General features: G+C 47.1%; 1 protein-coding gene across 2 annotated transcripts; it reads right to left on the reverse strand.

The window, feature by feature from the left end:
- Window positions 1-6,745: 6,745 nt before the first annotated feature.
- On the reverse strand, window positions 6,746-47,742 carry LOC139056181 (period circadian protein-like). 2 transcript variants are annotated; one of them, XM_070534192.1, is made up of 22 exons: window positions 47,488-47,705; window positions 37,939-38,188; window positions 34,197-34,291; window positions 33,087-33,173; window positions 32,266-32,377; window positions 32,053-32,098; window positions 30,352-30,530; window positions 28,199-28,277; window positions 26,899-27,005; window positions 25,538-25,691; window positions 24,347-24,476; window positions 22,533-22,650; window positions 22,338-22,381; window positions 21,418-21,536; window positions 21,001-21,113; window positions 19,851-20,116; window positions 18,627-18,957; window positions 16,082-16,270; window positions 14,764-14,993; window positions 12,537-12,857; window positions 7,573-7,980; window positions 6,746-7,141 (listed from the first exon to the last, which is right to left on the reverse strand). In XM_070534192.1, exons 2-22 carry the CDS (start codon window positions 38,018-38,020, stop codon window positions 7,061-7,063), a joined length of 3,291 nt encoding a protein of 1,096 aa, XP_070390293.1. In that variant the 5' UTR covers window positions 38,021-38,188; window positions 47,488-47,705; the 3' UTR covers window positions 6,746-7,060. The 2 variants fall into 2 exon arrangements, with proteins under 2 accessions (XP_070390293.1, XP_070390292.1); XM_070534191.1 differs by lacking the exon at window positions 37,939-38,188 and having other exon boundaries at window positions 47,488-47,742.
- Window positions 47,743-72,089: the final 24,347 nt, after the last annotated feature.

The following is a 72,089-nucleotide window of genomic DNA, read 5'->3' on the forward strand; positions in this document are numbered from 1 at the left end:
ATGCTAAAATGCCCAGGATAGCGCGAACACATCCGTTTCACGCCCGCCGTCAGTGCTCCAAAAATCGACGTTTTTCTGACACCCCGATGTAAGGGCATCACAATCTGTATTCTCTTCAAGGGCACGGTTACAGCTTTCGCGCTCACCGTGGAGACATGTGCACCGGGGGCTTCGCCTGAAAGACGTCGAGCTACTGAGAAAATCTTCTTTGGGCACACATAATCTCTTTCCACATAAGTTCCACTGTAAGTAAGCGGAACATGTATAGTACGTTCCACTTAGTTAAACACATGTGGAATGGTGATTAAGATAAGCATCTTACTTAGTCAAACGTGTGTAAAAGAATATTAAGAGTGGTGTTCAGCGACAGTGGCAACAAGCTCGAGAAAAGGGCGGAGAAAGAGAAACTTTTATCGTTTAAAAGGATTTTTGTGGAATGGTCGGAGCCCCTTTAGTCCAAGGCTCCACCGGCCTCGGCCGCCCGCTTGACCTGTTTTTATGAAGCACTGTTGTTAGCTGACGTTCAAGCGCAGTTGAAGCACATCAAGCCACGTAGGTATACCGCTTAGTGAGCCCATCCCTATACCTATCCCTATACTTATACCTATCCCTATACCTATACCTATACCCCATCCCTATACAAAGTAGCATGCCAGCGGTTATGTACGCGCCGGCAAAATTTTCTGTTTTTCTAATAAAGAGCCCTCTCTCTCTCTCTCTCTCTTAGTGAGCGGGAGATATTTTGCAAATACGTTATACTTAGTGCAACCTATGTGGAACGGGATTAAAAGCGATATATACGTGTTGTGTTCGCTTGCATATCTGTCCTGCCATATGGGGCAGAAACTTGGAGGCTAGCAAAGAAGTTCGAATAAGTTAAGGACCACGCCAAGAGCGATAGAACGAAAAAAAAATTTTAGGCGCAACATTAGGAGACGGGAAGGGGAGCGTTGTGGATCGCAAAGCAAACGGGAATATACGATTTTCTAGTTGGCATTATTAGAGAAAAAAAATGGAATGGCCCAGCCATTTAATGCGTAGGGCAGGTAACCGGTATACCATTAGAGTTACATAATGGGTTCCAAGGGAAAGGAAGCGCAGTTGCGAACGGCAGAAAATTAGGTCGGGTGAGGAACTTAGGAAAGTTCCAGGTGCAAGTTGGAATCAAGCTAGCGAAAGACAGGGGTAATTGGAGGTCGCCGGGAGAGGCCTTCGTCCTGCAGTGCACCTAAAAATAGCTTGATGATGATGATGGTGATGATGCGCTAGACTTGGTCCCAGCAGCGAGCGCGATGAGATTGTCGTCGTTGTTGCTAATGCGCTCTCTAAATATCAGACTCACTCGCGCAGAGGCATGCAGTCTCCTTTCTGGGCCTGCGCCGTGATGTGAGTACCTACTCGGCATGGCCGCAGGCCACTTAGAATGTTGTGCAAAATGTCACGTAGACAGAAACAAGCAAAGCGAGCGCATGAACTTGCAAAGTGATATTAGCGCGAATGGCATTGCATAATTAAAAGCAAATAAAGTGAACGCCTCAGACAATAGATAACAATTTATCCACTTAGCCTTACGCGCATACACTACTCAAATTTACAAATATGTAAACGAAAATATACAAATGCAACAACCATATACAGACGCTTACAAATGGTGCACATGCGCGCCCATAAATATGCAGCTACATACACACTGTGCGAAAGCGAACACCTAGTTTGTGTTTAAATAGCTTTTCCTATAGTAATTCTAACAACGCATTTGAACTTCGTTTTGTTCCCTTTCTTCTGCCGCATACGTAATTTATGTAATGAAGAAGTAGTCGCGATCACATTCTTCTCTCTCTCTCTCTCTCTCTCTCAAACACCGACGCACATACGCACGCACATACACACGCGTGCACGCACGCAGAAATGCAAGCACCCGCTCGAACGAACGCGCTGGCTGCTGTGGTTGCCTAGAGCAATTATATATGCACGCGAGCAACACGTGAACGCCCTTGGCAATGCATCCGTGACCAGCACCGTTCGCGCTATTACGATCCTGCAAGTTCCACGTGCTCTTCTTGAAGCGGTCATTACGTGCCTCATTGGCTCTCCGGCAGCCACGGATCGTCGCATGGTTGCCGTAAACAAGTCGTGTGGCTGCGACGAGCGCTTGTTTTCCACGTGATCAGATTGGAGTGATTTGGCTGTACACTTCAGCCCATTAGTGCGGAGTAAGTGCTCCATTGCGACAACAGTACGATACGAACGACTTCTAGATGGACGTCTCGCGACAACGCCACTGCAATACAGGAAAGCGTCCTCGCATTCACTCTTATGCAGCATGGCTAGCTACTTTGTTTTATTTATTCTTATTTTATTATTAATATTTTGCATTTAGTGTAACGGTTGAACTCTTCGAGGAGGTCAGACGAAACACCATATACGGCCATATCGAGTGTATTATGGAATACTTTAGGGCGCAGCTCTAGACAAGAAGCTTTACCCCTCTTGACAAACATTGTTTCATTCTATTGAAAAACGTGTGAAAGAAGTTCTCTCTTTATCATCAAACGATGTCTTTATGCAATTCGCTGAAAAGATGAAAAGATGATTTGATGAAAAGAAGTGTAATTCTAATGACACCTTGTTGTCAGCCTCTTGCTTCGAGATTCCGCAATATTTTCGAAAAGCTGACGAAAATGCAAAAATAAGAAAGAAATAAAAAAAGACAATAGAAATGTTCTAGCATCGTTTACACTTCAGCGCTATAGTACCTCCCTTCAAGTGGGTATTGCAGTTACGTAGACTGGTGTATTAGCATCCTTACATTGCTTACATCTACTTTACAACAGCTAGTTCACAAATCATTGTAGTATTTCAAAGGGGTGTTTTGTTTTCATTTTCTTTCGCTACGAACGAAGTGACCCGTCGCACTGAATGCTTGTAAACATGACGGCATAATTTTTCTTTACATTTTAGGCAACTTTTCTGAAGAGACCGTAACAAAAATATTGCAGCAAACTTTCGCACTCACGCATGGACATACCAAAACGTTCGCGGGCATTTTTTTTCAAACTGAGGCTCGGAATCGCTGCACTGTCCTTAAGTTACAACGTATTTTGCAATGGCCGGATCAATTACACGTACGCATATGACGTAACAAATGTGACGACTGCCAAAGCATCGGTAAATGATCTTATGTACCTTTAATTGTTGGAATGACGAAGAGGAAACGTCTCAACTTAACAAACATGTTACTTAATTAAGTTGTCGGCTTGCAAGCCGACAACTGGCAGCGGAACATCTGCTATCAGGGTGGCGAGATTAGCGGGGCAAAAAAAAAAATTAAGCGGATTATCAGAGACTACAGAGAGAGAGAAAATGGCGAAAAGAATAAAACTAAAGCAGAATTAACTACTGCGTTTGCAACGATTGCGGGAAGTTCTGCACTCGCACCGTTGGCGGTCCCACGTTTGTTTACAACGTGAAGCACCGGGTTAGTGGGTTATGCACGACCTAAATGTCGCAACCTTGGGCGCTGTCTCAGGTTAGGTCACACAACCCGATGTTGCGTAAGGAGATTTCGCGCCCGGATATGCATGTCTGAAGGTTGGCCGTCGTAGCCACTTGTATACAAACATTCCCAAACCGGGGGACCGAGCCTTATCGTTCCACCCCCCCCCCCTCTAATCAAGGCTTCACGCACTCAGAATACACGGTGGGAAAATGTTGATCTTGCATGCCGCTCGTTGTTAGCATCGGACACGATAACAGCTTCCCGGGGGCACAATGCACCGCGCGAAGATGTTGACCACGCCGCACATTGTTAGCACCGGGCACGATAACAACGCGAAAAAACGGCGAGGATAAACGTGCAGTTTGAAGGGACGGTACCTCCTCCGCCTCCGTCGACGCCTTGACCGCGCAACGCGCGCCCATCCAATGCCCTCGGCGTGACCACGGCGAGCGGGAGAGCTTCTCTAAACGCCGTCGTATACACGCGTTGCACCCTTTGGACCGGCGCCCGTTCCGCGTTACCAAAATACTTGGTCCCGCGCCGCAACGTGCGCCGCAATAAACACATGCGCGGCGCCATGAACCGCCGCGAGTTGTTTCTCGTCGAGCGGGTGGCCTTGCATTTTACTTTTCGCGAACTCGTTATTTCTCTTTAAAGCGAAGCTCGTTCTTCGAATCCTCTCGGAGATTTGCTGATAGCGGCTGCTACTACACTGCTCTCTTAGCCTGATAGCACGCCCGCGGAACGGCACACATATAACGAAATGGGCTTATATAGCCACCTGCGCTGCCCCTGGAGACCTGTATGTTAACGGCTCTGTTCCCTACACAATTACGCCACGAAACCACAACAGCTGTATCCAAATATCCTCAACGCGCGAAACATACATATGCCTTCAAAAGCACTAGTGCTTAACTAACACAACGCTTTCTATGCATTCTTTCTTGTGGTTTGGCACATCTGTTCCGTCCGGGTTTGTCGCCGTGTTAAGTGGGCTGATCCCGGTGGCAGTGTATAACAGTAAAACGGGCCGATGCCACAGACGGTGTAGGAAAAACTGGGCCGATCCCCGAAAAAGCGTCAATCCGTGGTCACGTCGATCACGTGGCTCGCGTGGTGGGCACACCTTGATAGGCAAGCATGTAATCGTCATGCGAAACACGGCGCAGATCAACAGGTACGTGTGCATCACCGCGAAACCAAAATGTCGGAAAACTTGTGCGGTGGCGGAAGAACCTGAACACCTTCATGAGCGTAACTTGGCAACAAAGCGAAATTATGAAAAAAATTCTGGGATTTTCCGTGTCAGAACCTCGATCTGATTATGAGGCATGCCGTAGTGGCATACTCCGGATTAATTTCGACCACCTGGGGTTCGTTAACGTGCACCCACAGCACGGCACAAGGGCGTTCTTGCATTTCGTCCTCATGGCGCCATACATCCCTGGAATCAGTGCGAAAAAGAAAACGCCTCCAGGAGCGACCCGTCAGACAGCTTTGGAATACACATGCACAACGAATACGCAACCGCAACGCACATTTTCACAGATGACTCTACAACTCAATGCGCTCATCGAGTGGACCTTTTGTGTCCTCTATAGGACAACGATTCTCGTTTCGTCTTGAGCAAGTGACATCATCTACGCGAGCTGAGCTATATGGCAATATGGAGGCCCTTGTGTATGTACTTCGACAGCAGCCGCCAAAGTCATGGGTGATATTCACGGATTTCAAAGCAGCCCTACAAAGTATGTGGAACAGGCACAAGCGATGTAATAACCGACCTGCAGCATTTGACATTGCTATATTCACCGCAAGGCTAAGATTTCTGGGCCTTACATCACACTCCAGTGGATACCTGGCCATTCCAGTATTTCGGGGAACGAAAAGCGGACGAAGCTGCCTAAATAGATTCCAATACCGAAATTTCAGAAGAGGGAGAGAGAGAGGCAACCTTTATTGATACCAGCAATCACGAGGGTGGAGGCAGCCTCCCTCTGCGCAGCAGACGGCCGAGATCCGCCGGGTCTCAGCAGCTGCTTCGGCTAGCTGGACGGCCCAGAACTGGTCTCGCTTGTCTGAGCTGAGCAGCAGGGTGTCCCACTGCTGCCAGTTTTGAATTTTGCGGCCCACGAAAGAATCCACCTTCGAGCATGCCCATAGAATATGTGGCAGATCCGCCCTAACAATACATAATTTACATCGATCATTGTATTGTCCTTGATAGAATGTGCTGCAGGCCACTGGGTCAGAATACGTATTTGTTTGCAGGATGCACCGGGTTTCGAGCATGTCCATAGAATATGTGGCAGATCCGCCCTACCCATACAGAATTTAAATTGATCATTGTATTGTCCTTGATAGAATGTGCTGCAGGCCACAGGGCTAGGATGCATGTCTGTTTGCAGGAGGCGCCGGGCTTCGAGCATGTCCATAGAATATGTGGCAGATCCGCCCTACCCATACAGAATTTACATTGATCATTGTACCGTCCTTGATAGAATGTGCTGCAGGGCACCGGGTTAGGATACATGTTTGTTTGCAGGAGGCGCCGGGCTTCGAGCATGCCCGTAGAATATGTGGCCGATCCGCCCTGCCCATACATAATGTACATTGATCATTGTATTGTCCTTCATAGAATCTGTTCGGGATTCGATGTAGCCGGGAATCGATCCCGCGATCTCGAGCTCAGCAGCCCAACAACATAGCCACTAAGCAACCACGGCGGGTAAATTCACTATACCACTTACAATTTTTTTTTAACAAAGCGCTCTCTTATGCATTGATGCACAAAACTAACTGGGGCACCTATGTATTTCTTCCAAAACTCTGGGAAAAAATATCTCGCAACCAGTGTCCTCCTGGAGACTCATTTCAAATAAATAGGTCTTGCAAGCTCGCCCGCCTACACTTCCCAAATTGCGATATGTGCCGTAAGGTAATTAATTCGGAAATGAAGTAATGAATCTTTGTTAATTAGTTGAATGTGTGCTTCAATATACCATGCTAGTGATACCCCCCTGTTAGAATAACCCAGCTGAAGAACAAGAACTATGCTACCTGCCACAGGCGATCTTTAAAAAATTCCGGAAAACTTAAAAGATGATCACCTGCGTTTCTACGCTTGCAGTTTAGGAGCGCCATCAAGTGTAATATGTAGAAAAGTAACAGCCAAACTCTATGATGGCCTCCGAGATTTGCAACTCGGCTTTACGTGAGGGGCATTGCAAGGAAGCCTAGCCCCAGGCTATGGTAAGTGGTCTTTATTGATCAGAAGAGTTACGGACAGACGTACACAGGCGATGAACAGGTGCGACCACACTTGGAGTGCGCAGCGCGGCAAACCCGGACGGGAATCTTGAGCGTTCGCCGTCCGGGAGGCCGTTATGTTCGCTGCGCGATGCTTGAACGAGGAGGAGAAGGAGGGAGGAGGAGGAGGAGGAGGGAGCGGCGATGTCCCACTTGTCTTCCTTTTCTTTCTTTCTTTCTTTTTCTTCTTTATTCCTAGAAAGTCTGGCACAGTGAGCGGGATCCAATCAAGAGAACCACGGTGGTTGCCAATCAAAATTCAGCGTCGGAGTCGGCGAGAGCGAAGTCAGGGTCAAACGAGGACAGAATGCGTTCTTCTTTCACTGCCACCTCCTGCGAGAGAAAGAAGTAGTCGTCATCACAGTGATAACAGAGCATGGGGACGTGTGATTAGCTTTCGCACCAAGCATAATTCATTCGTTAACTTTCTTTCTTTCTTTTTTTTGTTAACTTAATACTGAATGGTAACGTAGAAACGCCTAGTGCGATGACAGGACTACGGTGAGAAACGTGTTTGTTTTGATAACACACTTCTTTGGACTAATCAGTGAGACACAGACTAAGCATGCAGCGCGAGCAGACGAAAACGACAGCGAGGCATACAAAACCGTCTGCTCGCAGACGAAAACAACACCGACGGATATAACGCCGTCTGCTCGAGCTGAACGTGTATAGGGCGTGTTGTGCCCCATCACTCTCCATCATGTTGGTGCTGTATTTAATGGTACGTATACATGCGCAACGGGGTGTTGTCGCCCACCCACCTGCGTGAGGTCGTCCTCCTCCATGGCGTACATGGCGTATCTCTGCGCCGCGGTTTCCGCTGCGGCGTCCGGAAGAGCCGCCGCGGTCTGCGACGACCCAAGTCCCACCACGGAAGGCGAGGAGGCGGCCATCTTTGCGCACCCCATGGGTTCGTCCTCTGCGCAGCCGGGCTCGTCGTCGAGCTCGAGCCGCAGCACGGACAGCTGCTCGTTGACGAGCCTCGGCTGCTGCATCCGCTGCAGCTTGTCCCTGTCGCCGCGCAGCACGTCGGCCGCGTCCGGCGCGCGCATCTGGTACCGGTAGACCAGGTCGGACGTCAGCGAGACGCCCTCGGTCCAGTGCGGCTCGCGCAGCACGGCCCGGGCGGGCTGCCTGCGTCGGCGCTCCTTCATCTCGGAGTCCGTGTCCTGCGCGCGAACAGCGGGGCCGGCGTTAGCACCGGCGGTATCTTCCCGTGGCGAGATACGCGCGTCGGCTGGGAACGTTTACGCGCCCTCGGCTCTCAACCGCACGTTACCGCGAGCGCCGAAAACCGCCCGCCAAACGCCTTGCAACTGAGCGAGATGTACTGCACCCCACCCGAAGAACTGCGCCACACAGTGGCGTAGCAACAGGGGGGGCCGGGGGGCCGTCGGCCCCGGGTGCACGGGGCCTGGAGGGGGGGGGGGTGTCTTATACGTCTGAAGACACCCGAAAATTGTCGATATCCTCGCCTTCCTCGACTACACCTGAGGGGGGGGGGGGGTGACAGAAGAGCTAAGGGCCCCGGGTGCCAGACGACCTAGCTACGCCACTGGCGCCACACTCGGTTGGAATTCTGCGGTTGTGCGAGTCAGAACCACGATTGGATTACGAGGCGCGCCGTAGTGTGGGTGCGCGAGGAGGGGGTAAATGTAGTGTAAATGCAGATGACTGGTAGCTTTACAACCGATAAGGAACAACTGACAGCAAAAAAAAAAAGAAATGATCGGTGATAATACGCGTAGGACTACATAAGGCTCCATAGAAAATGCATGGGGAGGCTTATAGTAGAGGGGGAGGGCAATTGAAATTTGAGACATAGGCGAACTTGATGATGATGATGATGAAAAACTTTATCCCTCTTGAAAGGGAAGGGGGCAATGGAATAGAGGGTGGGGGAGGAACTACTTGAAGTAGGCCTCCTTTATCCTCTCAGCCCACTCCAGGATGGCCTCCTGAAGATCGGGCCTGAAGCTGCGCAAGGCAGCCTCCCACTGATCCTCACTAGATATTAATTGCTTGAGGAAAGAGGGAAGGGGGTGCTTAGGGCAGCACCACATGATGTGGTTTAAGTCTGCTTTGGGAGAGACACAGAATTTACAAGAGGGAGAAAGGTAAATGGCGGGGTGAATGTGGTGGAGGAGGTAAGGGGACGGAAAGGTGCGAGTCTGCAGCTGTCGCCACAGAACTTCACACCTACGCGGGGATTTGCCCATGAGTGGCGGAAAGGTTAAGCGGTCTAATCGGTAGTGTGTGCAGATGTCGTGGTAAGTAATAAGTCGATCCCGCGCTGTAAACGGCGCCTCCTCCGTGGCGAGGTCCGACACATCTGATGCCTGAGCCCGGACAGTAAATCCTCGGGCACTGGCATGAGCCGCCTCGTTTCCGGCAAGGCCCGCATGCGCGGGAGTCCAGATTAATGCCACAGTCTGATGGAAAGGATGGACCAAGAGGAGAGAAAGGGCTGGCTTAGAGACCCTACCCGCTCCGAAGTTATGTATGGCTGCTTTGGAGTCACTAACGATAACTGATGAATTTGGAATTGTGAGGCCCAGGGCTGGAGGCGGAGGAGGCGAACTTGACATTTGTGGGTCGGTCAAGTTAAATTTTGGGGTGGGCTAGCACGAAATTTGCAGGTTCGTCAACTTAAATTTGTGGATGGGCCAACTTGAGGTGTTGGGGTGTTCCAACTGAAAATTTCGAGGTCGGCCAGCTTAAATTTGATTGTGGGCTAACATAAAATAAATTATTTGGTTTTACGTGCCAGAACCACGATCTGATTATGAGGCACGCCGTAGGGGGGGGCTCTGGAAATTTTGGACTATCTGGGGTTCTTTAACATGCACATGAATCTAAGTACACGGGTGTTTTCGCATTTCGCCCCCATCGAAATGCGGCTGCCATGGCCGGGATACGATCCCGCGACCTCGTGCTTAACAGCCCAACACCACAGCCACTAAGCAACCACGGCGAGTGAATGGGGCGGAAAAACTTTAAATTTGGGTGTGGGCTAACTTGAAATTTGGGGGTAGGCCAACTGAAGTTTGCAGGCTGGGCCAACTAGAAATACAGGGGTGGGCCAATGTAAATTTGGGTGTGTGCCAACTTGAAATTTGAGGTGGGCCAACTTAACTTTGGAGGTAGGTAAACTTGAAATTTATAGGTGGACCAACCAAATATATTAACTAACTTATATATATTAAATAACTTAACTACTTAAAGCTTGGGTGGGTGAAAATGAAATTCGCAGGTGGGCCAACTTAAATTTGGGAGTGAGCCAACATGAGATATTGGGGTGCACCAGCTGAAATTTGGGGATGGGCCAACTTGAAATTTGGAGGTGGCTCAGCTTGAATTTGGGGGTGGGGTAATTTGAAATTCGGGTGTGCCACGGCGGCCGCATTTCGATTGGGTGGAAATGCAAAGACACCCGTGTACTTAGATTTAGGTGCACGTTAAAGAACTCTTGGGGGTCCAAATTAATCCGCAGTCCCCCACTACGGCGTGCCTCACAAGCAGATCGTGGTTTTGGCACGTAAAGCCCTATAATTTATTTTTCTTTCAATTTGTGCATAGGCCAACTTGAAATTTAGTGGCGCCCCACTGAAATTAAAACTTGCAATTTGAGGGTTGGCCGACCTAGATTTGGAAGTTGAACAGCTTGAAATTTGGAGATATGCTTAGCATATTTAGACAACTCCACGGGTGTTTCCGTATATTTTATTTCATTTTGTGTTGTATTGTTGATAGACAGCACATGTGCTTTCAAGCATAAATTAGATAAAACGCATATGCTAGGTGTACAACTACTCTGTGCCACTTAAGCAGTTTAATGCAATATATTAGGATTTTAAAAAAATATTCGAAAATAATCTGCGTAGGTGACTTGAGAAACTGTGTGTGTTAAACAAAGTGGTATCTCATGGCCCTGTCCTACGGTTGGTTCCCAATGCATACGTGAGGCGTCGTCGAGCGTAGTTATTTTGCATGTAGAATAGATCATCTTGTGATAAGAAGTATATGGACACGCTAAGCGAATTTTAGAGCGCCGATCTTAGGCGCCCGTTCCTGAGTTGAGCGTCGGCGTCCCTCAGCGTAGCTGAGTGAACTAACATAGCAAAGGATGAAAGAGCGAACGCGGAGCGAAGCAGCGCATGAAAGAAGGCGATAGCGAAGAGAGCGCGAGGAGGAAGGTGGAGGAGGAGGGTGGAGCGAAACCATGAGGCGGAAAGCATTGTGCCGCGCAAGACGGGCTCTGCGGCGACGAACGCTACGAGATGGCGCCAGCGTAGCGCGCCGTCGTCTGTTCACCGATGGCACGCGGTGAGCGCGTCCACCAATACCGTATGTGGAAACAAAGCGCTGCATGAGCGGAGGTCTGTCTGCGGTGGCTGCTGTGAATCGCGCCCACGCGTCACCCGCGCCCTGCCCCTCGCGATCTCACAGCTAGCGAGGTAGTCGCGCCACACTTCACTCCGTTTGCAAAGTGCCGCACGAGAAAAATTGTCCGCACCAGCCAATGTATGGCGAAATGAAAACACGTATAGAGATACCTACCATATCTTCTTTAGCGTCGACACACTGGTTAACTTATTCATTATTTTTGCCATTATACCAGGTGCGCGGTTCCGAAGGTCGTGGAGTCTTTGGTGCAATGTAGTTTATTTTCGGCTATATTGTCGCGAATTATACCCAAGCCACTAATTTTCCCTTCTGCGCGACTAATTACAGTTTCTTAAGGGCGCTGCCAAAGCTGCCTTGCAGATACTATAGCCTGGCGCGAGCCTTGCTAGGTACAAGCGAACTCGCTCTCCTTCCCAAAAGTGTACTGCACTGCGTCTTTGCCTCAACATGACTACATGTACAGCGGTGCACCCTATACATCGGTATAGGGAAATGTGCTCAATGTTCGACCATATGGACGCTAATTACGTTCGCACCGCTAATCTTACTTACTCTGCGAGTAATTCTCTTTCCTTGTCTCGTTGAGACCTACATTTTCCTACGTGTTGCGACTCGCTGCGATGCTCTGGAGGCGCGAGAGGGGCCGTTTTCTTTTTCTGGAAGTGGTTGGAAGATGCCCAGGTCCCTGATAGGTCAAACCCGCATGAAGTCAGCTAAGAAAGACCTTGTCCTCAAAATGTAAAGCAGGTAGTTGAAGTGAGAAACTCCAGCCTGTTACCAAGCTCATAAAGCGGGAAAATTAATTGTTCCAATTATGATCGATCTGCTCTGCAATTTCGAGTAATGCCGAAAAGCAATGCTCTCTCTCTCTCTCTCTCGAGCACACAATAAAAATGCTCCAAGTTATAATTACAGGTCATTTCCTAGCTTCTGTGGCTGCACCATCTTCCGCCCGCCACTCTCCCAGTGCACACATAACGCTCCCGGGCATTCCGTGTTCCCTGGATGCTCTCTTGCCATGGCACGCAAACCATACCTGAGCCCTTTTCCTCCTTCGGTTATTGCCTATCTTTGTAAGCATTCCCGGGAACCCCCCAATGTCCCTGCCAGCGCGCCTCTTGCATACCGATTCTCTGCGCGGCCGCACTATGGTTATATATACTCTTGCTAACGGATGCTAACTGTCAATGCTCACGGAGCATTTCCTTCCTCCGTGGTCAGGTTCAACCCGCATTTCCTGCTGGCAGTCAAACAATCAGTCGTGCCGTTGCTATACCGAGACGCAGTTGGCCTACGACAGCGGGCCGTGTATACGTACCTCAGAGGACTTCTCTGAGGAGAACTGGCTTTCCGAGTTCTCGGACTTCTCGAAGAAGGATGACTCGAAGGAGAGCGACACGGAGTCGTCCTGGTGCATGTCTTTCTCGGTGCTCTGGCTGTGGCGCCGGTCGTCCGCCTTGGCACCGCCGGTTCCCGAACTGGAGCCGAAACCCGTCGAGTACGGCTTGAAGGGCCGCATCGAGCAACCCTCCATCTCGGCGCCGCCACCGCCGCCACCCCTTCCGCCGTTGACGGAGTTGTCGCCGAGACCCGTAATGGTCGCTGGACCGCTCGTCTTGTCCGCCGGCTCTTGTAGAGGCTAAAAAGAAACGGTTGCTTTACTTGCGACAGAATGATCAGCGCGATGTCCCGATTTCGGGCGGCGAAAGAAAACGAATTAGAACGACGGCAGTGTTTCTATCCTGGATTAAGCGTCCTCCAGCTGTCCTCCTGAGCGTTCAATTACACATGCGTTGAACGTTCAGAAAGGCAGTGGAAGGGCCAGAATGCTAACTGCGCGCGCGAGCAACGCTTAGGTTGAACGCTGGAGTCGCCAAGACATGTCAGTGCGGAAACATGAGGCCAAAGCAAAGCGAAAAGTCTGACAAGACTCTGCAGTTCGGAAGCAGGACGAGGACTCATATGGATCCTTGTCGGCGTGAGAATGCGGCACTGCCGTTTAAAACAAATGACAACGAGACTTACTCTGTGTAACATTCAAATGCGTCGATATCACTGTCAATGTGTCGGGTGAAACTGCGATTTTGTTTTCTTAATTTCGGGACATGGCTTTTAGACTAAACAGTGGAAGCAACACATTTTGTTCGACAAATAGCGACAAGTTGACCATCGAGGGCGCAACATTGCGAAGACGCTTTCTCGCAGGAGAAACAGTGATAACGCATGTGTCTGACCATACGCATTTTCATGGTGAACAATTAAGTGCGCGTTCTCACAATGTTTCGTCATGGCCGTGTAGGTATACATTGAACAAAGTAAATTTCGTAGGCCCAATATATATAACGGGACACCCTGCACTGCCGGACGTCCTGTTATGTCCCGCAACAGTTACCTATGCACTGCTAATATGACTAATATAACAGCGCGGTCGCTATAGGTTTAATTCACAAAGATTAAAGTTGCCGGAATATGAGCGTAATAGGAGCGCTGTTGGGACGGCTCAATAAAAGCTAGGAAATAGAAAGCATAACACTGAGTTCTGAATATATTTGCTCCAGCGGTGCTAGATAAAATTTTTAATCCTTCTGGCTATATTTGTAACGTCACGTAAAGTTCAAGCCGTTATAGCGTCCCAGGAGCCAACTGTGGATAAGCTTACACTCATTTAACAACTCTGAACTCATGACTACACCTAGCAGTACACTGAATTTGTGTCGTAAACTACGTCCGTCGTGTAAAGGACGCGTGTAGCACAGAATGCTTAGGTATACGCTCTAACGAGCCTGAGCTGAATAATGGTCAGTGATGCGTAAGGCATAAACAAAGATACGCTGCCCAGCAACAGCAGTGGCTTGGTAGTGCAGGCGCTTCCCATACTGGCATCACTGAGGCAAGACAAGGCTATTAGGAGATAGCTGGAAGGAAGAGGCCTTCGTAGTGAGCTTCTAGCACACTCTCAGTGGGTTGCTATTCCGAACACTCACATTCCGCCATTCTCTCAAGTTCGTCATATTGCCTGCTCTGATTAGTTCAGAGGTGTGCGAACTACGTGACGACGGCTGACGTGGAGCGCTACTCTGGTTAACTTTTATCCGAGAAGGCGAAGAGCTGAACGCCGGCTGCGACGTCCAGCACGACGAAGTGCGAGAGTGCGTTCTTGTTCCTGTGTAGAAATGAGGTACCCAGATCCTCGGCAACGACTATGACGCATGATGATGATTATTGGTGACGACGATGGCGGCTCAACAAGGTGGCTAGCCTACGTGACCTCTCTGTCTGGTTCAAAACGCCAACACGGGCTGAATTTAAGTGTCCAGAATGGTCCCCCGACTGATCATGAGGATGATTACTGTAATACACGTGCTTCGAGGCAACTCCCTTGCAGGAATCCTGCAGGGCCACCTTCAAGAAATAGAGACCCGTTGAACCTGTCCCGGCAGACGACGATTACGGAGCGTATCTAATCAAGTCAGCATCCCGCGTGCACACATGGCTGCAACACGGCGAGGAAACGATTCTCAGCATCTCTCCCTCTCTCTGCTCACCTTCCTCAGCGCGTCGTCGGGGGTCTTCTCGGTGGCAGCCCCGGTCGGTGCTCCTGGTGTCTTGGCGTCCGCCTTCGTCGCCTCCTGTCCGCTGTTGGCGGCTCCGTTGACGGGCGGCTGCTGCCACAGCGGCATGAGCGGCAGGGCGCCGCACTGCCACATGCCCTTGGACTGAGGCCCGTCGCCCGTGGGCAGCGAAGGGTACAGTGGCACGCCGCCCACGTACATCACTGCGGAACGGAAGCGGCGCCGACGATTATGCACGAAGTACTCTCTAGTATCGTTAAACATAGAAATACGCATGGGACGTTTGTCGCTACCATCGTGTTAAACGCTACCCCGTTTTACGCAGCAATAAAGAAAGATCACAGCAAACGTATGAAGGCAGCGCAGCTAAATACACTGAGTGAAGAAGTCGTGGTGGATACCGTTTCTTTCCCAGCGCTATAAGAGAAAGAAAAAAGGATTGCCGAGAGAAAAGGTCTGAGAATTGCGTCCCACAATGTAAAAATCCATCGTGGAAGGCCTCTTGTCTAGACGCTCAAATTAGCGTGGGGTATTTCTTCAAGCTAGAAGTTTGTGTGCACCTCACAATGATAACGCAGAGAGGACTAAGGATTACGAAAGTATCATGCACAGCTTGTAAAAAAAAAAGGTGTTGCTGACCACCTTCGGGCTCCTGCATAACACTTTCAGGCTAGAAATGTTTTTCATTACAATTATATTCCATTTTGGGTTAATAGGATAGGATAGGATAGGAATAAATTTTATTTGTCCAGCGGTTATTGCTGTTGGTGCCCGGGGCTAGGCTGCCAAGAGTCCATCGCCCGAGGAAAATCTTCCGAGATCCTCGGCAGTGGCCCTGGCCGGCTGGACGGTTCCTCGTTTAATACGCAAAATAAGAAGCTCAATGAAGACACTAAGCAAGGAAACACAAAGACCACGTGAAGGCTTGGAATCTTCTTTTTCGAAACGAATTCGTTACGACTTGCCCAGCTTGCAGTCGTTCTGTAATCACATTCCAATAGCTCGACATTTACTTCCAAGTAGCTTAGAAGAACTTCTTGTTGGGCGTGTTGGTGCATATTAGCAAACAGTTTTATATGTGCGCAAGCAAACGACCACAGAGAGAGAGCACACAAGGACAGGCACAGCACACAAGGACTGCGCCTGTCCTTGTGTCCTCTCTCTCTCTCTCTCTCTCTCTTTCTCTCTGTTCGTTTGCTTGCGCATTTCTAAAGCTGTTTACTTCCAAGTAGTTCAAGAGTAAGACCAAGGAGTAATATTTGGCAGGGCCACAGATCTTGCGTCTACATACCCGGTATGAGAAATGGCGTCGTGCTGGCAGGGGACTGCGTGCTCCCTAGCGGCACGTAGGTGTAGGTGGGGATGGCCAGGTTGGGGACGAACGCAGCCATGTTGTCCGGCTGCGAGTTGACCATTGATGCGGCGGCGTGCAGCAGTGGAGGAAACGGCGACGGTAATGCAGCGTTTGCAGATGCCGAGCCTGCGAGTGCGAAATACACGCGGTCACTTGGGGTAAACGTACCGTGTATCGAAGAATGGATTCCGGAACCTTGCCCTTGTCGGCTCTTCGATTTACGTTCTCGACGCAAGGCGCGATATTATAGTTTGCGTCGTGCACAACCAATTAGCCTAGCCGAATCTTTGACGTTACTAACCCGCCAAGCAGACAAACATGCTCGTCTGCTCTCTAAGCATATGTATGTATGTATGTATGTATGTATGTATGTATGTATGTATGTATGTATGTATGTATGTATGTATGTATGTATGTATGTATGTATGTATGTATGTATGTATGTATTGTTAAGAATGGCGAGCTGCCAAACAAGATTGCCGCACAGTTACGACAGGGCGACACGACGCGCATCTCCCCCTCACCGTCGCTGCAGCTGGGAGGCGTTCGAAGAAGCGGCCTTTGTGGTGAAATCCGCCTCCTTCCTCCAGCCCCTTCGACATTGTGACGGAACTAGTTCGGTGTATGAACAATGATTCCGGAGTTCCCCAACGCGGAGCTGATTTGACACGCATGGACAAGCTGCCGCGGGAACGACGTATTTTTGTGCTTCTCACGCTTCGGCGTGGCGCAGAACAACGAGCGACCCTCGATCGGCACCGATAATTCCCGGAACGGCAACCCTCCAACGCCGTCGTTTGGGCTTCGGAATGTGTGTGCCTTTGTGTCTGTAAACTGATCTGCAGAGCAGCGGCGAGTTGGTGATGAGTAAACGAACAGTCGCCGCGTCGTATGACCGGCGGATCGAGTGTATAAAAACTGTGGTTGTGCGAATGCTGAGGACACTTCTCTTGAGCAGTCATGTTAGACTGAGACACTTTTCTCAAGCAGTCATGTTAGACTGATTTAAGTTCTGTAAATAAACCCTTTTTCCTCGTTCTCGATGAGAAACAGTTCTTCACTTCATCAACGATCTCAGCGTAAATAAGTTGGACGACGGCATGGGCCAGCTACCTTCGAATTCATGCCGTACTCCAATCTTAGCAAAGGACCACGGACGATGGGATTGAGCCCCCAATCCTGACAGTATGTAACTGTTTTTTCACCCTGGTACTGCCAGCCAAGAGGGAGCGTTTGCTCTCCTTTCGTCAGTGGACAAAAGTACTTGTCTTACATTTCGCATGTTCAGCGCACGAACATACGAAGGCTAAGACCAGAGTGGTCACGACGCTAGGTACCGCCTCGCTGTATCACCCCTGGTCTTTGGCGTTAAAGCAAAGCGCTAACGTTGTACGGGCTAAAACTTGCGTAAACGGAAGCGCCAGGTATGCATGGCATTTAGTATGATTTGTGAGTGTTAGGAGGAAGCACGTCACACGCCGTGTTTCGCCGTTACAGTGACAAGATGGTGCGATCATTCCGTTCCTACAGATGCGTTTTTTATTGCGAACGCGATCACACGGACGGTCGAGGCGATGTGCGCGCCGTCGGCGTCGCCCCAGTCGTGTTCTCGCACTATCCGCCTACACGTACGTGTAGAGGGGGTTTGATGCGCTGTGCGTTTGGCTGCAAAAGCGACGAAGTCAAGCTGACGCATCGTCACGCTGCACTCAGTCGGCTCTGCCGGAGGCAAGGCAGCGCTCTGGCTCCCACTTCTGGCCCGAGCGTGGCGTGTACAAACTGCTTATAAGCGGAATGGGCAGGAAACGTCAAGTTAAATTCAATTAACCCTTTCTGCGGGTGCCGACAAATCCCGAAGGCTTTCCTTCGGTCTCACCTCGTGCACCGTCGAGGCTCGACGCCTGCAACGACCACTGGAGGCGCTCCTCGTCAGGCCAGCGTAGGGAGCATGTATGTATACACCAACGTTTTGAGACGCTTTGTGGGCAACGCCACACTTCGCTATCGCTTTCGATTGCTTCGCCTTCGGTCGAAAACTCCAGATTTTCTTTTTATGTTGCGCCCCCAAGCGGAACGTGCAATTATGGTTCAAACAGGCAAGTAATACACCGAAACATGGCAATAAGCTGCACGCGCCGCGACATGAATTCTCGGTACGAAACTCAAAAGAGAACAGGCCAGTTTTTTACTGATAATGGCAAAGCCTGTAGCACAATTCAAGAAAGACGGGGACGTGACAGAGACACGCGAGAGCGCAATATATATGGAAGTGGAAAGTCGGGCGAGTTGGTATACATTCATAATAGGAACAGCGCGAACAAGACGACGTTGGAGTGAAAGGACACAGGATGAGCGCTGACTGTGAGTCAGCGCTCGTCATACTTGTGCATATAACCGACGTTCCCCATTTAAGCTATATCCCGTAAGTGCAAACGTCCCGCTAACTAGCACGCGTGCTTTAGAGCGGCGGACGTTCGCCTACCGTCGGCCGCCGTGCTGTCCCTGCATGACTTGTGTTTGTGCAGGTTCGAGTTGACGAGCGGCGAGCCGCTGCGCTTGAGCCGATGGCTGTCCTTGTCCGCGGCCGCGCCCCCTCCGCCGCCTCCCGCTGGCTGCTGTAGCTGCTGCTGTTGCTGGTGCTGATGCTGCTGCAGCTGCTGCTGCTGTTTCATGTGCTTGTGGGCGAGCCTGTTGTACTGCAGGAGTACCTCCTCGGTGAGCGGCGGGCAGGGCGGGTACTTGTCGTCCGCGCTCGCGGCTCCCGCGCTGCCGTTGCGGCTGCTGCTGCTGCTGCTGGCGCGCATCTGCTGCTCCTGCGCACGCGCAACCGACACGGAGGGTCACGTGCTGCAACGCCCGGCACGAAAACAACTCCGCACTTTATGTAGCAACTCCGAATGTTCTTGCGAAAAACGACGGGTCGTCGACGTGGAACCCACAATGAATCCACAATTCATCATCATCATCATCATCATCATCATCATCATCATTATCATCAGCCTGTTTTATGTCCACTGCAGGACGAAGGTCTATCCCTGCGATCTCCAATTGCCGATGTCCTGCGCCAACCGATTCCAACTAGCGGCAGCAAATTTCTCAATTTCATCGCCCCCACCTAGTCTTCTGCCGTCCTCGACTGCGCTTCCCTTCTCTTGGTAACCATTCTGTCATTCTAATGATCCTACGGTTATCTAACCTGCGCATTGCATGACCTGCCTGCAGCTCCATTTTTCTTTCTTAATGTCAATTAGAATACCGGCTATGCCCGTTTGCTCTCTGACCCGAACTGCTCTCTTTCTGTCTCTTAACGTTATGTCTAGCATTCTTCGTGCCATCGCTCCTTGCGCTGTCCTTAACTTGTTCCCAAGCTTCTTTGTCAGTCTCCAAGTATCTGCCCCATATGTCAGCTCCGGTAAAATGCACTGATTGTACACCTTCCTTTTCAATGGTAATGGTAAGCTTCCAGTCAGGAGCTGACAATGTCTGCCGTATGCCCTCGAACCCATTTTTATTCTCCTGTGAATTTCCTTCTCATGATCAGGGTCGCCTGGGATTAACTGACCTGAATTGATTAACTTTTCATTGAAATGGAGCATGTCAGCTACGATTGCGGACACAACAGAAGCAACGAGTTTCACGTAAAAAAAAAAAACTAGTACTTTCGATGACGGCGACGACGCACTAAAGATAAAAAAGTGGAGCTCACCTTGACTGTTAGTGACTCATTTCCGGAGTCGCCCGTGGTGACCGAAGAGTGCTTGCGTTTGGAGTCCGAGCTACGGCCGCCGCCAGCGCTGCCTCCGCCGCCACTTCCGGAGCCGCTTCCGCCGCTTCCTCCTCCACTTCCGCTTCCGCTTCCACTGCCGCTCCCACTTCTGATACCGCTCATTCCGCTTCCTTCGGCGCTGGCGTAGTTGCTGTCGACCACCGCAAAGTCCGAGGCCGACTTGTCCTCGGAGGATTGCGGCGAAGCTGCATTTGGGGCATTGTCAGGGTCTCGGCATCATTCGATGGATGTTCAAAGCAACAGCAAGTGTCGGACGTGTCAGCCGGCACAGCGCTCGGGCACAAGTGCCGTTGAAAGTGCGTTCACTGAGGATCCCTGTTTGGGATAGTTCACTCTCGACTATTAATGACTTTCTAGACGGCCCAAACTATGCGGAGACGAAGTGTTGACCGCAGTGCATTTTATTTTGCCTTGGTCTATGTTGGACGTTAATTGCCATGGCCAGACTATTGGAACACGTTACTAACAGTAGTATAAATCTCAAATCCCGAACCTAAGGAACGAGGATAAGGTATAGCCAGGTAAAACGACCTCTCGCTGGTTTCAGATAAAGACGGGAAAATTTTATCGGCTGTTAAAGTTTTCGTCGTTTTGGATCCCACGTGAATACCGTTGAAATACATCGAGATCGACGTCTCCTAGGTATCTAGATCGGTTCATTAAGAAGCAGATGAAAAAGACTTCCATGCGCGGCTATTTGGGAATATTGGGTAGGGGAGAGGGCGGTTGTAAAATATAGAGGATATAATAGGATGCGCAAAACAATATAGCAAGAAACCGAACTGGTTTTGGTTTATTTTGTTTAGGTCAGAAAGCGTCATGGGTCCCAGGAATTCACAACTTTCGCAGCAATCTACAACATAGCTCCTGGAGTTACAATCTTGCGCAATTTGGTCCTGTACGTTTTGTTTCGATCGAGGTTATCTTTAAATTTTACCAAAAAAAAAATACGTGAAACGTAAAAAAAAAGCTTTCTGCTAATTCTTACCGTAACTTAGCCTTCAAATGCGAAGACAAGACCTTTATTGCGATTAGAGAGATAAATAGTATATAGTGGCACATCACTCACCTGTGGCCTTGATGGCCTCTTCGTCTCGGTTTTCGGGCGAATTTCGATCGTTGTCAATCTTCATCTCTGCAGGTTCGTCAGCCGAATTTGTCTTCGGGTTGCTTGCGAAAAACCTGCGTTCGCAAAAAAAGTCAAATGGTCACTTCCACTGCTTTTACAGATAAGGGCGCTCTTGATAATGGCGAATGAGCGTATGGCGGCAGTGACTGGTTCGCGCTGGCTGATGCGTAAAATTAGAACACCGTTGGCTCTTACTGATCAACCGACAACGACTTTCTCAACAGATAAGTACACTTGACAACAAATATATTTCCTGTAGATTGAAAGAAATTGTGTCTGTTGTTACACAGGTTGCGTGCTCTCACATGAGATGAACGCTTTTCTCGCAAAGGAGTCCCATTTTTTATAGCTACTCACCTTTCAATGTTTTCCTGGTATCTTATCTCCTGGATGTTTGGTGGGGACTCGCTAGATGGATCCGAGTCATGGAGTTCTTGGTGCGGTGAGATCTCTCCCATCACGACCGACCCTAGGTCCTGAGTTGAGAGAGGAAGAAAACGCGAAATTCTTTAATTTGTTCTTCACAGTTGCCACGCAAGAATAGGTTATTCTCAAATGAGCTCGTTCGGATGCACTGTACGATATGCGGCATACCTTTTCGCACACAGTCGCAATTAGTAGAGCAATAGTTACGGTGTCTCAAAGTTCGAGGGTATCATAGGCCGCCTCGTAGGCGGCCGGTAGATCGCATGCATATCATTTGTGTCAAAGCAATTTTTATTTTTATTTTGCTTTATAACCTGAACAACACTAAATAGGCAGCATTTTTGTGAACGACACATCAGAGAGACCCAGTATAACAGAGAGGCCGTCCATGTTTCAGATATGCGACTTCGTCATGTTGTGATGAAAACTGGTTGTTTATTGTTTCCTAACCTGCGCTGCTGCCATAAACGGCGACGCGAAGAGTCGTTCGTACATTTACATGTCGCTCTTTCTGATGCTCCTTCCCATTGTCTCCCATTAGTTACTCGGCTGGCGCCTTTTTTTTTTCGGTGTTCTGTATACGTGCTCATCATTTGGCCTTTGATATAGGCACCATTTAGGTTAGGATATATAAGGATAGGTTTGGTTAGATTCACGCATCGGAAAGGTCCACGACAAGGGCCGTCTTAGGAGCCTTTCAGGCTATCTCAAGTTGTCTGTTAATAAATCAGCACTACACACCATAACACACAACACGAAGAAAAGAAATCCAGCATGTAACTCAAAGGCACAAAACAACAGCACACATCATCACACACCGCCAACGTACAATCCTACGTTATAATACTCACGGAACATGTGCAGCCTTCAGCGGTTACGGTTACTTGTTCCTCTCCTGGGTGTATGCAGCGATGTGGGGAGAAAAAAAAGAAGGCAGAGGATAACCACGTTATATTGCAATTTGGGTGTCTGTAAACTTGCTGTAACGAGGTTCTACGGTACGAGGCGTAATATGAAGGGTATGGGAGGCGGGTAAATGTCGTTACCTTTGTCGGCTCGTTTGTGCGTCATCTCGCCGACGAGTGTGCTGACGAAAGATGCGAGCTCTTTTCGCCTCTTGTTGGATCGCTGCCGCAGGTTGTTGTTTTCTCGAGGCTTCACGGGCTGCGAGGTAACGGCGAAAATTTGTAAGCCCCCGTGCTTTGTAACTCACGTGACTTTGTAATCACGTGACTTTCTAAGAACAGCGTCGGCAACGCCCTGCATCTAGTTCTCGTTCAATAGTTTGGTGTCTCATCTGACACATATGTCCAGATTTTACGGATAAAAAAATGCCTTCTATTATGGCCTCCTCATCCTGCTCCTCGAGGACATGGATGTTTTTCATTTTCAACAATAAACCAGAAGCGACGGCGACAGAGAATATAGGGAAGCTTCATATCTGTACACAAATCAGAACAAAGAAACAGGTATACCGAGAGCAAAAAAGAGCACACGGCTGCCTCGATACTTCTTAGGTATTCGCCGCTTTGAACAACAATCTTTGCAACATAGCGTTTGAAAACTTGGCCCCGCCTTAATAGGCTTGTCCGCAGGAAGAAAATCACGCTAGCAGAGCTTGTCATTATTTTTGTCCACACATAATGCGCCGGCAGCGCCACCGCATCTTCGTGACGTCACGCGACATGCCTATAACGAATTCCGCAAGCAGCTTTTTCCACACACATTGCCCTAACTAACGTGGTTAGACTTCCCGCTAGCAGCACTGCCAAAGGTAAAGGTGGGCTCCGATTCTGACGAGCATCGTAGCCAGTCTACGTTGACAGCTAGGAAGACAGCTTCGAGCCCAGAATTTTCAAATCGGTTCTTTGATCTATATCAACGCCGAGGTAGAAATATTTCAGTGCCCCAAACCCATGATTTCAGGAAGCAAGCTTCACCGCAAACACAGACGCTCTTTCCACTTGCTCCCTCTAGCCTCAGCAAGCGAAATTCCTTCCCTGTGTTCTCCCATACCGGAGATCGAGGATCGCGTGACGCATACGTCACGGGCCCCGCCATCATTGTTTTTTTTTTCTTGATTTCTTGCTGCGCGGTGCACTTCCTCTGACGGCGTCGCGCGCGAGCTGTTGTGTTCGTCTCCCTTCGCGCAGCAAACCATTTTGCACGCTGTGCACGAGAACACCTGACTAGCGGTATAAGTCACTGCTAGGCGAATCCTGAGGCAGGCACAAACAACGTGGGAACAAGCAGACGAAACGGTTTGTGTTTGTGCTACGGTGTTTGTGCTACGGTGTTTGTGCTACGGTATTTAAAATACTGCATACGCATGTGCGAACCTCAGCTTCCTTGGTATGTGGGTCTTAACGTGCCGAAACGCAAAAGGGCTTTGAAAGACGGCATAGAATGTTGCGGACAAATTCTGACCAACTTGTTTTATTTTTGCATATATTGAAGCCATTGTAGCGCAAGGATACACGGACCAAAAAGAGGACAGGACACCACGGGCGCTACGCGGTGTCCGTCGCGTCCTGTCCTCTTATATGTCCGTGTTTTTTTGTCCGTGCGCTACAATGGCTTCAATACACATCAGCCAACTTGCCCAAGAAACTTTACTGTATTGGATTATTTACAGCGCGCGCCTGAATCTCAGTACACGAGCGTTCTTAATTTGGCACTCCCTCCAGATCAGAATCCGGTGACGGCAGCAGGGATTCGAAGATGACAGTTCGTGTTTAGGTAATGCTCAGCACGTCGTAGCCAATTGTGTCGCTTCGGGGGGTTTGGAAGGGCTATGATATTTCGCAACGCCTACACATAAGCGCGCGCGGAGATGTCAGTGCAGAGTTGTCTGGCGTACCTGGGAGAGGATGTCCTTGATCTGTTCCTGTATGAGCCTGTTGTTGTTGAGGGCTTCCCCGGTCAGAGACTGGGCCCCCGTGATGTCACCGGGCGATGGCTCTGTGAACACGTCCGGATTCCTCGGACCCCTGTTATCGTGATGATGATGATGATGAGTATTATTATTTGGTTTGCAAACACATATACAATTGAACGATAGAAACAGAAAGCATGTAAAAAAGAAAGCTGGTAACTGCCTACAGAAGGGGCACTATACCTGCCGACTCTTCGGGAAAGGTTAGACAGAAACATAGAAACGTAAGAAGGGAAGGTAAAACATGACAGAAATAACAAGGTGGCGCATCAACGAAGACTAAACTAAAACGATGACGGTGGTTTTATCAATCAGCGACCGCTCAGGGGATAGAAACAAATTTGAGGCCATTATTCACAGAACAGGATCAGTACGTTCTACGAGTACTAACTTATGTGGCCGTAAATTGTAGGCTAGAACAATGGAACTCCGAAGAGAGGTAATGACATGACAAAAGTGATACGTGGAACACGGTTGTATGGATCATTAAACAAACAAGATGGTCATACGGATTTGAGAGGAAGCGATTGCAGCTGAAGTTTCAGTCGAGATTTAAAAAGGGTGACCGCCGTAGGAAGTGGGAGAAAGGGGGGGGGGGGAGATGTAAAGGGAGGCTTAGACTTCATTTCCGCCCACTGGAGAGATCTCTGCGGCCCGTACCGAATTCTGAGTTCAGGGGTAGGTGTTCATTCTGCCATCATTAGAGTGCGGTCGCCACGGCAGGCAATCAATCTAGTGACCTTTTCCTGTGCAGCAAAACATCATGGCCACCAGGCCACGGCCGCCTTTTTTCTTCTTCCTTTCTTTTCACTCTCTATTTTTTACATGATTCATGGAAATTTTTTTGTTAATACTCTTCTTATTTAGTTATATACTTGCAATGAGTGTTTTGTTGTCTTTCTAATAGATTGGGAAAGTTTGGTCCTTCCTGTGGCCAAACATCCCACATTTGGCCGGTAATACGGAAGAGCCATTGGTGCGGGTTCGTTCGTTAAATGCCCAACGAGATTGAAGCTTTTCGAGAATAACACGGTGTTTTTCATTTTTTAGCATTTGTTCGTTTCCATGTGTCTTACTTCTGCTGCAGACGGAATGTAATCAGACAGCTATACTTACTCGACAACCCGGTGCTGCCCGACCACGAATTCCAGCTTGCGCGTCCAAGGATTAATGAAGCAGGACCAATCTGTCTCGAGTTTAATATAGCATCCATTGAGTGCCCTGAAACGATACGGCTTGCTTCTGAAAGAGTGGCCTTGCTCCTTCATCACTGCAAGAGACAAAAATCAAAAAGAAGGTTGCAAAACTGCATTCATACTGGTCGGTCGTGAACCATGTGAAGATCGCAACATAACCAAGACAAGATTGGTTGCGTTCCTGTGGAAGTCACATGGGCATGGCTCTTATCTCTGACAGGTAGCTCGTTCGTGCTCAAATTTCGCATGGAGGAGGCATAGGGGGATGTACTTTAATACCGTGTCTGTATGCGGTACTTGCCCTGGATCGTCCAGAATGAATCGAAACCTTACTCGTCGGTCTGTGGCAATGAGGGACCGAAGAAGTAATTTCTCTGAAAGGAACGGTGGCACCCTCTTTCGCCGTTACGGTGAAACGTGGCGAATGCCTCGTTTTGCCGGAACAGTTACAGTGCGTGCCACGGTTGCTATGCTGACGAAACTAACCTTATTTGTGCGTACATCAAGGACGATTAGTACTTCGGCTTCGTTCATGGCGAAACAGGCAATACTGTATCTGAGTGCTACAATATACAAATTGCACCGCGAAACGTCACGTGCACGCTTTCCCACGCCATTTCTTTTTTTTGCGCCCTTTTAATTATATTACCTTCTCTGCACTCAAAACTATGCTCGGTATGCTCGGCGGTGCCGTACTTGCTAAAAAATATCTGTGCAATGCAGCGCCTTATGCCCTGCATGACGTTTTGCACCACTGCTTGCCGACATTGCTGGTACCCCTGTAGTCGCTGTATGACAGACTCGTTCAAACGTATGCACAGTGGTGCGGCTTCTTTGCCCAACTGCTGCCAAATGCGAATGTCCGCGCTGGGCCTTTACACTCGCAGTGATATGCTACGTTACATATTGACCACAGGGATCGTCCCGGCTGTCGAGCAAACGCTTCCCTAATCTATATATCTTTTCGACCTTCAGGTAATGACGATGTCGAGAAACCACTTGAATTTTCAGCGCGCTCTTTTATGAATATAGCACCATCCTTTCGCACTTCCTTCTATGCTCAGACCAGCTGCGGTTTCCCTTGTTTCTATGGTAACGGCGTCGGGGCACCAGGCATCGCATATTGTGTGATGCTTAACTCCGCACATAAAGCTGTCACTGTACGCGTATAGTTACCGTCACTATATACTATACACGTCCTTGTACACTGGCAGAAATACACGAGCTCGCTAGGCACGTAATTCAATTACCAAAAACCGCGTAAGCGGACTGCACACTCACCCAGGTCGTAAATGTCCCTCAGCAGCTCCATGTCATCCGGACAGTAAAAATCGAACACCGAATGGCCCAGCATGTCTTGAGGCAAGTATCCCAGGTAGACTGCAGCACTGCACGCGCCCACGAAATGCGACACATTGATTAATTGATACGGTAAGAACGTTCATGTCAAACAATATGTTCGGTGACAACAGCGAGAGAGAGAGAGAGAGAGAGGAACATAACGAAGGCAGGGATGTTAACACCTGAAGAGTCTGGTTGGCTACCCTACGCTGGGGGAAGGAAGAAGGTGAAGAGAGAGAAGGAAAAGAGAGAGGGTGTAGATACGTGCCAGACAGTCACTGAGTCAAAGCCGCTCGTGCAAACCAGACGTTCTCAGAAGGTACAAAAGCGCCTTCACTGCCTTCCGAACCGACGATCAGCGGGGACGGTGCTCTAGTACTGTTCTTTCACTCAGAGGACGATCATCGAGTTTCCTCAATGTCTTGTAACAAAGATTGTCTCTGTGCTTGAAATTGAGGACAACAGCGACAACAGAAGTATTGTGCCCAAGCTGTGCCAACAAAGGCTCACTGCACAGGCCGTGTCTACCTGTGCGCTCCAAACCACAGTTCCGGAGCGGCGCTGGTAATCAAAAGAATCTCGCCTCCACCCAGCGCATCACGGCAATCAGTGAAGGTCCGTATTTTCTGACAGATCTATGCAAATTATCTTTAAATCGAGCAGCCGTTTGTTTACCATGGCGTTTCTAGGTTGCCACCGACTATTAAACGCGTTATAAAAATCCTGAAGGATTTCTCTCATCCATCTTTAAATGTTCGTTTCTTGTTATCTCAACTTTTTTTTTTTTTTTGCTGGGGATCCTAGGATGCATTTTTAGGATATTGTATATTTGATGAAAACGTATCAGAATGTATTGCATTACCGTTGTCTTGATTGTTGCCCGTAGCTTAGCCGGCAAAAAAGAAAAGTAATATTCTCCTCAATAATGGAGGTTTACTAAAACAGGTAGTGTTACACAGGGTACACCACCTCATGCAACTGTGTTTCTTGCCTTCAAAACCAACAAATAAGATATTGCGAGATTACCATTATTGATTCTAATGAGATTGTGGATCTCATCCACAATGAAGGAGCTGGTACGTAGAAACCACTTAAGGGGGCAGTTACCAGCTCCTAAAGGCCTCATTTCCTTCCACTTTTTCCGTGCCTATGATTTCTTTTCATGTTCGTGAACTTAATGACAATAAATGTGATGGCTTTCCCCACAACCCCTGCTCTGTAACTGCTCTAGCAGTCTCACCTGAGATCAACGTGGCTGTAATGGCAGGATGCAGTATGGCGTGTGGAAAAGCAGGTCATGGCGGGAGTTTCCGCGGGCACTGTAAAAGCAAGGACATGTTTTTTTCTATTAGCCATTATTGTTCCTTCGTTCGTACTTCGCACCAAGATCGTGTTTAGCCATATATATCGTAAAGAAAAGCATTCGGCCTTGGCATTTTCGTTTCGTTCGCGTGACGAAAATTTAATAAGACATAAAGGTTGTAGGACTAGGCGTCTCGAGGCACTAGCAATAACAGCTTCGTTCCAGCGGTAGTGGGTTCACAGCACACGACAGTTCACCATTTCAAGGGCACGCTGGCGGACTTGTGCTTATGAGACAGATCCTACACGCCTTGATAAAGCCTCTTGTGTTTGTAGCAACGCGAAATTGTGGCGCCACCTGGTATGCACTTGGGGAATGACAACTGTTGCCCCCGAGACTTTAGTACACACCTTCGCGGTGCTTTTTTTTTGCCGTTTTTAAATTTTGTGCGAATATATATATATATATAGATATATATATATATATATATATATATATATATATATATATATATATATATATATATATATATATATATATATATATATATATATATATATATATATATATATATATATATATATAGTGTGTGTGTGTGTGCGATACGCAGGGCACTTCAGGCAACACACGAGCCCGTGAAAACGCTGGTAAGATTTGGCATTACGGTGGCACATGACACATTATAGGCGTCAGACTAGGGGCCTCCCGAACCAGTGCGAACAATAGGTATAAGTTCCTATAACAAGTAAAATCACCGTAGTCTGTGAACACGGCCATCGTCAAAAGGGCTTTCACGATACAAAAGCGGACTTCTGTCGCCATCTGCCAGTAGTTAAACAAAATATTTAAAAGATACGGCAGCAGAACTAGGTTTTTGCGGTAGATGGTAACGGCCCACATGTTACAGAATCAATAATAAGCGCGGAAGAAAAGTAAAAATAGCATGCTCCTCATCAGCCGCCATGCAGTTTAAGAGGGATGCTTATATTGCCGATCCTATTCTATCTATACCTATCCAGTTGGTCGAACTAGATTTGCCTATTGTCAAGTGGGCAGACAATGGCGGTTTTCGTTTATTGTTGGGCGAACCAAAAAGAAACAGATGCCCGAGGCCTCCCTTTTTTTTTCGTGGTACAATATCAAAACACGATATTAGTGGGAACAGATCATCACTAAGCGCAATTAATGTTTTGAAATCTTAAATAACAGATACGTAGGTTGGTGCGAGCATGCTAACGGATTCCTGCCACCCACTTTCTAATAAAAACGGGAGTGCGCGCCACTTCTTGATGTGTTCTTGCGAAAAACAGCACGCTCGCGTATTTAGCTTCATCTACAGCAGCACCATTATTCCTCTGTGGAGCACACTTGCCCTTATTGGGCTGCTGCAAGCCAGTCATGCAAGCGATAGGGCATATCTTACAACTGAACGCCCCTCAACCTCACATAAGCGGAGCAATTCAAATAAAGCCATCTCAAAAGGGAGGAGAAAGAAACGCGTTAATTTTCTTTGCGCCTTCCTGCTACTTCTCATGGTGCTCAGGTACAGCGCAAATGCTAGACGCAGAACACAGCTACACTCGACGAAGGCAAGCGTTGCCCAATCAACGCGGTTCAATGGGCCAAATCCGCTACGCTTTCAGTTACTCTCAGGTGAGTAACGATTTCTTCAGGTCGTGAAATGTCCTTCGCTTTGCGGCTTTCCGGAGTTCTCATTCGTCATAGATGTACCCATTACACGCAGGGTAAGCATACATACTTTATCGATATATGCGATAAGCAGTAATTCCAACAAACTGAGTCGGTAGCCACGCAGCAACACACGTAACCTCGGGGTCCACCCACTGCCTCATCGTTTGCCCACCCACTGGCAACTTGCCCACCCACTGGCAACTTGCCCACCCTCTGCCAATTTGCCCACCCACTGCCAACTTGCCCACCCACTGCCAACTTGCCCACCCACTGCCAACTTGCCCACCCACTGCCAACTGCCCACCCACTGGCAACTTGCCCACCCACTGCCACCTGCCCACCCACTGCCAACTTGCCCACCAACTGCCAACTGGGCCAGCCACAGCCGATCGACTCACCCCTGTAGGCCGTCTTTATGGCGACCGTGGTGACGACGAGGCACATGGCGGTGGAGGCGTTCTCGACGCTGACGTCGTCCCCGTTGGCGGCGTCCTTGATGTAAACGGACATCTGGAAGGGCCTGTACTGCACCTTCTTGTCCGAGATGCCGTAGCCGAATTTCAGGCTCTGGTATTGCCTGCTCGGTTCGATGTGGTCGCAAGTTGTTACCGAGGAAGTGGCGAGAAGAGAGAAGCAGAGGAAGTAAACACCGTTCTGGCAACGATGTAGAGAGTAAGGGGCCACGGCGCAACGCTCCACGAGGGAGCGCCAGTGCACGCTTCACCGACGGTGCTCAGACCGCGGCACATGCAGCGAAAAAACAAAAACAAAAAAACGACACGCCGGTTTGTCTGTGTGCGCGGTGTCGTGTATCGGCAAATGCTTCTCTTTCTTTTTTTCTTCTTCTTCATTTTGGTACCTCTGCGTGAAGGTCTGTCCTGGTACAATAGCTTTTGGCAGTTTACAGTGTGTATGATAAGCTTCTAGTACGCTGCTGTGACTTCTTTGAGACTTGTCGCTCTGTCGGTAAGGTATACACTCTGTCGCTCCAGGAAAGTCTAACGAGTCTATTTTCTTCGGACTATCGTGGTCTATTGTGACTTTCAAGTCAGGTTGTCTTCAGTAAAAGTGTTGGGCCATAAATCCATAGCTCGTCTACAAACATTCTACAAGAAAATTTTTACTGAACATAATACAATATTTTTTTTACACCGTCCGACTGTGTTCTCGGATAGTGGTTGCGACAACGTCATAAAAATGGCTATGGCTGGCGCGGGACGAATAGGTAAATTTGAAAGCAGGAACACAGCTTGAACGGTCTAGGAGGACGCTTGAGTGCCATGGAGAGACCTTATCCTTAACTGTACCTAAACATGTTAACGCAAAAAAATATATATATAAACTGCCAAAGAGACGGGTTCTTATGTTCCAAAAGCTATATGTGTATGTACCGTGCACTTTAAAACAAAACGCTGATGGTATCGTGTACGACAAGGTATACGAGCAAGGTTGTGCTCTAAATAGGGTGCGCAACCATTATAATGCAGGTAATAAATGTAGGGATGAAGATAAGGGAACGTAAGCTGACCTTTCCCAGCGAAGCACGCCGCATTACGCCCCCCTTAAGCAAGGATAGGGAAAATTAAAGAAAAACGAACTGAATTTAAACGAATAATTAATAGTGCATAACTCTCTTCTGCCGTAAGCATACCATGGGATCATGCTGTTTTGTTCGTGCCAGCGCAAAACTTAATGCTACTTTTTCAGATAATCACAATCTGGAAGCTAGTGTGCATAGTACGTAGCTTTTAGGGCTCAAAAGAGCAAACATATCGATCTGGCATCGCAGGGAATATCAAACCAACAGTCAGGTCCAATGGCCCATTACATGACCAGGTATCTTCTGTAGGCATAGATTGTAATTAGGGCGCTAACCTGCGAATACTGAATGAAATTTACATGACTTTCTCTGCTGTTGACTTCTCACGCTGTTACTTAAACATCGCTTGGTTTGTCACACTTTTGATCACTACTTCTCTGTCTTTACGTTTCGTTCTCGTTCATGTATCGAGGCGACACCGGCAGTGTTCCGAGGGTAACTGCGAAGTACATCGCTCGCGAGGAAAGGTCAAGCATATCCACGCGCGACGCATCATTACCTGAATCTGCATAGGAAGGTGCTCTGGCTTCGGTTGTGGCAAATACCTCGAGAAGGGGAAAGGAGGAAGAAAGAGAGAGAAAGAAAGAACCTGTTAGCACATCGCTCGCAGGTCGTCGCCAGGCTCTGGCTTGGGAATCGGCCGAGCGGCACGGCAAGGTTAAGGTATAACGTGTGGAGAAGCCGCAGTGGCGGCTCTGCGAACTGCCCATACCTTTGGCGTCCTCATTGAACCAAGAGTTGAGGCCATGACTTAGGTGATTGGCGAAGGTGATGCGGTCCCGGGGGTACAGGAAATTCATTATGCATTGACCGAGGAGCATATCCTGTGTAAGCAGCGCAGGGGAAAAAGGAAAGAAAGCCGCGAACAAAAGTCAGTTGAAACGTTGCTCTCAGGAAGGTGAAATGCGACAATGAATGTTCATAAAAGTCATTCGGGCGATTTCGACAAGGCTGTCTGCATTGCAGGGATATAATTTAGCATGAGAAAAATAAAAGCAACATCGACAGACGGAGGCCTCAAGAGACCACTTGAGACTATCACAAAGTGGATGGCGCACACTCTCCACGACACTTAATGGGCAGCGGGGGTTAAAAGCTGGAACCAGGGTGGTCCATGGGTTGAAATTGCTAAGGCCGAAGCGGGCCTAGAAGTGTTCGCCTACCAGATCGGCTGCACGCTATAGCGGACAGTCGAACTTATACAACCCCTCGGACGCGGAGATGAGCCATCGATACGCGGACCACCGGAGGTCCCAGCTTCGGTGCTTCCGTATTCCCTTTGGTGTCCTGCACCCGTTGTTTACGCTTATAGAGCCCTTTCGCAAGTTCTCACTTCCCTTCAATGCAATACACTATGTGTGCTTTACCGCAATACATAACTGTATTTCGCAGAAGCCATTATAGAACGCAATATAGAACGTCCTATTACGCTTCATAAGGAAGAGGACTGGCAAATGGATTACACACTTTAAGTGCGCGCGAAGTAGATGGCATTAGACAGGATACACGATGAACAGCGCACTTGTGATTTACCTTTGAATAGCCAAGGTGAGAGGTGATTGAGCCAGATACGTAGATGATTGTTCCGTCTTGTAGAGACACCGCAATAGCAAATCCTTCCTGAAAGCGATGCACCCGTAAGTAAACGTCTACGCGTCGGTAAGGCAACCTTAACAAACCACTGTACAGAAATAAACTGCGGCGAGAAAGAAAAGTTATTAATAAAGATGCCGAGCTAGGAAGAAAGATGACGTTACCTATCTATTGCAAGATGGCGAACGTGATGAATGGGCAAACCTGAACCCGAAGCCGCATGGCTCTGTTAAAAAAACTTCAGATGTTGATATTACCTGCTTTTTTTATGCAGCGAAGTTCGGCAACCAAGTACATTGCTGTGTTGGTGTGTTCACAAACAAAGGTTATAACCTTCTTTCGTCGACTACGACATTCGCTATAGGGGCATCATACGCTTTTGCAGTGGGTATCAATAACTCCTATTGCCAGCCAGCCATTGCTTTAATGCCAAAATGGAAGCATGAGCTTGCTTGTATACTGCTTCAAATTTCCAGGCCAGCTTGTCAGTCTGACTTTGTAGTGGTGTCCTTACTCTCCGTCAATTTTGCAAAACAAACTTTTGTTTGGTGAGTCAACCAGCAAGCGAATTCTTCATGTTATTCCTACAGACCATTATATTCGCTCCTATCACGTTTCTCTAAAGCTGGCAGTTATACCAGTGTTTCTCAGACGTTTTTCTGATTGCTCTTATGAAAAAACGTTCACTGGCAGTGCAGATTCGGGACGAATGTCAAGAGAAAAACAAATTTACATTTTGGTATCTACACAGATCCCTCGCTCACAACGAGTCCGTCGTCGCAAGATTCATTAACACATGATCAAGCCGTTTGACGGAACACCGTCTGGTCAGGCAGGAGCGTCATTGGTAGAACAGGTCTCTAATATCAACCTCAAGAAACAGCAGTTTAAGAGATTGTGTCTGGGAACTTGCACAGATCCCTTGTTCAGAATGAGCCAAAATGCTGGTCAGGTTGCTGTTGTGCGCAAAATGAGTAACCCACCGGTTGCACAGAGATAGTGAAGACGAAAACAATATAGAAACAGTACAACGCCAAGATGAGAACTTACCCCATTTTTGACGCAACTTTCGTTCTTCAAGTGTTTGAATGCACTGGACCGAATGTGGGGCTTTTTGCTGGCATTGGAAGTATCGTCAGCGTGATCTGAACGGGAAACGTACACAAAGACAAAAAATATTTACCTGAGTGCAAATGCCTGGCACTACGTTCCTGCTCATCACGGGGCGAAACAGCCTCATAGTCTAGCATGCGAACCTGCTATTTTACCGCCATAGCGCTTCTCTGCTGTGATCCGAGGTAAAGAGAAAAGCCCGCTTGATGAAATGGAAGAGTTTGTTTTGCAACATGTCTTGACATACAACTTCCCTCTAAGAAAAGCCACTCAGTATACCATACAAAACTTTACAAACCTTCACATCTAGATCAAAAGGATGCGCTACAACCAAAGTTTGTTGATTTGGGGTAGTTAGACAGAAACATACTTAGATGTTCATGCTTGGGGGTCATTTAGAAAAGTACTGATATAATTTCTGTTTTAAATAGCAGTCGACAGCCTAAACAGTCGATACATTTACAAAAAGGGAGGGTTTCCTGTCAACGTGGATGAACTAGCACCCGACACAAAGTACATCATGTTTGAGCCTCTCGAGCGACTAGAGTAATACCCTGCGCTATTTCGTACGCAAAGCAATGTCGAAATGTAACAATGCGGCTCAAACTGAATTCGTTCTTGGGGATCTTCTCCACGTACATGAAATTAATGTCGCGACAAACTAATATTGCTATGGATTGAAGTTCATCCCAGTGCGTTCATTCTACTTCGCTACTTCGTGTACTACTCACAAAACAAGACAAAAAGTTCACACAGACTCTGTGGGCCCGAGACAATAACTGTGCTGAAACTTTCGCTTCCACATCAAGAAACGTCGTGGAATGATAATAGGCACAATATTTAAATGAGTATAATTGCTTTACACACTTGCTGACTTACTTTTGTTACTATCGTTAGGAAGTTCTCTTGTCTGGATAATGCTGCTCAGAGCCTTGAGGCACTGCATGAAGCTAACTTGCATGTTAAGAGCAACTTGTAACTTCTATGACAATCAGCTGTGCGTCTTTGAAGAGGTCGAAGTAAGCCGCACGTGCCTCACCACGCTACTGCACAGGTTGCATTAACTCTAATTTCTATAAACCTCACAATGATTAAGCATGGAAGTGCGCAAATTCTATCTTTCTATCTCTTGGGCAAGTTAGAGAGCAAGTCCTCGCTTTTGATACCCATGGCAATCCTTTTGAAACAAGAAGGATTCTGGCTGGCAGCGAATATGCTAGCGAGCGAGCCAGACCCCAGAAGAAACTACGTCAAGACAAACCCTCCGCCGACGATGTAGACACCCTGACGTGACGTCACGTGCCCTCTTTCTCTAATTCCGCGCGTCTTTCTCGCGGCTTCTTGAGCCAACTTTCTGGGCGAGACGCGCGAACGCTGAAATCGACACTTAGAGCGCCGTTGATATTCTTTGTTACTTTCTTGCTCGGCACTTCGTTTGCTTCTCCGTTCTCGCACTCTCTTTCTAGCTCTCTCTTTTTCGCAATAGAGCAGGTGTGCTGCCCCATCTGTCACGTGTCGAGAGACCGTGACGTCACCTGAAGGAGCACGCACTTTTTTTTTCTCTTTTTGCTTCGCATTTTCTTTGCACAGTCGGTGAGGCAGTAGATTATCGTCGACCACCACAGCGGCCGGGTCAGATTTCCCGACAGCTCGTGACGTCACATTCAAACGGTACCCGTGCGATTGCGAATGCCAGGTGGTTACAAGGAGAGAGAGCCCACTGCTTCCAAGGTTTCCCCTAAGGTTTCATCATCGTGTAAACGAGCTGCTCCTCGTGCATAAGTAGGCACGATTGGGAAATAAGGCAAGTAGATGACGTTGACGCAGTGCGTCAGGTGCTGATGACAAGACTGTATGGCAAAATAAAGCAGATCTTAAGAGGAGCGCAGCCATTGGAACTACTAAAGTTTAATAATAAATTATGAACCATTTACCAGCCGATTAGGTTTCGGTTTCTTACTGCTGTCGCAAGTTTGGAGTCGGGCTGGTCAATAAACACTTGCTCATGTTTACTTTACATGTCACAGGTCGAGGACAACGCATCCCTCCCTTTCTTTCTTTTTTTCCTTAAATGAAGGCTTCCTTCGCAAGCAGGAAGTCCTTACAGGCAAAGCACGCTTTACAGGATCGTTTTTAATTTGTTTATTATGATTAATATCTCCTTTTTTTTTCTTTTGAGCACGAGGAAGCGCCGAATTTGGTTCCAAGAAGTGGTATTGTGATTTGGCTGTGTTGAGTTGAATGCTACATACATGCTTACGTTTGCATAATTCAGAGCTAAGAGAGAGAAATAGTGCAACTGATGTTTCTCGCCGCCATGGCTTCTCTCAGCAAAGTTAATTTTCCTCTTTTGAAGTGGGCCTTTTTTTGTTTTTGCAAACTCTAAAATTTATAGGCAGTACAAACTTAAATGTTGTGTTTACGGAACAGTTAAAACCACGAAATTTGATCCCCGAGAGTAACATGCGATATACTTGGGCGTTTCAGCATGCATCAGGTTTCTGTCAGTCTGGTGGTCTCTTAAAGATAGTTTCAAGACAGCATCATTTAGCTTGTTGGTAGAAGCTCTAAGGGTAAATGGCTAGTATTCTGTCCTGCACTCTTTTCGGATGCTTATCTTTTTATTGCATTGCTTTTCTGTTTAAGTAAACATCTGCTTTGCCACAATTTGATATCAATTTCCCCCTGCCACAGTATCAAGGCCAGAGCCGAGATGGTGGTCCCTGCAAACTACTACTAATTTTCACACTTACCATAGTAATTCCTTTGAAATATTTAGGCACTTTCGCATCTTAAGGACAGCAGACGCCCTGTCACATTAAGCAATAACAATAGCTGTCCTAAATTTATTTTGTTTTATTTTTTGTTATTTTTCGTCAGCTTCGTGGGTGTTATCGATCAGAACAAAATTTACGGGAGCAATTAACGGCTTAACAGGTAGGCTGTGCGTTTTGGCGAGCTGGTAATCGAGCAATGCGAAAGTGTGCAACCCGCGAAGAACAAAATTTTGTATCCCCTTTTTGTTGTCTTCGTCTTGTGTGTGCGCTAAAAGCTTTCTTAATTTATGGGTAACTACAGAACTGCTTGTTGGCCTAGTTAGTGCTTGCTAAAAGACGTGTTTTTTTGCCGCAATTTAACACTCACAAACGGAAGACACATAAAGAGAACACGGCCGCCCGTGTTGTCTTTATGTGACTTCCTTTTGGGTGTGTTTAACTGCGGCAAAAACATGTCCTATGGGTAACTGTAGCGGCCAGGCGCACTGGTGTACAGTTCTACCATGGTGTCACATGCCAGTTGATCAGGCGATTGATTGATTGATTGATTGATTGATTGATTGATTGATTGATTGATTGATTGATTGATTGATTGATTGATTGATTGATTGATTGATTGATTGATTGACGATGCGACGCAAGAAAGACCTGTAAGAAGAGCAGAAAGTTGACAGGTTTAAGTGCCGCTCGCGATACCAATTTCAAGTGTGAATGCGCGCCAAACCACTTGTCTACCTGTTTAAACATGATTGATTGATTGATTGATTGATTGATTGATTGATTGATTGATTGATTGATTGATTGATTGATTGATTGATTGATTGATTGATTGATTGATTGATTGATTGATTGATTGATTGATTGATTGATTGATTGATTGATTGAAGCGAGTGGCGTCTTACCGCGCAGGCACTGCACGTAGCAGATGAGCGGGTTGAGCTCCCTTAGCTGGTCGGCGTACACGTCGGGCATCAGCGACTTCATGTTCCGCTCGCTGGGAGCGGCGGCGGCGGAGGGTGGCGCGGCCCCACCGAGGAGGACGGCTTCGCCCGCTGGCGCCCGGTCCTCCCGGGCCGGCTCCTCCGTGGACGTCGCGATAATCGCGCGGGCCGCTTACAGCGTTTGGGGCTCACGCCGGGTGCAGGCTCAACACTGCGAGCGACCACGACGATGGGCGTGGTCAGCTGTGCCGACACCGCTTAACACGGTGCATGCAGTAATCCGCGCTGCTCGTACGCTCGTTTCAACCTCTAACAGCGTTGATGTTAAAACACATTAAGAGTCCGAGTCGTCTTTTCTGGTTGGAAACACTGGCTGTCGAAGTATGTCGAGGTATTGTAAGCGCTGGCAGGTCCACAATCGAGCCAGTGATGACGGGTCGGATTGAGTTAACCGCAAGAAACACGTAAATAAATTTGGCTCCACCACAACCATAGGAGGGAAGCCTGATTTTCTGTTTGTCTTGTGTCTTCCGAATTTATAGCAGCGCACTGCGATCTGCGAGACAGATTACCCTCGCTCGCACTGTGCGCCTTGACGAGGGTGGTCACGTGAATCGGGATGATGCAAATGAGAAAAAAATATGAAATCGCAATCACCTTGCCGGAACCGACGGCCAACTCGAGATGCATCTGTCGGGCTTGAGGGGGGATGCCACGGCCAACCACATTATGCTCCTCATGTGAACTCCAGCGAATCGGCTTGAGTCAGCCGCCAGATCCAGCAATGTCATTACGAGCAGCCTTTTCAAACGCGTACATTAACGCGATTGTAGCCATCCATCTTTGCGAAATACGTGGTATAGGGAGGCCCGCCGTGAAATCATAACCACAACAAAACACTACGCTTCACTATTTCGAGGACGTGCGTTGACCTTGCCGGTGGCACAATACACAACCGCGCCAAAAAAAAAGATAATCTTGCACAATCCAGCGGGATGCCTCTGAAGCATCGGGAGAAATCGGTGTAGCAAAACGTTACTCTGTTTCCTGTTCATTGCTTCTTCTTTCTTCAATCATTCTCTGAGCTAGTAACAAATAGTTGCAATATTGCGTTGCGAACCAAACAATAGATATCAGTGGCTAGATATCGACGGCTTACAGTATCCGAAAGCACACCCTTCGTCGTTGTAACGCCCGTAGACTACAGGGTCAAAAAATTTCAGTGTGGAGGCTTAATATACCTCGAATACTCTCCGTTTGATGAAGCAAGGAATACCAAGGCATCACGCGCTTCAAGAGTCGATTACCTTGAAATGAAAAAGAAGAAAGAATGCATGAAAATTCGGCAGCCACACTTAAGGCTGCTTACGTGCGGGAATGGGAAAGCATTATAGTCCCTTGGGTGCAATGTTTTTATTTTACACTAACTTTATGCCCTCATGACGTGGCGCCACCTCATCCCCATTGGCTGCGCCATCACGTGTCCAGTGACGCACGCACTGACGGCAGGCGGGATTAAGAGAAGGAGGGGAAAGTAAAGAAGAGTCCAGCGCTGTGTCACAGATGGTTGATAAACCCTTACTAACAGACGCGTTGTGAACCCTTTCTTGCGTAGGGTAGGCAACCGAACGAGTGCCTGATTGACCTCCCTGTCGTTTCTGTGTCTTTCTCTCGGCCGTGAAGATAGTAGAACAATAAAGAATATTCGATAGTTAAGTATGGAATAACCTTGAGACATATATATACAACGCGTTGTCAGACAGTTCGCAAAGTTTCTATCAATATATATATATATATATATATATATATATATATATATATATATATATATATATTTATATGCACTTTGATATATATATCAAAACGTTTATTTAAAAGAAAAAAAAATGCAGAAAGCGAGTGGGTGGAGCCCCTAGTCCAGGGCCCCACTGTCTTGAGCGGTCCGCCGTGCTTGGTCGAGAAGCGCTAGTTGCATCTCCCGATCCTCGCTGGCGAGCCAAGTCTCCCACTGCTCCCTTCCGGAAAGTTTGCCGGCTAATTTTGGTGTATTAATTTTGGGTGGCCTGTTCTGGCAGTCCCACGTAATGTGGGCGAGAGTTGGCCGGCCTCCGCACCAAGGACAGCGAGCGCTGTACAGCGTTGGGTGAATGGCATTTTTCAAATAAAGGTTTGGAAATGTGTGCGTCTGTATTCGGCGCCAGTCATAAGAGTCCTGCCTGGATAGGTCAGGGTGTGGTGGACTGTACTTTCTTCGCTCGCGCCGCTGGTGCTCAAGGATGTCTCGTGGTAAAAAGGGGTTTTCGTCAGAGTGGTCGGCCGCTCGGTTGACAAAAGCACGAGCTGCGCCGTCCGCTCTCTCATTGCCCTCGAGTCCTGCGTGACCCGGGCACCAGATGATCATGTGTTTCTGCGTTAGGTTGGATCCTAATAGGTGAGTGGTGCTGTGTGGTAGCCTCCCGGTGAGGAATAGTCTACATGCGACTTGGGAATCTGTAAGAGTTATCGATGATTGTCCCAGAGCGTCCTTAGTTTGATAGAAACTGTGTGAACTGTTTGACAACGCGTTGTACCTTTTTCTCAACAAACTGTGTGTGTCAATGCTTAATGTTCTGTCTTGGGGCGTAAGTTGAATGCATCATGCTTTGCAATATGCTTGTTCGAGCACATATGTAAGTATTTAAAGTATTTAAAGTGCAGCTCTTAGGCGCCGGTTCCTGCTGCGAGCGTCAGCGTTGACCCACGTAACCGAGCGAACGAGAAGAGCGAAGGATGAACGAGTAAATGCGGAGTGCAGGGGAAGGACGGTGAGAGCGAGAAGAGCGCGAGGAGGAAAGCGGAGGAGGACGGTGCAGCGAACGCATGAGGAAGAAAGGAAGAAATGGTGAGGAGGAAAGCGAAGTGCCGGTGGCGACGAGGCACGCGGCGAGTGCGGAAACAGTATATATATATATATATATATATATATATATATATATATATATATATATATATATATATATATATATATATATATATATTCAGTAAGCGCGAAATTATGCCCTACTTTCTCATATATATGCACAATATATTGGTATGGTCACAATTACGCATGTGAGGTAAGATGCGCCATGTTTTATATACATGTCAAAAAACGAAGGCTAGGCCTAAAAAAAAAGGTGAGGCATTTTCTATCTCTCCACAGCGACCCCCTTATACCATGCGTGCAACAGCTACAACACAATTCCTAATAGTCTTTACGTGACATCACCGAGTCCGCACAACACGTGACATGGCGCTCGAAGTGACGTCAAGTTGCCGAAGATACACGTGGGCTCCAGACTGACGACGTCAGAGCCAGCGACAAAGTCGCGGATCCCGTGGCGTCGTCCGCGCATAGGCCTCCTTGGACACGAGCGGTTGTTACGAAACCGCCGCCGGCCTGTCGCGCTGAGGACGCCTCGATCAGCGGGACTTCTCTGACGTTCGTCGTGACGTCAAGCGCGGCGCCCGGGCTTTTTTGTTCGCCTCGTCGTCGCCGGGTACAATAAAACACGCAATTAGAAAAACTCACCCTTGCGATTCGCGTTATTTGTTCGTTCCTGTGGCACTGTCTTCACCTCGTGCACGCTTTTGTGTCGAGCCTGGAGTCCTTCCTTTTGAACGAACAATATGACGTGTGCAAGTGACGTCAGCTCGAGTGTGATAGCTAATGTCATAATTGAAACGCACACTGGATTGCACAATATTCGCCATTCTTGAGCAAATGTATTAGCAGGCGATGGGTACCTAGAACGCTCAGTGGAGATTCTGTTGCGCGCTTTATAAATAAACATGCATGCACAGCGCGTGCCGGAAGTCGCAGCACCGACGCATGGAGAACAAACTAAGGCAACCTGAGAGGCATTGAATGGTACTGAAACACTCAGCCACACGTGTTCCTCTGAAATTCCAAACATTATGGTCTTCTACCGAAACATTCCAAGTGATATCTACGCTTTATCCTACGTGCTGTGACGAACAGTATTATCTAGAGCGATGAGAAATGTTTGTCATAAGCAATCAGTATCCTCAACATTAACCGCATCACACGATGATTCAAACCGGCAGGGTAGCGATGAAGAGCAGACAATCTTTTTATTTTCGCCTTGCTCGCTGCGAACTTCGTTGTGGTTGCACAGTGAAGTTAATTTGCTATTATATATCTTCAATCATGTCTAAATAAGTTTACCCTATAAGGAATATCATTAAGTAATCTGACTTCTCAAGAAAAACATATGTAGAGTAGTCTAAATATTCTACCCATAGTAAATATTAGTCCACATATTTAGTAATTTACATTAAATCAGCCGTGGTCACTTATTTCAGTGCCATAATAAATTCAGTCAGTTGCCAGCGTCAAACACATAATTACGGCAACTCTGAAGTGCGGCGAGAATGGAAAGCAAAATAAGAGACTCAAAGAACGATCAGAGGAACACGGAGCAGGTGCTCAATGAATCCGAACAAATTTGAAGGAGTGTATTCGCGATGAATTTACATGTTGACTGGGCGGACGGGTGGATGTTATGAGCGTCCCCTTTGGAACGGGGCGGTGGGTTGCGCCACCAAGCTCTTGCTATTATACTGCGTAATGTCCTACCTAGGTTAAAGAAAAACACACTATGTACTCTCACAACCAAATTTTCTGACCCCTATTGCGAATTGTGCTTTTGTACGTCTCCGTTTTTTGTCGTTTCCCTACTTTTCTTCCACCAATTCTCCCAATCGCCTCTTACTAGTCCCTATCGATCTTAGAGCCACTCCGCCACCTAGTGAGCTTCGTGCGAAGCCATGCGATCGAAATCAAATGCTTTGAGATCCGCGCGGTGGCAAAGGGCACGAATCACTGAGGCCAAGAACCCGCGTCTCTGAAAGCGCTTTATGGCGAACAGATGGCGCTTCAGTTCGTTTCATGCTCTCTCGCCCTCTCATGCGCTCTTACTACATTTTTTTTTTTACGTTTAATAGTTCGCGCGTCTTGGGATCGCACATATTTCACTGTTAGATTTTCGCGAAACGAGCGCATTAGGTTTGTGCAGGCGCTTTCCTTTTAAGAGATAACGATAACACACAGCTGCAAGCACGTAGGTTCACGTGCGATTCCGACTGCGTTAGATAATAACGAGGAATAAAAGAAAGAACAATAATAATCAGGATCGAAAGGCCGCCTGAAGCACATCTGTCGAGATCACGCTACGGCCAGAAGCTTCTTCACCCTAACAATACGACTATTTTTCGTCAAGCGTGAACAACAACTGCGAATGTATTTGCTAATTAACATTTCACAAATACGTCAGTTTCCCCTGCAGCATATAGGAATCAACTTGTTCTGAAATGAAAACCTTTATTAAGAAGTTTTCTATAAGCGGAAAAAGTAACTTTTTGTAACGTGTTCTCGGTGTAGATTGAGAACCACTATAAAGTAGGGAGTGGGAAAGGGCGGTGGTCTCAAAGATTGAAGTATTCCATAGCGTCCCGAGTGACTTTCCACCGAGTTTAGGATCGGACAACGTTCGTGTTTCGTTCTCTGTCTCCACGAACATCGGTATTTAAGATTAAAATAAATTACATTCACGAATGGCTGAGAAATGAAACCGTGGATCCCGGAATGGCGTCATCCATAGTCGTGCGTGAAAAGCATCACGCAGTTCTGGCGACTCAGAAGGTAATATTGCGCCTCATTTGTAGCGGTCGCTTGAGACAACTTCAAGAGATCTATTTCGTGACAAACACGGCAGCAAGAGCGACGAGGTTCAGCATGCTGAGAAAGCGGCACACGACGAGATAAGTTTCTGAGACTCAATAAGGACCTCAAAAGCTCGATAAATGTTTATAGCCTAGACGTCCGCGGCGGGGGCCCAGACCCACTAAAGAGACGCCGGACTCAAATCTTGTTGATTTGAAAATAAAAGTTTACGCTCTCTCTAGACGAAACGTGCCCAAGTGCAACAAATGCAGCGTCCCTGGTGAATGGATAAAAATACAAAACGAAAATGAATCAAGTACAACTACATATATTTACAAAGATATAGTTACGGAACAAACTACGAGAACTTACCATCCTGATGGAAATTCAAACTTCTAGATGAAACAATGGTTCAACTGAAACTGAAACTATGTGTTCATAGTACTCGAAAACAATAACGGGAGACGAAAGGTTCTCCGCGTAAATCTGCGACTAAGAGGATTTGCGTAGCGAGTCCAGGTCTCCTTTACAAACTGCAACACTGACGTACGGCGCTAAACATTTGCAACGCGAACGATGTCGAAACTACTCCAATGCATTGTTTCGTTTCCAGGTTCACCTGCATATGTAACAGCGGCCTAATTCAGACTCCATAACCTACACTTCGGACTGCTCTGTGCTTAGAAACCGTCCACAGGAAGGTTACCCGTCGCACTTCCATGTAATTACGCATAGAAGACGTTCGTTGCAGTTCGCGTTTCACTTTTTTAGCACTGTGCGTAATCTTTCTCATCAATACCGACTTCTCGTGTACGTTGGCGAACATTTACTAGCAATGCACTGGTACTGTGGGCATTGGTGAAACTACAGAGTTAGTACACTACTTCTACAGGAACTGCTGAACAAGAAATGTGGCAGCCGTAAAGGCGCCGCCATGTTGCTACAACTCATTTTTGTAACGCTAAAAATATTCTAAATATTATGAAAAATAATCATTACCACGAAGCACGTAGGTGTGGACATCGCATAAAGTTCATTCTTCATATTTGTCGTAAGGATAAGATGACTATTTAAACAATTTTTTTGAGCATGCAGAAAAATAGTACACTTCAAGGAGTCTTAGCCAGATGGCGCCACCATACAGAGGAAGGCTCGGGACAGCGTTGATAGCGCGTCACGTCTGAATCACATCTCATCGGCTGCGCCTGCGCTCCTTCCCAGCGTAGCAACATGGCGCGCCCTTGCGGTTGCCGATTTAAATGCGCGGTCGCTGTGGGGAGTTCTGCCTCTAGAATACGAACTCTATAAGTGAAGAGTCTCTATTTCGCTGTGGTCCGGTATTGTCGCGCCATCTGGCATGCACTCTGCGAATGACGGCTCCTGCCGACTAAATTTTCGGGCACACATTTGCGTCGTTGGTCGCCTTTTATTACGATAGCAATTCAATTATATGGACGCTCCAAGGCGCACTTCTGCCGTCGCCGTCGCCGTGAAGTTCCATATACGATCGTCGCCACGCGCCGTATGCTGTATGTGCGAGTGAAAGCGCGCACGGGTGATCCGGCGATCGCGGCTAAACCTCGCGCGCGCAAGAGAGCGAAGTGGGGAGGAAGCGCGCCGTTTTCCGTCGAGCGAGGCTCCGTGGGGAGGGTAGGGAGGGGCGCGCGTTCTACTCGGCACGGCCCAGGCGACCGCGCGCGCGCCTGTCTGGGCCGCTGCATCTTGAGTGCCATCTGCGACGGGGACACAGTCCACCACGCGCTGTGATTCTGCGGCTTAGTTCGCGTTGATGCGAGACGCAGCCCGAAGGTCAATTCGCTCGCTACTGCTGCCGCGCTTCCTCGCTCCAGCGTTTTCGCAGCGTGATTCCGCGTCCATCGAGCGAGATGTTGTCGTGCTTGCTTGTGCGCGTGCGACACCATGCTTGTTAATTTAGTTGGTATGCCTATATTTGCTAGCTTACACGGCGGATAAATCTACTTTCCTTGCTTCGTATGGATGTCCACTAATCTTCTATCGCAATCGATGCTTCCCCTTTCGGGCGAAAGTGCGACTTTCTTTTGTTTCTTTTCCTTGGTTTTTTGCGTCCTCAGACGTAGGACAGGAAACGTTTTCAACAAGATTTCACGGACCCGTGTAACCGCTAAATATAACTAGCAAGAACCTTTTTGCGTGGTTACGCATCACAGAGGCACATGTGAAGCACAAGGTGCTTCAGGCATGAAGCTTTATGAGCTAGTGCAAATGTGCTGCATAAATTGCTATCACAAATAAAATAACGAGATGAAGCGATGGGCGCGTGATCATAACATGACGTGGTCGCAAATTATTAAGCATCACATGTTATGGTGACTAAGCTGAAAGCACCGGCCATTGATCCTCACCGTAGGGTACGCCAAGCGGCAGCGCTGCGAAGCTGTCAAAACTCGCGTATAGGCTCGTTAATTGAGTTCAATATACATTGCACAGTGGTTGCTGTTCCTGCTGCGTTTATAACTTTACAAATGAAGCAGCTTCCCCTAGCGCACCGTCACAATGCTTACGTAAGAAAAAGGACCTTGAGGAGAACCGCGTTTGTATTACATATGAAAGTTGTTCAACAGTCTGCTAGGGGGCATGGCATTTCATTCGAACCTCCTTCTGATACAATAACTTCCATTGTGACCTGAGCGGCCAACTGATCGCACACGTCCTTTCACACAATCGCGAAACTATGCCGACAGCATGTCGCTTTCATTTCGCAAACATTTTAGTGCAATCGCCAACTGACCTTAACTACAGGCTAATAGAACCGTAATGATGATTTGCGTAAGCTCGAAACATCGGAGTCTGTTTATGCTTGGACCGAATAGACGTAACCTTAAATAGGCACAAAGGGGATTTCATGTTTAGTGTACGCTGCGACATGCCCGGGCTTAAACTGAAGTGACCTACGCCTACAAAATAAAAAAAAAAGATTGAAATCTTAAGCTTCATAGCGCAGCACTCATTTTCGGTGTCATTATCCGAATCTTTTCGCTAAACCGTACCTGGCCGATTGTGGGACGGTAACCGCATTACATTCAATATTCACATTTAGCACACGCGGCTCTTGATCAAGCCACTAATTCTTTAGAACTAAGAGTACAGATTTTTTAGCTAGTTGGTTCGTTGCATAAATTGAAGTCATAGCGCTGGATTGACACGGACAAGAACGACGGCAGGACGTGCGCTACATACGACAGGAGTCACAGGACGTTACATAAGACAGAACTGCTTTACTTTGAAGGAGAGAGAAGCAGTAAAGGAGAACAGCTTAAGAAGCGGTATACGAAGGCAATATCAAGAAATAGTCAAACGTCAATCACTCGGGGAATCATCGGATGTCCCATGTGGTCGAAGTGAAAAAAATTGGTCGAAAGCGATGGTCCCATATAGAGAAAAGTGACACGGCGCGTTCAATACGAAGAGCGGGGAAATCAAAATAGAATATATAACGGATACAACGTGATCAGGTACTTGGGGAATAAAAGTTCGCGTGCAATTTTTTTTTTATCCGGCTCAAAATCTCAACTGCAATCGGTGATGTAGCACTACGACTAAAGTTCATTGTTGCCGAGGGTGGGTACAGGTGTGGCGAAAACGATATCGCTCGGTAAGTCTTATCGGACGCTTTCGTGAAACTTGCGCACAATTTCCCACGTGTGTAATGTACTAAGCTATCGGGTTTCACGCTGGCAGGCAGAGTCAAGCAGGTAGACTAGCAGGTGAATGACTAAAAAAAAAAATTTTTTTTAACACGCGTAAAGAACTCGTGAAGTGCTTACCTGGGGCCGGACGCAGACGGGAAGATACGGGCTCTCGTGCCGGATTCGACACGCAAAAATCCAAGAATAGGCCCAAGCTCATGCCTGCTCTGGCGTCGTCGGGGTACATCCCGTGGTGGGGGCCCGTCGCAGGCGGCCAAACTTTTCTCCACGCACACTGGCCAAGCTCTCGCTTCTCTCTGAGCGCCGCTCACCTTCGGCCGGCCGGGCGCCGGGCTTGCCTGCACCGCGCCGCACGCTGCGTCATCGTCACAAGGCGCGAGCGGATCGATGGCCGGTCACGTTTCGGACGTTTTCCCTCCCCCGGTGCCCCCCTCCCCCACCCTCCTCTCCCTCGCGAATCCCCCCGCGTTCGCTCGGCGTGGGGAGTGTACTGCGTGTCACCAGTTCGGCGCAGTCCTGCAAAGGCTGTCGTGACAGCCAATCACTAATAAGGCTAAACGCTCGGCGAGTCGGTACGGGGTCAACTAAGATTAAAGCCGGCGAAAGAAACGCGTACGCAAGAAAGAAGGTCTACACAGGACGACTGCTAGAATAACAGCTGAAACATTATTGTCTGCATAGGACGCGTTGTAACGACTGGTGGTTGTGTCTTGTTGCTTTATGCTGGTGCGTGCGCTGGGTGAGACCGTGCGGGTTTATTGTCAGACATACGATTCAACTGTTAGCCCAACGATCGCCCTATGTACCCGTTGTTTCTTGTGTGTGCGTTTCTTTCTCTAGCCTTCATATTAGTACGCCAATCAGTGACGATAGCCTACTGCGTTGTCTCAGAGCAGGGAGTACAGTAGGGCTCGTCCATTGCGCGCTATTGATCCTTCCGTGAAACTTCAGTTGGCGTCGCGCGGAGAGCGATATCAGAGGCTGTCAGTGAAGAAGCTCATCTTCTAACTGCTTCTCTTTCATGGCTGGCTGAAGCGGCCCGTACCTTTCGTTCTACTGCACGCAACTGGTTTGGGTCGAATACAGGTGGCCTGAGAGTGTTAGCACAGGAGGAGGAGGAGGAGGAAGGGGAGGATAGCGGGAGCACGCGGACGAGTGGTTTCACATTTAGAAGCGCCCGTCCATGTCACGGGTTCGCCGCGGCTTCGTCCCGACGACAGCACAACACCCTTTTCCTTTTCTTCTTCGCGTTTTTCCCTGTTTCTCCCCTTTCCTTCCCCCTGACTTCTCCGTCGTGGTGGGGATGAAACGACCCACACACGAACGCATGGGATGACTGCCGGACAAAGCACAAAAGTCACAGGTTTTACTAACTATTTCTGCTGCCTGTTGCTGCGGAAGACATTAACCGCCGTCGGGTGGATGCAACGCAGCCCGGGTGCGTTATAAAGACTAACTGAGGGTTGGGGAATAGTGGAAAGGGAGGAGGAAAGATAAAAGCAAACAGTGAAGAACGGTTTTTTTTTTTGCTTTTTCGCTACGGAGTTCACGCGTCTTTGATGCGCTCACCTCACGATTATGCGAGACGAAGGCATCTCATAATTCGATGTGCTGCCATGTGACTAAGTGGTGAGGGCCAAAGGGAAAGAGGAAGGCCAAGCAACAGAAATTTTTGGGCTTGCGTTTCTTATGTGAAAGGAAAATTTGGTCATCCGCCTGATTATAGCGCAAAGCTCAAAGCAAGCCTATGTACCCTGTATCCCAGCTAACGTTAGCCAAGCTGTTAACGACAAAGAAAAAGATGTAAAAAACACGGCGCAAGATACAATTACAATACCTAAGGTGTTTGGTAGTCAGCGTTCTGCCATCTGAATACCGTCGTTATTAATATCGTATCTTGTGCCATGTTCTTTTAATAATTCCTTTTTGAACAGATTGTCTGACGTTAGCTGGGGCTCCCTATCACATGGGATTCTAGAAGGCTTCGCAGTTGAGGAAAAAATCGTTTTGATCAGGGAATTCCTCTTCAACTTCGAATATTCTTCTCTGAGCAGCCCGCATGAGTTTTCTTTGTAGCTCCATGTTACACTCAAGGTTGGATGACGATTATTGCCTTTAATAAAACAACTTACAGCTTGCTAACTTCTGGAAAACTCATTTGCATTACTCGTGGGTCTCGCAGCGATAGCTGAAGTGTGCTTACAGCTGCAGCCAAACTTGGGACTGATATCATACAGTGCCAGAAAACTGATTAAGAAATATGTTACGGCGTAGAACAAAGAATTGTGCGAACACGTATCTTCCGAGCAATCGTTATTTGAACACAAATTAGGTGTTCCTTATCACATTGCTGTACAGTGTTCTACGCCAAGCCACAGGCTCAGAAGAAAAACTGATTATCCTGCCCAGCTCAGGATGCCATTCTTCTGAATTTGCTGTATTCCAGCCAACCACGCTAACCCTCAGAACGATTAGTATTTGCTTGTTAGCTTTTCTTTTGCTTCTTGGTATTTTTTTCATTTTTTTTTTATTTTGACCGTTCACTTGCCCTAGTTTACCAGCGCCAAACAAACGCATGAAGACATCTACTGAACTCTCGCCACAAATACGAAGTCATAGAATGAGCGATAGAAGAATGGAAACCGAGGTTCTCAATTTTATTTAATCATGACCGTATAAAAGCCAACACGCAATGAAGCCAATTAAGGCATAGGAGAGATTAGCTGTGGTCGAAATTGAAATGTAGAAAATAACGAAGAAAAGGGAAATGAAAGGTGGACTGAAAGATAACCTGCCGCCGCCGGGAGCCAAACCCACAATCTCCGCATTACGCGCGCATTACACTACGGATTGGGCTAAGGCAACGGCTATCAATCCAGCCACTCTCTTGCGTTTACTATGTTCACTAGATCTACCCCTGGGAGTGCTAGCCAAAGCCACTCAGGGCCATGACAGGCAGATGTCATAGGACGTCATAGGATGTCGTAAACATCGACACAACTCAGCACCTTCTTCTACGATCACAAGCAATCCATAGCACTTTTGTCGAGCGTTCTGGAAATAACTTTGCACAACGACAAACAAGAACAAGACCGAAACAATTCACAAAGGTGCTGGTCTATAATTTAAATTATGGTCATTGCACCTCTGGCCCCTAAGAAGCCCATTACCAAAAGGCATATTGCAATGGTGAATTTTAATAACCCGTCAGACATTCTTCTTAAACTATCGAAATGTTTTTAATTTTTTTTTTATTTTATCTAGCGTAGTATAGCATTGTAAGGCAGTGTGTCGGATCGGAACAAACACAAAAACGAGAAACGAAACAAAACGATATCTTTGACCGGAATGAAAACGTAATCGAAACGTTGTTCATTATTTTTTTTTTTCGGAGTGAAACCCAAACATAGGCCCGCTCGGTAGGCCCGCTCGGTAGGCTTAGGCCTACCGAGCGTGTAGGCCTAAGCGTGTGCGTGTAGTGTGAGGGCGTTACTTGCTATTGCAAGTAAATACAGCGACACGGTGCTCTGTTTTAACAGCGGCTTTTGAATCGTCAAGAAAGACCAAGGAAAAGGAAGAAAGATCACAAGCGGAGATTCTCCGGAATTGATCAAGCGATCGCTGTCAATGTTCTGTACCTTGAGTAAAACTTTTCACTATTGTTTTTCTTCAGCAAAGCTTCATGTCGACCTAGTCGAGAAACAAGAAACCAGGAAACAATGTCATACACTACCATGACCCACCCATCCACTTTCTTTGTGCATGCAATACAGTGTTGCTTTGTTGCTGTCGTCATCTACAGTGGTTTCGTTCGATTCTTTTTTTTTCTACGAATAGGATCGTTTTGACAGAGAAATGTGGCTCGTTACGAAGTGTTGTTCAGAAATAAATAAATAAAGAGGGTAGAATGGGAGATACCTCGGAAGATCGCAAGTGCTTAGCTTGTACATGGTTTTTTCTCTCTTTTGTTTGTTTGTTTGTTTGTTTGTTTGTTTGTTTGTTTGTTTGTTTGTTTGTTTGTTTGTTTGTTTGTTTGTTTGTTTGTTTGTTTGTTTGTTTGTTTGAATGTGCGCTCACAGTATAGGCGCTACATTTACGATACGGTGATGGATTGCAACAGGGTGGACGTAACAACGGTTTTCATTGCCAAACAACGGGCCAATAAAGCTCAGCACACTGAGACGAAAGCAAATATGGAGCGAACGCCTTTGCCTGCAGCGTCTTGGTTGTGCACGTGTCCGTGGTGTTCCACGCTCAGGTTACGTCACCAATAGCTATCGCTTCCTTTCATTCCGTCAATCGCCATCTTTACGCCTCCCGAGGATGCACGGTGGTGAAATATTGCGTAATTGGATGCACAAGTCTCGTGCAGGCAGAATAAGATGCTTTCCGTGGAATCAGGTCACGCAGAGGAGAAAGTGGGTAGCGAGGTGGGGGGGGGGGGGGGGGGCTGACAGTAGGACAAGAGAGAGAGAAAGAGAATCCCATAGAGTTTCACTCTAAGGCCTTTAGGGGAAAATGTGGCGCTGGGATCGCTCAGCGACCACGAATATTATGCGTTGGAAATGTATTTCTCTACGATATGGCATGCATATTTCGGAAGGATATTGCCGCTTCCTCTATTGTTTTTCTTTTGTTCTTGTTGTTATTGTTTTTCTTTTTGTGCGACACCTGTGTGTGCCGCTATAGAGCCTCGCTACTATAGCTCATCCTTCCATCATGCCGCGTATAATAGTACTTGATCAGCGTTTAGCCTAGTAGTAAATAGCGAAAGAAAGCGAAGAAAAAAAAACGCTGTAGCTTGTGCCCCAACTAACGTTAACCAAGCTGCTAAACAAAGAACAATGAAAAAAAATAGGCGCGGCAAGATGCGATTACAAGATCTACGGCGTTTGGTCGTCAGAGGTGTGTAGACAGAACACCCTAGGTCTTATAATGTCTTGGACAATGTCTTCTTTACTTTTTAAACAGCTTGAGTAACGTTAGATGAGGAATCCTGTATAAACTGCCGAAGAAAAAAACATTTTTACAGATGAACACATGAATTCAATCAATCTCGTCACTTGTAGCAGTAAAAATTATTTGTCCTTATGTTCGCCTCTTGCCGCAAACAATGGTTCTCACCTTTATCACGGACTTCGTTTTCTAACACTCTCACAAATAATCTCAAAATATCAAAAACCTCAAATCACAAATTAGAATGACCTGGATACGTGGCCGTAAAGCCCTATTTATGAACACAATTTCAGATAGCCCGGCGAGGGCGACGCTCGATGTTGTCTCGATGCTTTCCACGTCAACTTACGTCTCTGCTTCTCGGTTTACGGGGCTTGCAATTGTGCTTTAACTTTAACCCCGCTTTAACTCGTTTCTCTGGTTATCGACAGATCCTAACACATTCACTGCAGATACTTCTTTCATACTGGAAGAATTGAAGCCCCCTCCGTCACAGTTACGTTGTGGCGTAGGTGTCTTAGACTTCGTTCCTCAAAGGGATTGTCTGGTGTCCTCCACCCTGCGCCCATTTTGTGGTGCCGCAAATACCACTGATCATTTGATCTCATCATGCCGCTAAATTTTTTTTTCATTCTTCAGAAAAAATAATATTTCAGAAAAGTGTCACTTTTGCAACTAAGACTCAAATTTCTCGTTGCTGACATTCTTTTGCCAGGAGCCTCCTCTCTTCGACTTGGTCGACGTGTTCGCTCAACTGGTGAGGAGCTTCTACTTGCTGGAAAGCGGTTTTCGTACTAAATTATGAGGGCATTTTATTATTTTCCATTTATCTCATTCTTCCTCGATGTCAGAACTAAATGTAACCCGCGTCTAAATGTCTGACTCCATCCCACTCTTGGTTGATTCCCATGGTGGGCATGAGCCGTCAATAGACAGAAAGCAAACCAAGCCAATAAAGGAGGCAGTCATGTTGCATCTACGTAAGGTACTGTTCATGCCCACGCTTACGTATTGTATATACCGCGCATCGATATACACAAGCGAAATCACAAACAAAACTTTTTGGTGCTACTGAGTAGTCAGGAACTATAGTGGTAGCTGTACCCATCAACAATAGCACGCCGCTTTTATATATAATTGATAATAAACCACACAGCGACTGAAGGGGTAATCAATGTACATAGGGGAAGTCAGGAAAGCAGACTTCTAAGCACGAGGCTTCGGGTAGACAGATTCTTGCAAAATTAGACTTTCAGCCAGCGTACACACAGTCAACCCGAATGGATGCAATCAATGAACAGACGAGCCTATTACTACCAATTGCCGTACTTAAGCACACATGGACAAGCTGCGAAACAAGGTATGCACACAAGTAATAATTAACGCAGTGAAACTTAACCGCAGTCAAGGTCACACCGTGTTCTACATCGATGCAGCAGGTGATGACTGTATAAGAGGCATATCCGTAATAAATCCACACAAAAAATTACCAAACTCACAAGAAGCTTACTGAAAATGGGACGCATTGGGCCAGAATTTCGACTCGTCCATCGCCGAAACCATATAAGTGACAACTTGCATATACACGGGAATTCATTACCTTTATACAGTCAATGAACGAGCTTGCAGAATCTTTCAGAGGAATTATGTGACTGCGTAAGGGTGCACTCTTTTGTCAAAAGCATACAGGCGTCGTTTTCCGTGACCGCCAGGCTGCCTGCATGCTGTTTAAAGCAGTTTCTGTGGCAGTCTATGCCATGGGTTCAATAACTCTCGTATCCTCAACCAGGCCACACAGTCGAACGAGTCCTAGGGTGATCAAAATTACGCAGTACAGATTTCTTAAGATTAGGCGCTGAAAGGTATGGGAAGTCCACCTCTGTAAATAAGTTATGCGGTGTTAGATATGGCGCCGTTTCCTGAGGCTACTTCGAGTTCCCCAAACCACTTCGAATCGCAGCACAGCTACTTGAGGAATGCAGAAGCAGGAAAGCACATTCCAGAGGAGCACCAGACAAGTGCAAACGAGTTTGCGGCCCCCAGGTCGTGCGCCGCCGGGATTAGAAGGGGGCCTCGGACAATGAAGCCCAATCATCCCCTTTCGCCTTTGAAGAAGGCATTTGCCACCACTGCGGAGCCGAGCCACCGGGAGCAGGTGGGCCCTTGTGCAATGGAGCATGAGCGCCCCCCCCCCCCTCCTTCTCCACTTTAGAAGAAGTGGATTGCAATTCTGCGAGGCAAGAGCGCAGGGGGATCAAGTGATCAAGGGAGGAGGACCAGGCGCCGACTCTCTTCGCCGGGTATGACACCATCGCACGGGCGCCTACCATTGGCTGAAAGTGGCGTCATCGGAGCGGACTCTCCCATTGGTCAAACATGACGTGTCTTCCAGTGCTCGAAGGGTTTATAAGAAGCCTTCCAGAGAGACCAGAGTTCCCTGATTCCCTGATTCACCTCTCTGGAACTTCTTGCCGCGGGCCGCAGCGTCCGAGTTGCTGCCGGCCCGTAATGACTGTACGACTGGTACCTGACGTCTCACCTCTCTTGTAAATAACGTAAAATAAATCCTCCCAAGTTTGGTTTTCATCCCGGAGCCCGTCCTCCAACCCCTACAGCGGCCGGCGGGACACAAAGTGAGATCATAATTGTCACCGTCAGTCAGCAAATTACCTAGAATCGCTCTATGAAATTCTTTAGTGAATGTAGTAAACCGGCACGTTTGTATTGGAAGTTTAGAGGAAGTCGTATTCCTACACAATTCCATTTGGTAGAATTATGCTATAGCATGTCCGTGTTCTGACATATCTGAGTTCGTTAGTATTACACATGAAAGGCTGTGAGAGTCGACGTAAAGCTCCGCACCGGTGTGGCACCGCTGTTGCGTGATATCCTAACAGCATAACTTATGTTCTAAATTTAATTTACAAAATCTGTAAAGCTTAATTTTCATCACTCCGTATATAGCGAAAGCATGGAATAGCTTGTATATACTTTCAATACAGACTGTGGATCCCCTCCCTTCCTACGAAACTGTCTAAATGCTAAGACAGGACAGGTTGGATGAGAGGGGGGAGGGGCATACTGAAAAGACTAATCAGCTCGCTCGAGAGGCATCCCGCCGGGCTGCTTACTTCCACCTCTCTGACTGGCTAATTCGGAAGCCAGAAGCGCTCGTATTCAGATCGTATCTGAAGTACCGAACATTATTCCCATCTGTCACTGCGAAATTTGCTAGACGACGAGGCGAATCTGTCAGGCAAGCGCAAACGAATGCTTTGTTAACGTCAGCCAGAAACCATTTCATGCGAAGACCGATAACGGATTCCCCGTCAAAGAGCAAACACAGCAGCGATAAGCCTAACACAACACTCACCTCCAAAGCCATGCTCAGCTTGCCCTGACCTGCTGTGTGGCTGACTCAAGCCAAGTCCACCGACAATCATTGGTACAATGCAGCTTGCATCGAATTGAAACTGTGCGAGAACCAAGCGAGCCTCTGGACGGAGCGGCAGAATCGCTTTCAAGCATATATTAAATAACTGTCAAAAGGGTGTTTAACTGAGCTAGTTGGTTCCTTCTTCAAGAATTGTAGCAGCAGAACGCATGGAACACAGACACAGGAAGAACGACTAGAAGTTCCTTCTGTGTCCGTGTTCCACAAATTCTGCTGCCGCAATCCTCGACAAAAAATATTAAATAAAGTGTTCTATCACTCTCACCATCATGCCCCAGATGAAAGCCTATACTGAACGTAACTAGAGTGAAGCCCTTGATCTGTTTTCTCAACGCAACCGAAATCACAAGCAATTTACCAATGTATGTGCGATTACACTCTTACACTGTGGCTGGCGAGTTGATTGCAGGTGAGGGTGATTCTATAGCCACATTTTGTAACGACGCGTCTGTCATCTAATATCCTCTTTCTTATAGTGGGCGATATCATGTGCGGGTGATTTTATAACCAGCAGGGAGAGTATCACGATGCCTTCCCTTCCACAGGCGTTGCGTCCGCTCTATGGCCTCGTTTATAAAACATCTTCACAGACACGTGCTGCGCAAACAGCGCAGTTTTGACGGAGGCTCAGAGTGGCCTCTGGCAATGGGCCTCTGCTGGTGCTGTTAGCTCTGTAAGATATTCTTTTTTAAAGTAAAAGAAATAAATGACGTTGCGAACTCGAGAGCGGCGTAGATGAATATAAGGTTAGGTTTGGCCAGCTTTGTAGATATAGTTGGGTTATAGAAAAGGATGCTCGACACTTCTTTGGCTTTTATTTAGGGGTGCAACCGCCCGGGTTGCATAGTTTCTTTGGTGGTGGGCTGCTAAGCACGAGGCCGCGGGGTCGAATCCCGGCCACGGCGGCCGCATTTCGATGGGGGCGAAATGCGAGAACACCCGTGTACTTAGATTTAAGTGCACGGTAAGGAAACCCAAGGTGGTGCAAATTTCCGGAGTCCCCCACTACAGCGTGCCTCATAATCAGACCGTGGTTTCGGCACGTAAAACGCCATAATTTAATTTTGGAGGTGCGAGAATATTCCAAATTTCGTATACGAATCGAATATTCCTTGCTATGGGATTGGTATTCGATTCGAGAATTCGCTCTTCGCAAATGTCGAATACTTTGTTTCGTTCGATTACTATGAGGGAAAGCAGCAGTCGTTGTATCCACCGGGAGAAAGACATGACGAGGGGGGGGGGGGGGGGGGATGAAGGCTCGTCTGAATGACTCCCGTGCAGGAAAACCTGAATCGTTGCGCAGACGATCCTGTTCGATCCTGAGGAAACACATCGAGAAACACATTTATGCACGAGAGTTATCGTCCATTGTGTAAACATGTCTCGCCTTAGGCAGGCTATCAACTCGCTGGCTTTATTTAGATAAAGCAACGTATTATTAGGCCGATCATCACCATCAGGGTAGCTACTCAGGCCTGTTGGTATGCCATGAATATGTCACACAAAGCTTGGAGTCCTTCGAAACGACGTGCGGCGCTGCAGTACATTCTACTTAGCTCCTTCAACAAGCACTACACTCCACTATATACACGCATCTGGGACGTGCTGTTTCTTTTTTATATTACTGTAAATGACATCGCGCACCAGCTATAACCGTACTTTCTTTTGTTTGTTTTGTTTTAATTTACAAGCTTCTCATTTGGCCTGAAATCCAGTTGTTAACGGCATTGCATGTATCAAATAATTTAAGCAAGCCTTTTGTTGCTTAATCACTTAAACCGGCTACCAGTGCTGATCTTGTGGTAGCCGGTTTGATTCCTCGCTCACCGGCAGCCTTTCAATGGAGGCGGAATGTGAAAAATTACCATGCGACGTTCTTTGGGTTCATCAGTTGCACCACGTGACGTCTGCCTACGAGGGACAGCTGTGCGAGCAAGTGTACTTGGACGGCAGGGCGGCGAACACGTTCATGTCTTCTCTCTGCCCCCCTTTGATATTGTGTTTGTTTTTAACTCTTCCTTCGCCTTCTCTTTCTTCTCTGCGGAAGCTTAGAAAACGCTCGTCCCGTTCTCGTAGCCATATAACCGAAGAGAAGCAAGCCCGCACGTGAACCAAGGCCTGCCCACACCTCGACCGAGGGGAGGCCACCTGTAGTTGCGCAAACACGATGAGGTGCACGCACTTGAGCTGCTGCCTCGCTAAACGTTCGTCACGTGAGCAAGAGGGCCGGAGAGAGCAGAATTTGCGCGGTGCACGTGGAAGCGACTATATCGGCTGGGTGCCGTAACTACCCATCGGGACGGTCGCCAAACAAATGCGGGGAGGCAGATTTGGCCGTGCGCTTTCCGAAGCTGTCACTTCACCCGCGAACACCGTTGGGCGCGGTATACTGCTGGCGGCGTGTTGTTGAGCCCACGTCAGTGGGCACCCCGTGCTGCTCGCCGCGCCACGTGACCACTGGGCCGACGCTTTCATTACACAGCCTGCGCGCCGTGTTTGAAGGTCACTGCCTTGAGTGTAGACACCTCGAGATACCTATTGGTGCTAGCTCTGTGTGGAAGAATAGCTAACCCGAGAGATGGAGAGGGGGCTGGTGCAGCCCGGCCATGGAGAGCGCAGCTATCCCACATAAAGCAGGACAGAAGACGAGTTTCAAGACTGAAGACGAATCCATCCGTACCCGGCCTTCGCAGGTGGCATTCCTCCCAACATTAGTGAAACGTGTTAACAAAGCCGAGAGAGATGAGATGCGTACGACGCATACAGTGCACAGGATGGGCATATTGTGTTTCGTGGCTTGCCCACCTTACCTCTGTCAACGTGTTTCACAACGCCAGTGTACAACTAGCCCAGCCTTCAGCAGTAGCGACAGCAATTCCGAACCAAATGGCCCAGCAAATTCCTCCCAAGAAGGGGCCAAGCCCAATGCTGATATAGCTTGTGATAAAACTTGTTCTTCAAGACAGGCGACGTCACGAATGCGCAACCGGCCCTTCCAAGTGTTGCTTGCTCCTTCGCTCAACGAGCAGCTTTTTCTGGAGCTGCTCTGAAACGTTTGTGTCGTAAAAGCATGCATATCTTAATGACTGCTAGTAGACGTGACATTGGAGAAAATTGGATGACGACGCGGCCAATGCAGACACATTTGGTAACACTGAGACGCATGTCAAAAACGAATCTTCGATGTGCATTCGCCGTGTCTCTTCTGCAACACGCATTCAGCACTTTTATTCCTTTGAGCGCTGACCGAAGCTGCCGAAGCCAGAGAAGTATAGCAGCGTAAAGGCAAGCAACTCACCTTGGAAAGTTGCTTACAGGTATGCTGCGACTGACAGAATATCGTGCAACTTAGTTCGTCTCCGTTGCTTTGCGCGCACAATAAATGATGTAGAAAAATAAGCTGTCTATTCGAAGGCAGAGCTTCTTGCCGGCGCGTATATGACCACTCACATGGTATACACTGCATAGCGAAACGCAAGAAGGTTAAAAATACCAGAGGACAGCAGCAAAAGAGGAAATAACTTTAAAAACCATGAATAAACCTGATAATAGTATTTACAGGTGAGACGATGGCAAAAAACTTTCCACCTTTTTATTTTAAAAAATCGTACCTTGGTTAAACCTTGCCGAGCACACCAAATTTTGACAGGCGTGTGGATAGTGGATCCAACGGTTTACGCTGTTTTGAAGAAATGCAGATCTCAGTTTAGCATGTTCGATCTACAGTTAAGTCCACGGTACTCTACAGTAAGCTGCTTTGAAAATGTTGCTTTTTTTCGTCGCCTGAACCTTCCAGCTCATGGCTACCTTCTCAGGGTCGCGTTTTCATGGCATACTGATGGCTCAAGCAGAGTAAGCGAATTCTCGGGAATGAACTTCGACCATCGCTGGAGAACGTACGTAGTTCTTGTTAAACAGCAGTTCCGGCTCCACGTGCCAATTGGTTTCCGTGTTGTCATTCTTGAAAGATGAGAAAGCTTTTGTCCAATGAGCTAGCAACGCTACGATAACAGCGACAGTGAATTCAATAGCAGTAGTGAGCAACACTTCTAGGAAGTGCGCGTTCAAAATTAAAGCTGCTTATGGAGCTCGCAGATTGCCGGCAAGAACACTGGGAAGAGATTTAACGGTTACGGGATCCACCCAACCAGACGTTTCATCCCTCTCAGCCTCTTCTTCGGGTGTCAGCGATAACCTTTCTGCATCGTGTGGCTTACGTGTGCGCCCTCCTTTAATCTCTGATCCGCTGTAGCAGACGCGAAACAATCAGTTGGCGCATTAGCGACTGCTGCTCCCTTCATGACACTCGCTTCTATAACCACGGCGTTTTCTTTTTGTTTAGTTTATTTTTTTACGTAAGAGTGTTGTGTCGAACGTGCGCCGAAAAAACGTGTTCTCTCTCACCGTCCTCCGCGGAAGCACATCATCAGGTGCCACCGCCTTTTGTTCGCAGAGGGCGGGCCCAAACAACGAGAGCGATTGCTCGCCATGGCCCAGCGGGAGACGAAACAAGTGGATAGATGTCGGCACCGCAGCAGGCAGTGGGGGTACACGGCGACAGGTTTCTGGCGGCGAGCAAAGGATGCTCCGTAACGACGATGCCGCGGAAGGTGAGAGAGAAAATGAGGCTCCCTCCGGCTGCACTGCAAAGGACAAGAGAAGAATCGGCCTGGAGGAATGAAAAGAACAATGAGCCTGCACAGACGGACGGCCATCCCTGTACTGGTGCACTCTTCCTTGTGCACACGATGTCGGAGCGTTTCAATCGTTTTAGTCTGCATCCTCAATGAACCCGTGCTGTGTTGTGCAAGATGAGGGCGGATGCCGAGTAGCCAACGAAGGTACACTGCCTTACCTGTTCGCACACTCCATCAATTTCGTCTGCTCTTCAGAACGCCAGACAGACGACGATGCGAAGACTGCGGCGTGAATCGGAAGTTCCTTTAGTACTCCAACGACAAAAACAATCTATTACGCACTCAGCAGTCTATTACATCGCGACGGGGCTCCAGCAATTACGTGGCATCCGCAATTCGGCTGCGAAGCACAGTGACCAGCTTTCATAGCGGTGTGCGGCTTTCGTTTCGAGGACCAAGCTGTGATTGAGATTTCAATGCCTTGAGTTCACTCTGGACGCCGTGAGAATGGCCGCGGAGCTCCTGTTCGTTGCAAAAGATGACAAAGAAAGCATTTCGAAGTTTATACGGGCCAGTAGTTTCTGCGTAGGGTTGTTGGACAAGCGAGAGTGCAGTTTAAATGGCAACGCTACGTTTGCCTTCCTCGTGTGGCCTTATCAAACGACATTGAAGCTATTTATATTACAGTTCTAATTGTGCAAATGATTATCAGGGCAGGCTCTAATCTCAGTGGACAAGCGTTGCTACGGTGCAACATCTCGATGTTTACGAATAATATGTGTACATGCCAGAGAGAGAGAGAGAGTGAGAGAGAGAAACGAAGGGGGAAATGTAGGGAGATTAACCACGGACGTGCCCAGTTGGCTACCCTACACTTGAGGAGGGGAAAATGAGTAAGAATAGATGAGAAGGAAAGAGAAGAAAAATAACAAAGATTCAGTCATTCGCAGAGTCAGCCGCAAAGGAATGCCTGCTGTCACAAGCGTTCGTGTACATACCAGTAGATACATTATTGCTATGATGTATATTACTGCCGATGTCAAAGATATGGGCTGCAGTGACATTAATAAGAAGCCTTTGGATGAGGGTTTGCGATGATTCCTCAACAGCTATCGGTACAATTTGTCCTCCTTAAACCCTCCGTGCAGAGTGATGGCTTAGTGGCTATGGCGGGGAGCTACTAAGCACGAGGTCGCGGGATCGAATCCCGGCCACGGCGGCCGCACTTCAATGGGGGCGGAGCGCAAGAACGCCCGTGTACCGTGCACTGGGTGCCCATCAAAGAACCGCAGAGGGTCAAAATAATCCGGAGACTCCCACTATGGTGTACGTCATAATCAGATCACGGTTCTGGTAGTTGAACCCCACTATTTAATTTCTTTTTTGTCCTCCTGAAGCTAACTTTTTTTTGTACGTATGCGCTTCTGTATGGATTTGTGCGCTGAGCTCACAGTTATAGCTACAACCCTCGTTAACTGAACCTCCTTTCCAAACTTCATCGTGCGGCTATTCTGACATTAATATTTCTCATCAAGGAGTACTTAGAAAGCTCGTCCGATTAAAAGTGAAATCATGCTGGACCAGGTTCCATTGCGAACACCTTCCTTCGGCGTTATCCAGAAGCTTTAAGTAAATTCCTTGTAGTAATCTTTCAGGCCTCGCTACTTCCCGCAGTACTTCCACTCAGTTGGAAAGCACCATGTATTGTCTCTATATTCAAAAAAGTTCAGTCTTGAATTACCGTGCGATTTCCGTATTATTCTCTTGTAAAATAATCGAGCACATTGTTACTGACTACATTAATGAGTTCTTCAACGAGCGTAACATTTAATATCCTTTCCAACATGGCTTCGGGAAGGGGCTCTCGACAACCACCCAATTAAGCGCAGTCATTCATTCGTGTGCTTCTGTGCTTGACAAGGGTGGCCAAGTAGACATCATATTTTTTGCATTTTCAAAAGCCTTTCGGTGTAGTTCCTCACGACAAATGAATATTTAAATTAGAATTCCTTGGTCTTCCTAGCTTTAGCCTGGCCTGGGTTCCTGCCTACTTAACGCGTCGAAAACAGTAAGCAGTGATTGATGTGTGGCAGCCCATTTCTCTTTCAGGAACCTCTGGCGTGCCTCAAGGCCGCGTGCTTGGCTTCCTACTATTTCTTTTTTATTGTGACGACAAAGTTGACGTTACAGATGCCCCTGTTAATATTCGTTTGTTCGCTGATGATTGTATCATATTTACCGATATTAATACAGTTAATGATCAACCACCACTTAATTTAGCCTTAAACAGCGTTCTTGAGTGGAGCAACAAGTGGGGAATGAAACTCAACTCTGATCAATTTTTGCTTCTAGGTAAAACAAATAAAAATTACCCCTGAAGTTTCCTTACTCTGTTGGCAAAGACCACTTGGCCGAAGTGAGCCACTACAAGTATCTTGGAATTACAGTTACTAACAACCGAAATTTGAACACCACATTGTTAGCACCGCCTCTTCAGCCGTTAAAAAAACAATGTATACTTCGCCACAGGCTTAAACAGGCATCCAGTGAAGTGAAATCATTAGTCTATACCACTTTTGTTCGACCCGAATTGGAATAGTCGTGCGTTATTTGGGACACGTTTACTAAAGTCAACATTAACGCCCTTGAAGGCATACAGAGAAGAGCCATACGTTTTATATTTTTTACAAATACGGTCGAGAAGAGTCTATAGCTGAATTAATGCGCACTAATGGTTTTCACACCCTTCAAACGAGCCGTAGAAGAATATGACTGAAATTCCTTTATTCCTTAATTAGCCGTAAATTTCTTTTAGATCCTAGTCCATACATAACTCTTTCTCCATCTAGGAAACCCCGTCATTCCCAACCCGTCGCTCTCTCCCCTTACGTTGCCAGGACCAACCTCTTTAAGTTTTCATTCTTTCCTCGAACGATAGACGAATGGAACCTCATACCTCTCCATCATCTCAACTCGCCTGAATCAATTCAAACCTATATTATCAGTACTTCCTAAGTTACATTGCTGTATTGTGCTGTTTTGCTTTCTTTCTTAAATTTTGTATTTTGCCGTTGTTCTTTTCGTACGCGTATTTTTTGTGTGTTACCTTGCCACTCCTGCCTAGGCCATAGGGCCTGCAGTGTGACGTAAATGAATAAATAAATAATTTGGTCCATCAACGGGAGTTTAATTCCCACTTGCCAGAGAAAAGTCAAAGTTTCACTCTGTCGTGGAGCTTCTGTGGCCCTAAGACGGGCCCATAACATTGAACACTGCAAAGTAAAGAAAAGTGACGAAGTGCTTTCGTGTAATAGTTAACGGTGTTTGGTAAGACATGAACCGTTTCATTGTACGTTGAGGCATTAAACCCATGGGTCTTAACGCCCCAAAGCAATACGCGGAAGACGCGGATTAGGGGGCTCTAAATTATTTTGACCACCTAGGGTACTTTAAGGCCCACCTGTATGTCTAAATACACGAGGGCTTTCGTGCATTCCTCATGCCCTCACCATATTGAGGCAGCCGTTACCACGAATCGAGCCCGCGACCTCGAGTTAATTAGCAGAACGCTGATGCTCATTGCGGTTTTCTTCAACCGAGTTCAACTACATTGATGATTTGATCATTCGAATATTCTCTCTCTCTCTTTTCTTTTTGAACAAGTTATTAGAATGCATTCACACTTGCCTTCATGATTGTGTTTACTGTGAACGTTTACTAATGCCTTATTTTACTTCAGTGTGTTTAAGCTTTTTACGAGTTCTTCTATTAGATGCAGTTTAAATGCATTAGGCCAGTAATATCGCAGGAAAGTAGGAGCGAAGCATGGAATATCACTTCTATATGATTTGGGATTCAACCTGCTTGCAAGTTTCTGTGATGTTGTGCATACATCTATCCTTTCCTGCATCGTAAAAAAATAAAGCACGTAGCAAAATTTTTTAAAGCGTGTCGCGAAGTTATCAATTGTTTCGCTACCTCAAGAAATTAAGTTCAGGACTTCTTTGCATGCCTAAACGGCAGCACATTCCTCGGCGGGAAGGGAGTGGGGGGGGGGGGGAGGGGGGGCTGTTGAATCAGTGTAATTTTTCGTTCCTTCCGCCACTGTTGCTTGCAAGGTTCTTGTGTTCTTGTATAATATTCAATCGCTTCTGAACACTATATTCATAGAAACCATTTTAAATAACGTGCAGATAGGCAACATAATTTCTATTAAGAGTTTTGCAAGGAGTAACTCAGCTAGCTTCTATGCAACATCAGCATATAAGAACAAGATTAAGTTTCCTGCGTCGTCGAATACCGAAAGCCCGTTTGCATGATCAGACAAAAAATATAAAGGCGGTAAGATTTCTTGGTGGCTTCGAGAAACGACATTGTATCGAATGCAGGAGAGTCCGCCCTATAGGACTGCCAACAAAACAAACCACCCAGTTTGTGCGTCATCCATGTGAAACGTGGTCACATGGTTTCTACCCTCGCGTTGCATAATGGTTGGATGTAATTCCAAACCACTCCCCTGGCACTCCTTCTGACGACGATGCCTTCTTAGCTTCTGAACCTGCGTCTTACCGTTTCTGTATTAGCTAGTTGTTGTTTCTTTAAGCACGTCTGGTTGACTCCCCACCGCCAGAGATTCGAAGCATGCTTCGATGGTACAGCGATCCTGGTTTTTTGTCTTAACCTATTGACAGTCTGGAATTTTATTATACTTCATATTACATGTAAATGCTGACAAGGGTATGTATTAAAATGCTCCTTATGAAAATCTTGTTTCGAAGCACTCTTGTTTTGGCTTCACATTATAAAACATCGCCATGCGGCGAAGCAGTCATCAAAAAATATTTCATGCGCAATTTGTTTATGAAACAGAGATACTTGCCCTTTCCCTCGCTTGTTTTTCTCCTTCTGTTTCCTTCGAAAAGTCATATTCTGCTTGAGCGCATCTACGAATTTTCAATATAACGCGTCCCGTGCGAATTCTATTTGTTTTCTCGAGTGGTCGCATTGCATGGCTTCGCCCCACAAAAACCTCGTATCGCGGTGAAGCCATCTCTCAAAACAACTAGTGTGGTTTTTGGCTTTTATGTATGAAAGACGTGCTTTCTTTTTTTCACTTTGAATTGGTGGCTCGTTGCATGCAGTCCTATACCTTTCGGAAGGATTCATCGTTTATATGCGTAAGTAATAAAAAAAAACTGCGCCTACTATATGTGCTCGTAGCAGAGCAGATGCTTCGAGTTCCCAGTAGAAATAATCTTGTATAACCTATTGCTGTAAAGCTGACGCTTTCTCTTTGTTTTTACACTCTAGCAATGTCTGTAGTATAATTACGTGGAAACGTCTTCAGTTGCTTTCAATTTTGCATTTTATTTTCTCCTCCATGCGGAAGCACGTTACATCCACGCTTCTCATCAAGTTTCCGTCAAAACCGAAAACAGAACACCCATCGTCGATTCCGCACAAACCAAGGAACACTAAAAGGAAAAGTAAATGAGTTTATAAAAGAAATTATCCTTCTAGAACTGTAGTTACACATTTTTTACCCTTGAAGGTTGGTTAGTAGTGTGAAATTGTATTTCAAGATTCTCCCTTTTGAACCTCGTGCGCAAAATGTAGCCTGAATACGTCAGTGTCACGCCACTATGCGCTAAAATAATGTTTGCGCGTTTGAGCTGTTTTGGTTGAAACAACGCTCTCAAAGCTTTCTCTATGCAGTCTTTAGTTCTTGCGCAACGCAATCTCATCTTTCCTAGTAGTTGACGAAATATGCGGTCTCGAGAAAACGCTGTCAAAAATTTAGGGCGTCACATCTAGCTATAGTGCAAGAAAGCGAAACTGGCGTCGCCGCCAGAATTCGTTGTCCGCACCTTTTCTGGCTTACCAAGCAAGCCCCCACGCACGATAAGGGTATCCTTTTAACGCGATAGCGCAAAGTGCTTCGTGTTCCAGAAGACCCGGTTTACTTCTTACGTTTACGTTTCGCATGGGAGGTATACGTTCGACGATAGTTTCTGGTGTTTGTTCTCGCGCTCCCTCCCGTGGTCTGTTTAGCATGACGTGCGACTTCTACGCACTAAATGGTTTTGTGAGATGTAGTGAAGTGGTTTAAGCTGGTATGGCCGGACTTTCTGCTGGCAATGAGGCGGACGGAGCACGCAGCGCGATGTGTGCGCACATATATTTGAGCCTACAATCAGCCTCGGAGATCACTTGTGTGTTTCTGAACGTTACGTCCACTAGTGTGACCTTATTGCAATATTATCCTCTAGTTTTAAGCTAGAGGATAATACTCTTTATTTCAATCAGTAAGGACAAGTAATTTCTCCTGTGTTGTCCTTCGTGTCTTCGTTTGTAGGCTTCGTATGATATGGCCCAGAGGGTATTTTAAATAAAAAATAAAATAATAAAGAAATAGTGACTGCCAGAGCTTAAGTCAACCTGAAGTATAATTTCCTCAAAATTGCATTAAGCGCTTTTGATGCTTTTACATTTCCTTGCGCTTTGATACAACAAATTATATGCGCAAGGGAGCACGGGATACTTGGTGGTAACGCCCGTCAAGCTGATTTGCAAATAGCAGATGACAGAGTTTGTGCATTAGCAAGTAGAAGCTTGCTACATTTGTTCTGTTCTGGTCGTCATGGCTATAATGACTAGAACAGAAACAAGTTGGGACTCGGCATGTTATTTCTTCGTTTGTCATAAAACGCCCTTAAAACCAAGTAAGCTTGTATGCAAAAAATTTAGCATTTCCGCTCGACATGACACAAAACTGTAGACTGTTGATTTCCTGATAGGGCTCACACCCCTCTTTCTGGTAAATTGGCAATCATTTCATGGTGAAACACGTAGTTCAAGAGTACCTGTCGACGTTATGGTAACCGCTGAACTTCTCATGGCTTGGCGCGGGTAGCTTGCAAACCAACAATCTCTCTTTTGTCCTTCTTCCTGAAAAGAGAAATCATGAAGCTTTATGACAAACATGCAAGCAAAAAATGGCGAAACGAAAGCTAGTTTAATAAATAAACAAATTACGGTTCCAGTTGAAGTGTTCAGAAACATACCTTGCGAGAATTCTCGCTCCGTGCTGACACCATCACTGTTGAGTTGTACGTCCGGAGACAATAGAGTCAAAAGGTGTGAACAAATATGAGAAGCGTCTTGGAGGCTGTAGTCGAAAGCAACAAGAGTCTCAGTTACCACGGTGGAAGCATGGGTGAGTTTGCGATTCATGTATGACTAATAACAGTGCACAAAACGCTCCGTGACAGAAAAACACACACAAGCACAGCACTGTTTTGCGGGTGCATTTATTTCAACGGTGACTTTGTGTAGGCTGTGCTTAGTGAAGGCTCAATTAGATGACAGTTTCTTCTGCCAGATACTGAGTAATAAACGCGGTAGTTTCATTGTGTCTTAAATGCAATTAATCTAACTGTATCGCCGGAAGTACATTTGCCACTAATGTGCAGTGAATTTATCGCAGCGTATTATCTACGCATAAACAGCCAAAACTATTTATTTTTATGCTGTACTCCATGTTAGGAATTTTAGCAACGTAGCAAAATAACAAGAGCCTCGTATGAATTGCCTTTGAAAAGCAATATAACTTTATAGTAATTATTATTTTCCACTTTTAAAATCTACCACAGGAATCTGTTTTATCCGCCTTGCACGCAAGGAAATTGAAAGTTGAGAATGCGAAGCAATGCTTTTTACTCACCGGTGCACACACCCATAGCCTGCAAGGTTAATCCGCTTTCGTGGGTAGTCTCCAAACAGACTGTGCTCAGTTCCAGCGATAAAATTTTACGCTAGCTAGCACATTTTTTTTTTTTCTAGCAACACGTCATTACACGGTCAGACGTGGCAGATCACTAACGTTAGAAGCCGTGGAGCCGTTGTGCCAGTGAGACGCTGCAGCTGATGAAATTCACCATCTTTAAACACGTTCGCTTGGTGACAGCTATATAATGTTGGACCCATAAACAGGCCCAGAAATTATTGTTATCTAATTAAAACCAACCTGCCTGATCATGCTTAAAGGAAACGACGCAAACATTACCACCGTACAATTCGATTCGGTAAACGGCTGAGACTGCAATCTATACCAGTGGGATGCTGCTTATCACACTTCAGTGAGGTCTCAAAACCTTTATTGAGGTAATAAAGCACAGACGCTAATAACATAAGTCCAATAAAACAATGGTCTGCTTATTTTGTAAAATAATGACATGTTAACTGTGTTTGTCGTTTTCTATATGTACATTTACAGACCAAATATTTAGCCGTGTTGAGCGCGCCTAGGGAAAAAAAATACAAATTAAAGTATGCGACCAAATTACAGTAGCTTCACTTGTCCGCTTCATGCTGAAAGTCGCCGCGGTTGATTTTTCGCCCTCTGTGGCGACCGCTGGAACTTGAGTGGCTTCAAGGATGACATTTCTGAATGTTTATCATCGGAATGTTGAACTTGCTTTCACCGTTCAGGATCAGTCTTTCTATGTCATCATCATCCCTCATCACGCCTTTATGTCCCCGTTCCACCTCCCCCTGTACAGAGTAGCAGACTAGAGCGCGCTACCTCAGACCAACCTCTCTGCCTTCTTTCAAATAAATTCCCTCTCTCTCTCTTGAAACGTAATTACCAGTAACTATGAAATAAAGGCTATCTTACGTGTATATTACTCGTATAGGTAAACTCTTCCTCGCACAGTATTTTTAGCCAGGAATCCGTAGCTTTTGTTCCTCTCATTGCATTCCACCAGCTTTACGTTGGTGGTCGGCTAGGAGTTAGTATGGCTGCTGCGGCTTGAGGTGACCGATTGGAATGTCGATACTGAATGTCAACTCTTCTTGAAATAAACTTTTACGAAACACACACACCCCACTGTGAGGATTTGTCCGCTGTATTGGAACTAAGTAATGAGGCAATACTACTACGCCAACGCATTCATCCTCGCAAAACCCGACTGCCCAATGTATTGGGCATCTGCTGGCGCCATTTATACCGTATTGATGAGAATACATTGTTCAAAATCACCGCCAATACAGTTGCAGAATGTTGGTATTCAACGGCGCGCCGTTCTCTGGCACCTGTTGGAGAAGTAAGAACTGTTTCTCGTACTTCTACCTACCTTCAGGGCAGACCTTTGTTTTTGTATTTAGAAGAAAGTTAATACAACAGCGAACGCACGCGCGGAATAGGAAATCTAAACTTTTCGCGCACTTACTTTTATCTACGCTTCCTTCGATTTCGCGTGTCCATTACGTTGGACGCTGGGACTCAACCCGGTATTTCGACCGTGCTGTTGGGACGGCTTTGTTATGAACAGCACAGGAGTACTGTTGGTATTTAGCGCTGCGTACGAAATCGCATCTCCTTTTTTCTGCAAGATTCTGCAAGACACCGGCTTCGCGTGTCCGATGAGAAGGCCGGGGCGATATTGCGAAGAATTACGGAAAGGAACACGTCGGACATTGAGCTTTCCGATAGTGACGACGACGAAGAAAAGAGCACTGGCCACTTCCGAAGGCTGGCTGACACTGCTAACGTTGCCCTAGAACATCAGTTTGGGCTTGTTAGTTACCATCCTGCACGTTTGTCGTTCTTGAGGGTGACTGGCCTATGTGAACGCCTTTGACTCGCCCAGCACCTCCGCGTGCGTGTGTGAGCTCACCGAGGATTTCCTTCCCCTCCCTTCCCTCTCTCTATCTTATCTTTCTATTCCTTCTTACCCTGCCCCAGAGTAGGGCAGCTAACCGGACGCATTTCTGGTTAACATCCCTGCCTTCTCTCTTTATTTCCTCCTCCTCCTTCCATCCTGGTGTTAACAGCGCAAAACGTAGACGGTGACACGATTCGAGAAGACGACACCACGAGCCTGTCGTCTTCTCGTCTCGTGTCCTCGCCTACGTTTTGCGCTGTTAACACCAGCAACGTTGTCCGTTGCAGAGTGCAAGGCTTCAACATGAAAACAAAGTTCTTTTCCAACAAATGTCGGCTCTTCTTCTGCGTAATAAAGGACGGAGCATGTTTTGAAATTGCCCACTAGAAATTGATACAAGAGCGAAATTTTTGTTCAGCAGAGGAAGGCTCTTCCTTATGTCGTTTGTAATCGCTACTTTACCTTTCGAGTTACTGAAACATTTCTGCACACGAGTTTGGGCGCAATATCTGCGGTACGTCATTCTGTACGCGCTAGGTGAAAAAAGACTGGGCTGTATCCCAGTGTCCTATACAGTGCACATTGCGATGAGCTGAAACTATCCGGGCTAGTGAAAACATCTTTATCTCTTTTCACCTTTATAGCCCTAGTGACTTGTTCTGAAAGTTTAAGAAAAAATCTGTGCACCCAAATGCATCCCGGGTCTCGGGAAGTTAAGGTGGGAAAGGAGGTTAGGTGGGTGCGATCACTCATTCGAAATGCGGGGCACGGAAGTCGGTGGACGCCAACTAGTATAGCTCTCTGACACGGATGTGCTTGCAGATGAGCTAGTTAACGGATCCGTTCTGTATACAGAATTACACAATGAAACAACAAACGCTACCGAAACAGCTTTCTTGAAGCGTTCGCACATTTACGTTGATAATCGTCGCCGGTTGTTTCTCGACTAGTTTCATTTTCATTTTTAGTGTTCCTTCAAATGGTTAGGAATGCTTAAATAAATGAAATCACAGTTTCGTCCCCCCGTAAACCAGCGAAATCGATATTTCGTGCAAGCGAACAGACACGTCGCCTGCAAATCTTCCTTTTTACGGCGAAGCTGTATGTAGACCCTTTCTATGCTTACAAACAGGCTTCCCAGAAGACTTCCGGTTAAGCCCTCTGGAACACCCTCTACATTTACAGAATACTCCAGCTGGCATCAGTTTTGCTGTGGAGTTGGAATGTTCTACAAATTAATTTTATTGTTCAGGGCAACAAAAAAAAGCTCGAAACATGCCGCAGGTCGACACATAAGACACATAAGATCGACACATGCCGCAGTTTCTTTATATCTGAACACATCAAGAATGTGTGCCTGCAGTAAGCTATGGGCGAAATATTTCTGTTTTCTTGGCTAACTTGACTGTCAGAAATGCGTAACCGGAAGTTTTCCGGGGTCATGAATGCACTGCTCCCACAGCGTGGACAAAAAAGGTCTATAGCTACCCTGCAGGCGGTGGTCGATGTCCATCCGTCTACGCGTTGCGTCGACACGAAGAAAGTTTTGTCTCCAGTTTCTCGCGAATGCACCGTAGCTCTCAATCTAGTGTAGGTATCTTGGAAAAAAACAAAGTGAAGTTGGCCGCTAAGACGACTCTATCATTAGGCAGAGTTTCATTTACTTGTCATAATTAATTAGTTCACAATGAAGTCGTAAACATTACCGAATTCCCGTCTGCTGTGAATACATGGCCGTCTACTGAGGGAGTCTGGTTACCCCCCCCCCCCCAAAAAAAAGGAGAACAGCTGTAACTCTTGTTTTACCGAAACTATGCCGAAACAAATTGTATGACAATCAGCCGCTAAGAAGATTCTAACAATACGTTGAGTTGCATCTACTTTCGGTGATTATGTAGTTAAAAGTGAAGTATATTTGTGATGGGTTGTAACAGCTTTTTGGAGTCCATAAGTGTGAATCTGAATCGGAAGTTGTAAATTCTGTGGAATTCCCGTCCGCTG

Source organism: Dermacentor albipictus, chromosome 2 (genome assembly GCF_038994185.2).
Source record: "Dermacentor albipictus isolate Rhodes 1998 colony chromosome 2, USDA_Dalb.pri_finalv2, whole genome shotgun sequence".
NCBI lineage: Eukaryota > Metazoa > Arthropoda > Arachnida > Ixodida > Ixodidae > Dermacentor > Dermacentor albipictus.

Coding starts and splice junctions, on each gene's coding strand:
- LOC139056181 (XM_070534191.1), bottom strand. CDS start 47,596: ATGTACCCCGACGACGCCAGAGCAGGCATGAGCTTGGGCCTATTCTTG. Junction 27,006..28,198: donor TACAGCCACGTTGATCTCAG/GTGAGACTGCTA, acceptor GGGCGCGTGCAG/TGCTGCAGTCTACCTGGGAT. Junction 18,958..19,850: donor ATGAGTCACTAACAGTCAAG/GTGAGCTCCACT, acceptor GCGCGTGCGCAG/GAGCAGCAGATGCGCGCCAG.